Here is a 56359-nt window from a genome sequence, read left to right as displayed (position 1 = left end):
CAAGCAAACACATCTTTGAATTCAAACAAAAGTTGGATCAATGTGTCACTGGTTCTTTCATCTGTATGAATGCTTATCTTGGTTTCTTTGACTTCTTCAGAGCTACCCAAATTAACTGGCTCGGTTTCATTTAAGTTTGGCTTAGGTTTATTCTCAAATTGTTCCAATTCTCGATTTATTTCCTTAAAAGCCTCTTCTTCATCATATTCTGGTTCTTGGTTCATTATTTCGCAATTAGACAGCGTGTTTGGATCTGGGCATGAAGTCCGCAAGCATGTTATGTTATTTAAAGCCGCATTATTAGAACTGAAAGAAGAAATAAGAAAAAGTAACAAAATCAGAAAGAATGAAGAGAGATGAACGATGAAATATTAATTTCATTTCATTGAATTTTGAAGATAACAAGGTTCACATTAGTATTTAAAGACAGGAAACTAAAAGAAAAACATCCGAGTTACACCCTGAAATAACTCGTGATGCAGAAAAGTGGTAGGACAGGTCTACCAGGACTCCCGCCTGGTTGGGAATGGCGTAGCCTTCCAATTCTGCAGCTTGGCATTGGGTCTCATATATAGCACCTCAGCGGTGCTTGAGCCCTCCCCTGGCTGGACCATGTGGGTTTCATATAGTATCTTCCTCATTGCCCCACAGATCTCCTCAATCTCTTCGGCAATAAAGGCCTCATCTTCTTCTTTCTTTTGGTATTTTGGCTTGACAAATGTTTTGTAAAGATGCGGAACCGGCTGAGGCAAAACCCAACCATCATTCTTTCTATCATTTGCCCATCTTCTATCAGCTGGAGTGGGTCAGAAGCCTACCCCGAAGAACTTTTCACTGGTGGGCAGGGTGATAAGTTCAACTATCCCTTGCAATGATTTCCCAAGTCCCTTACCCAGTCTGAAACCATGTCGGATTATTTCTTTGGCCACCATGATTGATGCATTAGAAAGGAAGGGTTGGGGGCAAGGGTTTCCTTCTTTGTACTGGTCTGCAACCACAATTTCAAAAGCCTGATAAACTATGTGCTCACTCCCCTCTCTTGCTTCAAGACATGGGACTGATGGGTCATGATAAATTGATTGCTCATCTTCTCCGTGGACCACGATCTCTTGGTCCTTATGCTCGAACTTCAGCGAAACATAGACAAAACTTGCTGCATGAATCCATGGCATCCCCAAAAGAAAGTTGTAGGATGTGTCCATGTCTAGAACCTGGAAGGTTACTTCAAAGTCTACTGGGCCGATGGTCAGAATTAGATCGATCTCTCCAATTGTGTCCCTTTTGATGCCATTGAAGGCACGTACATAGACATTGTTGGGTCGGATTATTTTGGTCCCAATTTCCATGCGTTGTAGAGTTGAAAGTGGGCAAATGTCTACTCCAGAGCCTCCGTCCAACATCACCCTTTAGCAAGATCGTCCCAGATGTGCCAGTGGGATATATCCTGGTCCATGTACCACTCAGATGCGATGCCAACCAGAATTTCTCCGAAATAGGCCATGAGTAGTTCTTCCTTTCCACCGGCTCCTCGCAGCTGATTGCAATATCTCTTGAGATGAGCAATAGGATCACCATGCCGATCGTACTTCTCGAATTTTGGGGTTTTGAATCCCAATGGTAGGTGCACATGAGGGAACATGCATAAATCAGCATAGGATACACTTTTCTGCCCGCTCAAGCCTTGTATGCTTTTGAGATTCTGTTCCATACTCCTCATCTTCCTCTCAATCTCTTCTTGCTCAGGAGTTTTGGTGGTCTTTTCTTGCCCCGCAGTGAACTCAAATTAGGGTGGTTGAGGGTAAGTATAAGTAGGAAACTGAGGAGGTTCTGCTGGGAAAAATGGTGCTTGAAATGTGAAGGAAGATGAATCAAAGTTAGGCCTGGGTAAAGCAGGTTGTGTCGTAGCTGAACAAGGTGGCGCGGTGAATATGTTTGAAGCCGCACTTGAAGCTAACATCTGGGGGCGAGACTCAGAAGGCGTTCCAGCAAAGTGGGCTGAAATGGTAGGATATCCCAGTGGGGTATTTGGATAACTTATGGGGATGTTGGAGGTCCCACTTGCCCTGGGAAAAAGCTCAGGGAATCCAGGGATCGCACTTGGCGGTTCTTTTCCATTGGCCCAGGCGTCCCACATTTCCATCATGCGGAGACGCAGAATTCTATTTTCCTCAGCCGTTGCTGACTCAGAAGTTTGGATGGCCTAGATCGGACTATCCTCTGGAATAGGAACTGTTGGCAGAGGAATTTTCGAAGACATTTCAACACTTCCTTTTGACCTTGTGAAGTATGAATGTGAAGTCAGACTACTACAAAACCAACCACCTTACTATAGAACTTCTGAATTGGACAAACAAACCAGTTAGTTTGAAACAATTAAACGCATAGGAAATCGCACGTTGGGGTGTGATGCACCTATACAGTTAAATGTGTTTCTACATGTTTTGCAACGGCTGCATGTTTCATCCCGGCTCTGCTTTATTATTATTTTTTATTATTATTATTATTATTTATTATTATTTTTTCTTTTGTACTTCTCCTTTATTCCCCTTTTCCACTCTTTTCTTTCCTCTCTTTATTTGAGTTATTTACAAAAACGTGACCGAATCCGATGAGGATTGTCTACGTATCACGACGCCGCGTGAATCAGATCATTACATAGTTCAAGAAAAACAAGTACGAAAAATAAATAAACAATTTTTTTTTGGGAATTTTCAAATTTTCATTAATAAAAACTCCTAAACCCTCTATTGCAAAAGACTTCAAATTACTCATTTTCTTGGAATTTTAAAACTACCAATAGACTAAAATAATTTCCAAAATACAGACTCAATAAGTGAAAAATTATGAATACATCAATGCTTCGACTCCTAGGGCCCGTGGGATATCATTCGATCTCACGGGCCTACGTGCAAGATCCCCTTGAAGCCGCTTCAAATCATTCATTATCTAGCAGACAAATGTCATTACAGTAGCAAAGAAAGTGGTCTGAGTCATATCCTCACATGCGTGACATTTCATGACGATGTAGTCGGCAATGGCTATAACCCTCTCTCGGACAATACCCTTTTCCTGAAGTAAACGCCCGATTTGCTGACTCCGGGCTTCCAACACTTGAGTGTCATGATGATTTTGATTCCGTAATTGTTGCATATCTTCGTCCATTTGGGCCATCAAAGCATAACAATGTTTCCTATCGGCTTTAAAATTCCTGGCCTGTTTGTCCGCCTCATTTTTAAGGGTGATTAGCTTTCTCTTTAAGTTGGCGATTGTCCCCTCATATTTGCTTTTCATTTGTCGTGCAAACTCTGCCCGCCCTTCTGCATTCTCTGCCAATTGTGCTCGGACTTTTGCTAGACTAGCCTCAGATTTTTCTAGGTCATCTTGACACTCAAGTACTTTCTTTTTCAGACCGCTTATAAGCCTTTCATCTGCCCGGCTTCTTTCCGGGTTTCTAGCAGCTATTCTCATTTTATGGATTTGAGCTTTGAGAGCTTCGTTTTCCTGAGTTAGCTTTTTCTTTTCCCCTTCATCTGCGGCAGCTTGGATACTGTGGCCAAATTTGAGGTCCCTGATTTGTCCCTCTAATTTACTTATCTTAGCCCTATAGCTTTCTTCTTTTGTCAACCAGCCCCACTGCTCCTGCGAGTCGTTAGTGAATTGTTGGACATGAGGTCTCTTAGCAGGTCTCTCGGGCTCTCGAGGAATTTGAAATCTTGTGCCAAACCAAACCATATAATTGGGGTCCACCTCACCTCTAGCTAGATCCCGCACCATAGTCTTGGGTTCGAGAAATCTGCACTCATTCCAAACTTGGCGAACTCTTCCTTCTGGAAATACAGCCTTTGGGCCCAATTCAACGACATGTACACTCAAATCATCGTCATGGGGGACGATTTGAAATCTTCCTAGTTGGCGCAAAACCCTATGAGGAGTATATGGCTGGATGCTCTGGATGCCCATTAGGAGAAAGTAGCACACTTTAGCTGACATGTATATGACTTCGGTGGCAGGGAGCCATCCGAACGTCCACTAAATTTTATCTGAAGTTAAAGAACTCAAGTGGGCAAACCAAGCTTCGGTACCCTCTGGAAATTCAACCCCCGCCACTCGGCTTTCAAATTCTTCGATGCAATCCAAACCGGTCATGTCGTAGTTCATATACCCGACACGGTGGCAGAGATGTTCCAGTATCCACAATTGTAGTAGTAAGTTGCAGCCTTGGAAGAATTTTCCCCCTTCTCGACAGATGGTCAAAGCTCGGTAAATCTCAGATAAGATCAGGGGAACTAATGTGACATTAGCTTTCTTGATTGCGATATCCACCATTCCTACGAGGCCCAATTCTATGTTGCCGTCTTTTCGCGGACATATTATAACACCCAAGAATGCTACTATAAAAACCAAACCTCGCCTTGCCTCCCATTTATCTTTATTTCCGGCATGGGTCAGACCAGTATTCGGTGCTTCGAAACCATGGGGATTTCCATAGCGTTGGTACAGGAACTGGAAGGTGCAAAACCCTCCAGATAAATTCCCATCGTGAATATCCCGGCTAATACTCAACATATCCAGAAACTTGTGAGGAGATACTGGTCTCGGTGCCACCGGGTACCGACTTCTAAGGTTTCCGCTAAGGCCGGCTTAACCCGCAATTTCCTCTAGCGTGGGTGTGAGCTCAAAATCAGAAAAGCGAAACACATTGAGAGTCGGATCCCAAAAAGGTATCAGGGCTTCAATCACGTCCAATCTTGGCTTGATGTTAAAAAGTCCGACAAGGCCACCCAAAACTTTTATCACAATTCCTCGGCTACCTTTTCGTAGGTCATTCCACCACATGTGGAGCTGTAAGGGGATGTCCTCAAGAGCTGCGAAGGGTTCGTTTCATCTGTGCTCATCCTGTACATTTATTAGGGTGATTTAATTTAAAAGGTTATGACTCATTTGGACTCAAGAAAAGGTTATCAAAATTTCATAAAAAATCCGGCTTTGCAAATACGGTCTTTCAGCACTTCGGGGAAGAAGATTTTAAGGTTGTGTTTGCTAAACGGCCAAAACCTAAAAAAAACTACTAAAGGTGGTTGTTCTTGCAAAAATGGCCTTCCGGCGTCCTTTTGGGGACATTCAACTATTTTAGACAAGAATGACATCACCTTCTTATTTACAATCAAAACAAAAAAAAATTATTCTTTTTGGGCTACTTTTACAAAAATGAAGTTGGACCTTTCTTATGAAAGAAATGCTTCTAAAAAATGACATATTTTTTAATTTTCTTTTCAATTTTGAAAGAAGAATGAAAATATTTTTTGGATATATGGAAGAAATTAAAAGAAAATATTTTTTTATATATATTTATTATATATATATATATATATATATATATATATATATATATATATATATATATATATATATTTTTAAAAAACAATTAGGGTCTAAAGAAGCAAGTAATGAAAAATATTTTTATATATATATTGAAAATTGGGGTTAAAAAAAAGACTTTTCTAGAGAGGAAATAAAATAAAAAAAATTTTGATTTTTTTTTTTTGAAAATTATGGGCCGGAACCAATAAGGTTTGCCTACGTATCTCACATCCGGTGAGAATCAGATCTGCGTAGTTCGCCAATGTAAACTAAACTTATAAATAAGACCCCTTTCATTTTTTTTTCAAAATTTCGGCAGGGTTTTGACACTACTTGGACATTGGTTTTATTTTTCTAAAAATAAGTAGTTATCTCCCTACACTGCTATTTTTCTTTTCCTCTTTTTCACAATATTTTCAAAAAAAAAAATCCCGATTTCAGAAACAGATCAGCATGCAGATCTGAAGCAAATAAATGCGCAAAATAAATAGGATGCAGCAGGATGGTCTTTTTCATTTTAGGTTGCTTGTCCTAGACGGACCCAACCCCTATGTTGAGTCCCCTAAGTCAGATGCAACATGATGCAAATAAACGTTCCTACTAGGAATCCGGCATGAAGTCAAGTTATCTAGGTTCATAACCTGGGTATTTGTTTTGGACTGTGTACCCGAGCAGACAACTCGAGTCGAGGAGGGGGCTACGTACCGGGGACCCGCGAGATCGTCCGGCTTTGTAACTTGTCCGACCTCTTTCTTATTTCAGGGTATGACACTAACAGAATAGGGAGTCTCGACCAGCAAGCACATCCCCGAAGATGAGAAGAGGAGGGTTTCGGAACAGTTTATATACAGTTCAGATAATATCAAAGCGGTAAAAGGCAATATTCAGCACGTTATGCCCAAACATTTAATAAAGATCAGATAAAAAGCCAAATATAACAATTATTCTAAGCTCGAATTCTTGAACCCTGAACCAGAGATTCTGGGTTCGTTCCCCAGCAGAGTCGCCAGAGCTGTCACACCTCCTTTTTGCGCGCCTACCCCGAAGGATAAATGCGTGAGGGAGTTTTTCCACTTTAAGTGACAATATTCGAAATGGGATTATTTATTTAATTCAGAGTCGCCACTTGGGAAAGGTTTGGTTTTTGGTGTCCCAAATCACCGGTTTATCTTGAATCCCAATTCGAGGAAAATATTCGACTTTCCAAATGAAGTCCGCGAACCAGAAATTCTAAGTAAGGAATTTTGTTGACCCGAGGGAAGGTGTTAGGCACCCCCGAATCCCGTGGTTCTAGCATGGTCGCTTAAATTGTTGTAATGGCTAAATATCTGATTTTTATACATGTTATAACTTGTGTGCTTTATTAAGTTTAAACCGCTTTTATTTTTTTTTATTTTTTTATAGAATTGCAACGTCGTGAAAATGCATCTCGAACCACGTCACAATCAATGCACCCGTGGTTGTTAATACATTCCGATTTCGTTGAGATTTGGATTTGAGTCACATAAATGCGCACCCGAATTGAAGAATATAATTTAATTTAAAAAATCACGCCTAAAAAGTCTAACACGTTATTATCTTTGAGGAAGGCTGTAAAATTCGCTAAACGGCCCATCCCAAATTCTAAGTATTTTATTATGACCAATTATTGAGGGCCCCGCAATTTGCATTTTTTGTTTGGCAAGGCACGCCTCATTTTTGTTTGAAAGGATCGACCTATAGTGGCTATGTTTTCTACTTCGTTTGCCTCTATAATGAAAGAAAAAGAATTCTAACTTATTTACATGCTCACGAGTTATTATAGTTGAGTTTCGAAAGTGAGTCGTTAAATCTGAAAACGATACAACAAAGGCAGTCGGTTAACAATTATGGGCCCAGGTCCAATGTATAAGGGGTGAAACTGGACTTGTGTCATCCTTATTCAGATGTTGGGCTTAGCTAAATGATTCTACACATGTGAGCTTTAAGAATCCGAAATGAAAGTGATACCTAATGAAACCCGTTTTTAACGAATTTAGATGAGCAAGTTGTTAACTAAAATAGTTTGAACTATTGAGTAATCAACCTAAGGCCTGATGTGTATTTGGAACATGTTGTTTAATCGAACAAATTGAACTAGCAGAATGTTACAACTACACTATTAGTCCTTTTAAACTAAAAAACCTATGGGGAAGAAGTTTACAACTTAAACTGCTATAGGATAGTGCCCATGTTATACATAACCAACAACTACCTGATTCTAGTGAAGGCAACTAGCTAACATATACACAACCGAGATTCAGTATATAACCAGAGTTTATATGGGCAGCGCATAGAATGTTCTAAGTACAGACAGTAAAAGAAAGAAAAGACTACATTAAACTACAGCTTCAAATCTTTCTCATTTTTGCATTCATGCTTCGAGTAGCTTACAAGATGAATTAGTGTATCAGTTTGTGTACCTGGTATTTGGAAAGCAAGGAAAGAAGATGAAGATCAGTAGAAGCAGCAGTAGTGTAAATACACAGCAACAACAGGTTCAGCAACACAGCAAAATCAGTAATGACCAGTAGAATAACCCAGTAACAGATTGAAAACCAGCAGTACCAGAATGCAATCGCAGTCAAAGCAGAAGAGAGACGGATACAAGACGCAGTAGTTTACTGATTTTTGAATAACACTCAAGGAAAAGCAGCCTGAAATTATTCAAGTAAAAGTTCAGCTTGTTTTTCTCTTTTTGCTCTCAAATTCTTATTTCTCAAAATTCAGTCAACTCTCTCAACTTTTTCCTCTATCCCCTAAAAGTCTCTCCTCTCCCTCCTCTTACACTGTGTAAAAAATGACTCTATTTATAACAAGACTCTTGTCTTGAACCACTAACCCGAAATATTCCCATAATTGCATGTCTTGCCCCCACTACTTAATGTTTTTCTTATTTAATCCCTTGTTCTCCATGCCTACATGTTTTGTCCCCCACTATATTAAACAAATACATTATTCCCACTCCATTATGTCTTGTCCCCCACTATATTAAACAAATGCATTATTCTCACTCCATTATGTCTTGTCCCCCACCATATTAAACAATGTATTAACTCCTCACTACCCCATGTCTTGCCCCCCACCATGTACTATTGTAATATTATTAATGCCTAGTGGACGGAGCACTCAAAATTAAGGCTCGTTTCCCATTTTACCCCTGAAATAATTTGAAATTACCATAACACCCCCATCAGCTATATCCAAATCCTAATCAATTAACCGATTACGACAGCTATAACCAATTCCTAATCAAATTTCATCAACAAATTTAAGCTAGAAACTCAGATTATGTCAAATATCATCAAAACAAAGACTAAGGATTCTATAACAGTAACAAATTGAACAACATTTTTAACAACAAACATACTTTCAGATTCAATAACAGTAATAAATTGAAACACAACAAATAAGTAGATTCAAATCACTAGACCCAATAATCAATTGAACTTCAAATTAAATCTAACAACATTACAACCAAGATGAAGGATTCAAGTGATTAAACTAACACACTTCTGTATTTAAAACTAAACAAGAAAAATGAATAAAAACAAACTGAAGAAATAATCAAGAAATGACAAACAAACGAAAAAGAAAAGAATCAAACATATACCGATTTCAGATCCGAGAATATCAAACAAAATACGGACAGAACTGAAACTTAAACCAACTAACCGGATCGGAACAACGATGAACTCGAACGGAAACAAATCTGCCTGGAAACTTTGAAACCAAAATAACTCGAATCTGCCCGGAAAATAACTTGACGAGTAGGAATGCAGCAGTGGCGGCGCTGGTTCGTTTGTTTTGACAAGAAGAAGAATGAAGCAGCGGCAACAACGCTACTCAACTGGACGGGCGATGGAGGCGACGATGCTCATTTGGACGTGACGATCGAGCTGTGGTCGTTCGTGGCTGGAGGCGAAGGACAACTATGAAAACTGTGGGCTGTTTGAGGCGATGTGGCTGGAGCTCGAAGCAGTGGCAGCCATGGTCGTCAAGCAAGCAATGGTAGCCTTGGCGATGAGGCGAAGATGAAGCAGAAGATGAAGCAGCAGGGATGGCTGCTGGAGCTCGACGAAGCTGGTTGTGTTAGAGAGGTCAGGGGTCGTTTGGTCGTTCATAGCTTGAGCTTCGTGGCGAGGGGTCGTTTGGTCGTTTGGACGAAGCTAGACGAAGCAGCAGCAGCAACGCTGCGTTGTGGTCGACGACGAGGGTGACTGTGTTGTGTATGTGTTGTTGTGTGTGTGTGTATGCGTGAGAATGAGGAGGCAACCATGGTTGCTGCTCGTGTTGGGGTCGTTTGGGACGACGGAGAAGAAGATAGAGGGGGGCGGGTAGATGGTTTTTTAGGGTTTGGGTTTTTTTTTTGGAAAAATGAAAATGAAAATGAAGAGGGGGAGTTGGATCTTTGGGTTTATGGGTCGGACCGGGTCGGGTTGACCCGGTATGGGTTTGTTTCTTTTGGGCTCGTGGTTTAAATTTGAAGAAAAGACCCAATCCGGTTTTCTTCTATTTTTTGTTCTTTTCTATTTATTCAAATTCCTATTTAATAAAGCTAAAAATGCTAAGATTAAATTATAAAACCCAAAATTATCTCAAAATACTAATTAACTCCTAATAACAATTATCGCACATTTAAGTAGCAATTAACGATAAAATCACACAATTTGGACGTTAAATGCTAAAATGCAACGTACATTATTTTTTATGATTTTTTCGTTTTGTAAGAAAAACATAAATAAATATCAAATGCAAATGCGACATATTTTATATTTTTTATTAATTTAACACATTAACATGCACAGGCAAAAATACAAATAATTATCAAAAATGCCACGAAAATTCAAAAATTACATACAAAGGAAAATTATTTTATTTTGAATTTTTGGGAGTAATTCTCATATAGGTCAAAAATCACATGCTCATATTAATAAGAACTCGATTACAGCAAAATACGGACCGAAAAGTGAAGTCGCAGCAGGAGCGTCGACCGCGAACCACAAAATTAATCTCAAACGGTACTCCGAATCGGCAGCTAAAATAAAATTTCGATCCTCGACGGATCTTCGAACCAAAAACGAACTGAAACTCCACAGGAGCTCAAGCAATGAACTCCGATAAAAAAATCGAACTCTAACTCTGTTTCTGCGTCCGATGAAAGAGTACAAGAGGCACTTTACCATATAAGTAAGGAAACGAGCCTTCTACTTGAGACACTAAGATTAGGGAGCATATATTTTTTATGCACTCCTCAACAGATTCTTGAGGTGGAAATTTACAACCCTTTAAAAGTGTAACAACACAACAAAGAACATTTTCCCCATTCTTTTGTTTCTCTATTTCGTTTCCTCTCTCATGTATTCCTTTTTTTTCATTTCTTTGTGTGTGTGTGTATGTGTGTGTGTTGCGGCTGAATATTAGAGTTTTTCCTAAGGGTTCATGGCTGATTGGTGGGTCTGGAGATTTTCGGCGTTTGGAGCTTAGGGCGTCCGGCGATCTGCTTCTTCTCGTTGGTGTTTGTGAAGTGAGGGGTCTGTTGGTATTGGGCGGCTGGTTGGTTCTTTTGGTTAGGGGTGTTCTCTAGCTGAAGGTGAAAAAAAGGCAGTCATGGGTGTTTTTGGGTGTGTTCGTCGAGTTCTGAAGTTCAGGTGGTCTTTAGGGTTTTTCTTCCAAGTCTAGGTCTAGGTTTTTTTTTTATTTTTTTTCTTGTATATTATCTTAAATGGGTTGGGTGTCTAGGTTTGGGCTTTTGAGTTAATAGGCTAAGAGATTAGTTTAATTGGGCTACAAGCAAGACTAAATTGGTCCAAAAACTAATTCTTTTCTCTCCTCCTTTTGTATATAAAAATAATAGAGCAAACAAGATAACTATTAAAAATACTACTTAATCTTACTTAAGAAAATAACTATTAAAATAATACTAACCGTTTAAAACAAACCTATTTTTTGGTATTTTTTCAAGATTAAAAATGACTACAAAACATTAATGAAATCATTTTTGTAATTTTCATTTATGTGATAAAAATAATGTAAAAGAGTCAAAATTAGTTGAAATAACTATATTAGGCCTAAACTAAGTATTTAAGTGCTAAAATATGTAAAATCTTAGGGAGGGTCAAAAATCACATGTCTACAATTGCCCCTCTTTGACTGAAAATACAAAGTATTTTCAGACAAAGAACGACTAGACAGGTTTTTTGACCCGACCCTTATTTAGAAAGGCCAAAAACTAAGAGAAAGGAAGAGAATGTGACTGAGCCCTGTTATCTAAGCTGCCTACATATCCTTGGCTATAAAGGAATCGGGCCACATGTAGTTCGGAGTGAGAAAAATGATGGAGTACTGAGGTGGAGAGTCGAGTGAAGTGCCGTCGAGGTTCCGGTCCGCGGTTCCTGCCATTACATCAAAAATAAAAGGGAAAAATTACAGCAAAAATAAAAGAAAAATAAAAGATCCTATCTATTTCTTGTCTTGAATCTTCCATGAATCTCTTGGTCTTCAATATGCAACTGAAAAATGGACTCTGTTCTTCAGGCGGGCTCCTGATGCTTCTTGAATTTGCGAATTGAAGTAACTGTGAAATGAATTCCCTCGCTCTCCAGGTAGGTGCCTGATTACCAAAAACTTGAATTGTACTCCCTCGTTATCCAGGTGGGTGCCTGATTACCAAAACTTGAATTGTATTCCCTCGTTATCTAGGTGGGTGCCTGATTACCAACAACTTGAATTGTATTCCCTCGTTATCCAGGTGGGTGCCTGATTACCAATAACTTGAATTGTATTCCCTCGTTATCCAGGTGGGCGCCTGATTATCGACAATTTGAATTGTATTCCCTCATTATCCAGGTGGGCGCCTGATTGCTAAAACTTGAATTATATTCCCTAGTTATCCAGGTGGGCACCTGATTGCTAAAACCTGAACTGTATTCCCTCGTTATCCAGGTGGGCGCCTGATTGCTAAAACTTGAACTGTATTCCCTCGTTATCCAGGTGGGCGCCTGATTGCTAAAACTTGAACTGTATTCCCTCCTTATCCAGGTGGGTGCCTGATTGCTAAAACTTGAACTGTATTCCCTCGTTATCCAGGTGGGCGCCTGATTGCTAAAACTTGAATTGTATTCCCTCGTTATCCAGGCGGGCGCCTGATTGCTAAAACTTGAACTGTATTCCCTCGTTATCCAGGAGGGCGCCTGATTACTAAAACTTGAAACCGTATTCCCTCGTTATCCAGGTAGGCGCCTGATATTGCAACAAAACAAAAGAAATTTTTCTACCCCAGTTTGGGATCTGGGCATATTTGTGAGTGTCAATCGGATCATGTTACCTACAGAGCTCTAAGAATTTAAAAGCTAAGTCTCATTATCCAGGAGGGCCCTGAAAACTTCAAATTAAATCTCATCTTAAGAGTGATAACTTTAAAGCTAAATTATATTTTCTAAAAGGAAAACTTACGCTAAAACTTAAAATTAAATCTCATTATCCAGTAGGGTCCTGAAAAGTTAAAAACTAAATCCCATTATCTAGGAGGGTCCTGAAAGCTTTAAAACTAAATCCCATTATCCAGGAGGGTCCTAATAATTTTAAATCAAATCCGATTATTCAGGAGGGTCCTGAAAACTTTTAAATTAAATCCCATTATCCAGGAGGGTCCTGAAAATTTAAAAACTAAATCCCATTATCTAGGAGGGTCCTGAAAACTTAAATCTCATTATCCAGGAGGGTCCTGAAAGCTTTTAAATTAAATCTCATTATCCAGGAGGGTCCTGAAAGCTTTTAAATTAAATCTCATTATCCAGGAGGGTCCTGAGAATTTAAAAACTAAATCCCATTATCTAGGAGGGTCCTGAAAACTTAAAAACTAAATCTCATTATCTAGGAGGGTCCTGAGAATTTAAAAACTAAATCCCATTATCTAGGAGGGTCCTGAAAACTTAAAAACTAAATCCCATTATCCAGGAGGGTCCTGAAAACTTAAAAACTAAATCCAATTATCCGGGAGGGTCCTGAGAATTTAAAAACTAAATCCCATTATCCAGGAGGGTCCTGAAAACTTAAAAACTAAATCTCATTATCCAGGAGGGTCCTGAAAACTTAAAAACTAAACCCCATTATCCAGGAGGGTCCTGAGAACTTTTAAAATTAAATTCCATCTTTGAGCCATGCTCTCATCTTGGAGGATTCTAAATAGAATTTCTTGCTCTCTGAACCATGTTTTTCCATGGGAGGTCCCTATAGATTAAAAAAATTCTTGCCCCTGTTTCAGAAAAATCTTGTTAGTTTGAAAACGTGGTGGTTAGTTTGTGGCATCATTGCTGAGCATCTGCTTTCGCCACTGTCATGCTTCATTCTGATTAGCTGCTTCAGGCTAGCAAGGAGTTGTTTGACCTTTTGATTGGAACTAGACCACAAAACCTCTGCATGACCTGAATCTCTCACACTCACTTGTTGCATTGTGTTTTCATTTGAAAGTTGCTGAATCCTTGTATTTTCTCAAAATTCAAGATTCACTTGATTGCCTGAACCTCAGTTATCACCATACTGCTTATTCTAAATCAAGTCAATTGTGATGTGCCCAGCCGGACTCCGCTTTGTGCAATTTAGAAGCTGGTAGTAGGCTTTGAAATCCTTTCCTGCTTGTTCAACAAGGGCTGACTCGAAAGAGACCCATAAGGATAGACTCAAAGAGTAATTCAAAATGATTTTTGACAAAAGGAACAAAGGAAAATTTTGAACACAGATGACCATATGAAGAAGAATGAGAAAAAGAAGACTTATCTGAGGGAAGCAGCAGCTCTACTGATCATGGCATGCATTTCAGACTGATCAGCCTAATCCGTCTAACCAATCATATTTTCAGTTCATGTCCTGTATTCATACTTCCAAACCAGCTTTCACTGATCCAATTTCTCTGTAAAGTCATGAGCCTCATTCGACTTGTAGTGCCCTGAAGGGTTTTCACCAACAAGCCTCTATCATTTGTTCATTTCTCAACTCATCATCGCCTTACGATGCCCGTGAGGGTTTTCACCAACAAGACTCTCTCATTTTAAATTTTCTCTCTTGCGCCCATGAACAAAGTGTTACCCATGATGTAAATCATACCTCTATCTTGCTTGACTTGGCATCCTCAAAGATTTATCAGAAGGTCTTTCTTTGGACCGTAATGTAGGCTTTTGGACATGGTTAGAAAGAAAGGGTGGCATGAAGGCTCAAACTAACTTAAGATGAAAGGGGTCAAAATTACAACTTTTGGAATCGGATCTTTTCAAAGCCAAAACTTCTGCCCCAGTTTCTTTGGGTCTAGGGAATTTTAATTTTTATTTTGATGGGACCGAACCGTGAGGCTGCCTACGTATCCTTAAAAGGAATCATGTCGAATGTAGTTCAAAAGATAAAGTGTTTGTTTGTTTTTTTCTTTTCCTTTTCTCCTTTTTTTTCTTTTTCCCTTTTTTCTTTTCTCTTTTTCTTCTTTCCTTCTTCTTTTCTTCTTCTTCTTTCTCTCTTCTTCTTCTTCTTTCTCTCTTCTTCTTCTTTCTTTTTTTTTCTTTTTCTCTTTTTCTTTTCCTTTTCTAATTCCTAACTGTATTTCTGATTCCAAAAGAGGGCTATGAAATGTAATAAATTAAAGCTCAAAAGGGGTAACAAAAGATAAAAGTTTTTAGGTAGCAGAATAAAATGTCTTCGTCATACCAAACTTTAAGAATGCCAAATACAAACATGCAATCGGGATCAGCAAAGAAACCATACACAACATCTATTGATGGCATCAACACAACTAAAAAGTGCCAATGGGCAATACTTTTTGTCCCAATGAAGGATCCTTGCCAGTTCGAAGCAGACTTGATTCAATTTTATCTTGATGTGAAAGAACACATTTCAGCACTAACTGATCTACCTCAAACTACTTGAGAGATATTCCCTTGTTGGAGGCTCTCCTCAACCTCTTGATTTTTCAGACTAATTGCCTCAGTTTCACTCAATTTAAGCTTCAGATTACCTCATAATGCGTGAATCTTTACTTGTTTTCTCAAAGGCCTCATTTTATCATATTCAAAACCGTGTCATTGCTTCACAATTAGACTAACTTTCAGGACCAGGCTGAGAATTATGTGTGCATGTCATGTCACTAAAATCAGGATGAAAATAACTATAAAAGAAAAAGTAACCTAAACAAAACTGACCAGAACTAATAGAAAACATGAGATTGCATTAGACAGATGGTGGAAAGGGTTTGAACAAAACAAGCAAAATAGACATGGGTTACAACCCTGGAATAGTCCTAGATAACACTAGATGAGTTACTACCACTAAACGAACTAGGCAAAATAAGAAAAAGAAGGGTTTGAGCCACAAGACAATATCTGGATTACAACCCTGAAATAACCTGGACGACAGAAATGACAACAAAATAAACCACCAAAACTCCTCCCTCGCTAACCAAGAAAGGAGTGTTTTTCCAATTACCAAGCTCGACATCTTAGCCACTGGGTTACACATCAAAATTACTAGGACCTTCACCAATTTCAATATCAATAACTTCAGTCAGCAAGTTTTCAAAAAGATGCTCATACTCCCTGTCACCACGCATCTTCTCCAAAAAGTGTACATCATCATGTACAGGTAAAAGATTCTGTGCAATGTTCTGGGTGTCACTGTCCTGGACCACAATTATCCCTTCTTGAATTATTCTTTCTATCTCCCTTTTGAAAGCACGGCAATCTTCAATGTTATGCCCTTGGACATTAGAGTGGTACATACACCGTACAGTAGGATCAAAACCTTTTGCATATGGGTCCGGAGTATAGCCGATGAGTGGCTCAATCAGGCCAGACTGTTTTAACTTTTCAAACAAGCTTGTGTAGGATTCTCCGATTGGAGTGAAAGATTTTTCTCTTTGCTGCTGCTTTCTCATCTTGTATTCTGGCCTTGGTTGGAACCTCTTTCGAGTAGGGGGTTGATATGCTTGTAGAGGTGGGTAAGACATCTATGGAGGGGGTGCAAGCCATTGCGTGTTTTGCCAGTGGGGAGCATATGGCGGTGCATTGTGGATAGAGTACTGAGGAAGTGAGGTATGACTTTGGGGATTCTGTGGAGGAAAGTAGCATTGGGGAGGATTATATGGAGTATAAGGATATTTATGGGGTCGGTATTGAGGCTGAAAGCATTTAGCAGGAATGCTCACTGGATTCTGTCGTTGGCGGGGCTCAGCAACATCTTTTCTACCAATCGGAGAACTGACCCGAGTAACTTGTTCGTTCCATCTGAACCAAAACTCTCTAAAGCCTTCCTTGGGTTTCTTTTCCATCTGAGATAGGGAGGAGCGGTCTGGGATAATGTCTACATTGTACTGATAGTGCCGAACAAAATCTTGAGCCATGTCACCCCATGCGTGCCACTTACTAGCGTCTTGGCAGATATACCACTTAGACTCTTACTGAGATACGCCATTAATACTTCACCTTTCCCGCAAACACTTCTCATTTCACTGCAATAACCCCTCAGATGGGCTACTGGATCTCCACCCCCCTCATATAAATTAAGCTTTGGCATTTTAGACCTTTTCAACTTTTTGGATATCTCATCCTGCTCCACTGTCTTAGCAGGCTTAGTAGTCTCACCGGGAGGCTCAAAATGAGGAGCGTAAGAGTATGGACCCGAGACCTTGAAAGCTGGTTCTGGAGCATAGTGTTGGACATCTGGAGCTTGGAACATAGTCTCGCTGGAGGATCGAGGAAGAATAGCTGGTGTATGAGCTACAAAAATACGAGTGGTCAAAGGAGCGGGATATGATGTGTTTTTGAGGGGTAGAGTGTGAAAAGGTTATGGGGAGATATCAGCAGCATTAGGAACCTGGGCTTGTGATAGTGGCGGGATAGTTGCAGGGTTTTCAGTGTAGTTGGTGGGGAGTGAAGGTGGATGAAGTCCCTTAAACCAGGCCTGATACATTTCCGCCATCTGATGTTTCAACCTTCGGACCTCCTCTTTCAGTTCCGATTCTGATTCTACAATCTCCCTTAGTGGGTCTACAACTCCAGTGTCCAAGTCTTTACTAACCATGTCTACCTTGCTCTTTCGACCTTGTGTTGTATGGACGAATCGCCAAAGTACCACAAACTAACCACCATTTGTTGTGATAATAATGAAAGTAACAAAGGGGAGCAAAACAAAGCCAACATGTTAGCGTTAGGACATTTATTAGATAGAAATATCACATTGCATGCAATGGTCCTAACAATAATTGACGGTTCTAGAGTGGCTTCGAGGGTACGAAGGTCATTTGGCATTATCCCAATTTTGTTCACTTCAATCTTCTCTTTTCTTTCTTTTCTAGTGCTTCTTGGCTCGCTCATTTTCCTTATTCCCGCAGTTTCCTCTCATTTTCACATCCCACAACTTCATTCTCTTTTTTACCTCCTGTTTTTAATTTTAAAAAATAATTTGATCGAACCCTATATAGGTTGCCTACGTATCATGTCCCTCATGAATCAAATCAAGCGTAGTTCTTGAAAAAGTAATGGGACGAATAAACTAAAAATAAAAATCTTTTTGGATTTTTCATTTATTGGTTTTTCAAATACAAAACAGATAGTACGATAATGAAAGACTCGACAATCTTAACTAGACTGACAGACTCGATACTACTGTACAAGACTAATAATTAAAAGACTACATAAATGACAGACTCAAAACATAAAAGTTTCCTCAAGCAGCTCGTGCATGCAATGGTCTTGACTAAAATGGTCCTGGTGTATTTTGTCATGTTCAAACTTTAGCAAATCGCTCCACACCTGAATGGGAAAAATAAGATCAAATAGATCAGTGACTCAAGACACCATGGAATCTCCTATTGGACACATGCAAGGCATAATTTCGCTATTTTTGCAAAATGACCTAAGTGGCTAGTAGCGCAAACTTGACAAAGTTTCCCCCTAATGAATGAAAAATACTCCATTTAAAGCTCACATGGCTCCAACATCCCAACAATCATGGCCTTAAAAAATTACTCTGCGGAAATGACCAATTTTGCAAAAATGACCGATATGGCCGTAGCTAAAGATGCAAACTCAAAAAGGAAGGACCTTGAAGTAATATAACACCGAGTTGTGGACTCAAGATCCTAAGACATGGGTAATTGAACCACTTTTTTACGAAAATGACCCCATTTTGCAAGAATGGCCGATGTCCAAAAGTGGCTAGACATTCAAATTCAACAGGAAAGGGCCTTGAAGTAAGGAGACAGCTAATTGTGGATTCTAGACTCTCCAAACACGGTTCAACAAGCCACTTCGCAAAATAGCCCTATTTTGCAACAAAGCCGATGTGGCCAAAAGTGGTTATATATGCAAGATTTGGCTAAGAACTCGCGAAGGCAAGAACCTAAAACTTACTAAGAAAGACCGGACCCTATGTGGGTTGTCTACGTATCACGTTTCGAAAGATGAGAATCAGGTTTGCGTAGTTCGAGAAGATTAGATAAGGGATAGGATTTTAGAAAAAATGCATCCAATTTCCAAAAACTATATTTGTGTCTTTTTGAGAAATGATGGAAAATGTAAAAAAAAAATGGATTTTCTTTTTCTCCTTTTTTTGATTTTTTTGGAAAATGATGAAAAATGTAAAATCTTTTTGGATTTTCTTTTTTTGAATTTTTGAAAAATAATGGAAAAGTGTAAAATCTTTTTGGATTTTCTTTTTCCCCCTTTTATTGAATTTTTAGAAAATAATGGAAAAGTGTAAAATCTTTTTGTTTTTGGATTTTTTTTTATTTTCTTTCTTTTTGATTTTTGAAAAACTATGAAAGAAAAATGTGAGTTAGCCCTACTTGCTTCATTTTTCACCCTTCTTTCCAAAGCATCGGTCCGCCAAATGACTTTTCTATTCTCACATATGCAACATTTAGCACATAGGATGATTAAATATCATTTTGGGTCACGGGCCCATTTTGACAAAATTTGGACAGGCTTCCTACAAAGGAACACGGTACCTGGGACCGAGCCCTACTAGATCTAAATGACATGATGCAAATAAAAATGACCTAAAGGCTGATCTAAGTTTGGGGTTCACTAACAAGGCAATTCGGGGGAGCGTATGGTCGATGGTGGCTGCTCAAGCTTTCCACCCACTCCATACGTCCAACGGCCCCCCTCCTAAATTAATAAATTAAGGGTGACTCAACAAAGAGTTCGTGCACGCGATGCGTGCTCCGAAACTTGTTGCAGAAAGAAGACCCATGGTTCATTTATAAGCAACTAGCAAATAAAAACGACATAAACAAAATAAAAAACAAACAAAACACATAAAAACCTCAACTGAATATCCTAAAAACCAACACGATCAAGTATTAGCTCGAACCTGCAAGTCCCCGGCAGAGTCGCCAGAGATGTCACACCCCCTTTTTTTACCAACTTCACTAAACTCTCTTAAAAATGGATAAAAAGATTTTATGAAGATCAGAAGGGTTTTTCAATTTTGAAAGTGACAAAAGTTAGTGTTCAAAAGGAAATAACTCAGAGTGGCCACCTGACTTTGATTTCAGTGTGTCAGGTCACCGTTTTAAAAAAAATAATTTTTCATTTAAAACACTTTGGACTCCAAACTAAGTTTGCACCAGAGATTCGGGTAAGGGGGTTCATTTGACTCGGGGAGAAGGTGTTAGGCACTCCCCAAGTCCCGTAACTAGTACGGTTACATACTTGATCAGGTTGGCATTTAAAATATTCAAATTGAGGTATAAACACAGAAAAGAAAAATAAACACAATAGAGGCTCGAGGTCGTCCCCACCTAACCAAAAGAAAATAAAAGAAGAAAATAAATGTAAAATCCTAAATACTAATATATACTATACTTTTCCTACGAAGTTCGTCATGGCCTCCAAATATATGATACTACGGGGCATACCCCGGATAAAATATATACAAATTCTTCGGGGCATTCCCTGGATAAATTTAACTAAGGGAACGACCTCTCGCCTCGAAATTAACAAAATCCTAAGGCTTGCCTACCCGTGTGTGGTCGACCTAAACATTCTCCTAGCGATTAAGAAAAATAGAAATAAACTTAAGCTAAAGTATATAAAACTTAATTCATGATCATTTTTTTTTGGCTTCCTCATTTCATGTGTTTGACTAAACCCAATTCCTAAAGAATACGAACAAATTAACTATTAATGCGCTTTGGCCTTCCCCCACTCTCTTTCCAATTCTAATGTCCAAAACAGATAATCAACAAAGCATCCATCACGTGAAACTAATAACCACGCAAACAAAGAGATGATGAATGAATTTGTTGTTTTTTTTAAAATGGTAAACAAAAAGGGAAAATGAATACTACGCTAGCTCACTCAATTTGAAAGAACATATGTCTGCTTACAATTTCATACAAGCTCACATGATCCATGTTAGCACAGATTTGCAAAGAATAACGTGAAATTTAACTACTTTCTTATAATAAAAGATTTAAAACAAAGAATCAACTCAAATAAATTTGAAATTAACACTGCAACATCACTTAATAGCAACCAAAATGTGACAACTAACCAACACAGAACATTCACATAAGAAATGGTAAAAGACAAAGAGTTTAGAATCATACATCGATAATATTAATAAGAACTCGATTACAGCAAAATACGGACCAGAAAGTGAAGCCGCAGCAGGAGCGTCGACCGCGAACCACGAAATTAACCTCAAACGGTACTCCGAATCGGCAGCTAAAATAAAATTTCGATCCTCGACGGATCTCCGAACCAAAAATGGACTGAAACTCCACAGGAGCTCAAGCAATGAACTCCGATAAAAAAATCGAACTCTAACTCTGTTTCTGCGTCCGATGAAAGAGTACAAGAGGCATTTTACCATATAAGCAAGGAAACGAGCCTTCTACTTGAGACACTAAGATTAGGGAGCATATATTTTTTATGCACTCCTCAACAGATTCTTGAGGTGGAAATTTACAACCCTTTAAAAGTGTAACAACACAACAAAGTACATTTTCCCCATTCTTCTGTTTCTCTATTTCATTTCCTCTCTCATGTATTCCTTTTTTTTCATTTCTTTGTGTGTGTGTGTGTGTGTTGCGGCTGAATATTAGAGTTTTTCCTAAGGGTCCATGGCTGATTGGTGGGTCTGGAGATTTTCGGCGTTTGGAGCTTAGGGCGTCCGGCGATCTGCTTCTTCTCGTTGGTGTTTGTGAAGTGAGGGGTCTGTTGGTATTGGGCGGCTGGTTGGTTCTTTTGGTTAGGGGTGTTCTCTAGCTGAAGAAGAAAAAGAAGGCAATCATGGGTGTTTTTGGGTGTGTTTGTCGAGTTCTGAAGTTCAGGTGGTCTCTAGGGTTTTTCTTCCAAGTCTAGGTCTAGGTTTTTTTTGATTTTTTTTCTTGTATATTATCTTAAATGGGTTGGGTGTCTAGGTTTGGGCTTTTGAGTTAATGGGCTAAGGGATTAGTTTATTTGGGCTACAAGCAAGATTAAATTGGTCCAAAAACTAATTCTATTCTCTCCTCCTTTTGTATATAAAAATAATAGAGCAAACAAGATAACTATTAAAAATACTATTTAATCTTACTTAAGAAAATAACTATTAAAATAATACTAACCGTTTAAAACAAACCTATTTTTTTGGTATTTTTTCAAGATTAAAAATGACTACAAAACCTTAACGAAACTATTTTTGTAATTTTCATTTATGTGATAAAAAATAATGTAAAAGAGTCAAAATTAGTTGAAATAACTATATTAGGCCTAAACTAAGTATTTAAGTGCTAAAATATGTAAAATCTTGGGGAGGTCAAAAATCACATGTCTACAGGACTAAATCACATATTCTTAAAACCACAATATAAGTTTAATTGTTACTCGGATTTTAGGGTAAACACTAATTCAATGTTCTTTTGCTTGGCTTTGTCTGAGACAGATTTTAGCAGTATTTTCATACATTGGTCGTGTCAACGCAAAAAGAGAAAAACGGTTTAATGTTATTGGAGCAAATTCAAGCTTATTTCACGAGGAGGCATCTGTCCTCGTAGTTTTTAGTATTATATTTATTGTTATTGTTATCTTTTTACTTTTTAAGGCGGCTTGGTATTGGATTAGTCGCCATGCCGCTCTAAAACCTATTAGATGATTCATTAATTTATTCTATCGTGTACAATATTTAGTACATGAAGGCATAAACTTCACAGATGGTATGTGTCACGTCTGTTTAGGGGAGTTTGAAAATACTATTTATGTACGAGTTCTTCGTTGTAATCATATATTTCATCATAAGTGTATAGTTAAATGGATGGCTATAAACATGACATGTCCAGATTGTCGTCATGATTATAGCCATCTTGTACGATTAAGATCAAGATGCTTGGATCACTAGAATAGCATGCCTTATTGTAAAATTTTACACATTTTATAATTGTGTCAATGTAGAAAGCGAAAAATGGCTGAATAGTTTTGGAGCAAATCTAATCTTACTTGTCGAGGAGACGGTACTCGTAGTTCTTATAGTTATTTTTATTACTATTGTTATTGTTTTACTTTATAAAGCAGCTCGGTATTAGATTAGTCGCGAACTCGCGATGCCGCTCTAAGACCTATTAGACAAGTAATTAGGTTATTCCCTCGTGTACAATATTCAGTACAAGAGGGCATAAACTTCACAGATGGTGTGTGTCACATCTTTTTATGTGAGTTTGTAAAGACTATGTACGTACGGGTTCTTCCTTGTAATCATATATTTCACCATAAGTGTATATTTAAATGGATGACTATAAACATAATGTTCAAATTGTAGCCACCGGCTATAAACATGACATTGTCGTCATGATTATAGTCATCTTGTAGTTTAAGAGATTTGTACTTATTACCTCTAATAGTTTTTGTCAAATTAATCATTGTGTTTATTTACAAAGTGAAAAACTCAAGAATCAAGTAAGTAGTTAAAAAAATGTAATGATCATTCGTGCAATTTTAATTTCGTGCACTTTTTTTTCCAAATATTATAAAATTCGTGCTTTTCGTGCAACTTTTTTTTAAATGTGCACGTTTTATGCACATCTCAAAAAAAACTAGATGAAACTGCAGATCCTTATAAATTAAGTATTGATTTTGTTCGTGAAATAATGTGGGAAAATGTAGGGAAGATAAGGAAGAGCACATAAAATACTTATCGAGATGCGTAACTTGATACTCTTATTTCAGCAACGTTGGGCAAGCTCGATTACTTCCTTGGTTGAGAATGTCGGATAACGGAGTTGGCGCTTGTGACGGATAAAAATTTACTCGTATTGGATGTTTACACTAGATTAATTGATGCATGATATTTGTTTGGTCATACGCTTTTTTCAATAAACCATAATTAATTATTGCATATTTTGACCTCATTAAATCACTGAATGGTAGTAAGTTAATATGGGCTGATGTAAGTATCTAGTGCGAATAAATTTTTACCGTGTGTGCTTAAGTGATATCTAAATCATTTTGAATTTCTCCATAGGCTTAATCAGAGCACGACTAAATGGTTCAACCACATGGTTACATTATTGAATCCCTATTACTTTCTGAATGAGTTTTACGGCCTCTAAAGAATAACAGCTTCAAATTTCTGAAAACGGTCATATTAACTATTTCCTCCGTTTTAATTTAGATGAGATAATTTGATTCGAAACGAATTTTAAGAAAAAAAGAAGATTTTTGAAACTTGTGGTGTGAAAAACTTAAGGGGTAAAAATTTTGTGGGACCGTGACATGTGTGTGGTTATAAAAGCTTTTCATTAATAGTAAAATGGATAAAATAAAGCGTTTAAAGTTGAATTATTTCTAATTGTAAAAATATGTCAGCTTTTTGGGAAAGGACTAATAAGAAAAGTATGTCATCTAATTTGAAACAGAGGGAGTAGTTAACTAAGTTTGGTAAGTACAATTGGAATCAGGAATCAAAACAGTTTAATAATAAATTCTGGAAACAAAGTTTTAAGTTCAAAGAATATTCACCAAAATGAGTTGGGGACTCATCAAGAATGTTACTTAAGTACTAAATTATCTTTCTTAAACCACTCATTTTCTTCATTAATTTCCCCCTTTTCTTTACTTAGTTCATCACAGTAAATGCTAATTAATTCAACTTGCATGAGAGATGCATATATTGTTAAGTGATAAATGTGTGTATGAAAAACATATCTTACATTCATTTATTTGGTACAATATGGAGTCATTTTTGTTTTGGTTTTCCATTCAATGTTTGATACATGCTTTGATACCCGATTAATTCATTTTGCTCCAAGAAGTCCAACTTTGGAAGGATAAAGCGCTACGTACCAATGACGATATCATTCTCAAGATTTGAACTCGAAATTTTTTACAAACCGAACTAGGGGTGTACAAACCGAACCGGAAAACTGCATCAAACCGAAAAGTCAAACCAAATCGATTAAAAACCCCGACTAGGTTTGGTTTGATTTGGTTTGGTATTGAGTAAAAAAAACTTGAACCAAACCGACATATAAATGTATAATTTTTATATAGAAATTTTTAAAAAAAGATATCTAGAAATATTTGGGATTATCTTGCGGGATATAATATTTAATAGTATATGAGGTGCTCCATATTTATTAACCTTAAATAATGGGTTGTATGGTCATTTTGTCATTAAGTGTTACTGAAATGCGTCAAATCTCTTTTGTTCTTCCATATTATATCATATGTTAAGATCTATTAAATTGTTATATCTTTTTCGAATATGAAGTGATTATTATTATTTAGGTATCGTATCGATTTTTATGCTTAATTATTAAACCTTGAAAGTATACATCATCGAAACATTATTGTCAGACGACTAAAAAGAATAACTATTATGTGTTACGAAGAAAATTCTCTCATAAGAATATTTTAATAGATAATATGTTTGTCAATTTTTTATATTTTTACTAAACATATATTTACTTATCAAAAAATTAATAAAGTAAGATTGAAATAATATTTAAGTAACAAAAAAACCCGAATAATTCGAAAAATCCCACAAAATCGAATCAATCCAAACCGATATAGTTGGTTTGGTTTGGTTTTGATAAAAGCCGAACCAACCCGGTCCATGTACACCCCTTCTTACAGTGTCCTCTTCTTCAGATTAGTTATCTATTTGATAAAAAAAGTGGTCCTTAAGGAAATCCCTTTGGTCTTTTTAGTAAACTTTTCAGGATAGGGTTGGCCTTGTTCTTGGACATAGGAAGAAGAGAACAGAGCTGGAATTTGAATCATGCACTTAAGTGATACATAATGACATTATTATCATTTAGTGCAATTCTAATTCCTCTTAAATAAATATTTTTCCCCTCAATTTGAAATTAATGAAATTTCGTTCACTGTTACTCCCCGGATCAACAATAAGTGATTTTTTGGCCTTTTTTGTGGTTCAAAATAAGTGATTTTCCCATATTTCAAGAATGAATTAACTATTTTTTTCCTACATTATCCTTGGAGTAAATTATGTTGGAGTATGTTTAGGAGTGTTTATGTGAAGAGATAGTAAAGTTAATATGGTCAATTTTATTCCTAATTAATATTAAAATATAGATTTCTTAATCATCGTGAAAACAATCAAAAATCACTTATTGTGGACCGGATGGAGTATCTACCTAGTGCAATTTACGGCCAGACAATCCATGAGCTTTTTATTAAATAAAGTCACTTTTAGCTTCTCTCATTATAGTGTGTTTTTCTTCAAGTAGCACACATGCGTATTAGAGAAAAGTTTGATTTGGACGCAATTGGCTATTAATATTGTTGTCTATTTCTGTAATTCGCTTCCTCATTCAAAAGTAGCCCAAAGCTAGAACTATGATACATTTGGACTAGCTTCTTTACATCGTTGGCAACTTGATGTTTAGTCAAATTTCTTCAATACAATTATGCAGAACCGTACACACTTAACAATTTCTCAATTAAAGAAAACAAGACATGATCGTAGGTATACTCATTAAGCCAATTGATCATTTTTCTTTGTTGTCAATTAAAGAAAACAAGCATCGTGGTCCAGCCATTGCTTTTAGAGAATACCACTTATTATGGTAGAGGATAACAAAATAAGGGATAGGATCCCCTCCAGTAATGTAATGTCCAGTAATTCTCAATGGACTATTTTGATGATGCATGTGTATAGTTGAAGTTTCAATGACTTGGATCCATTTCATTCTAATACTTTCTTTATTATATTTTCTATTTGCTTATTAGATCAATAATGCTTAAAAATATACAACAACAACAATAACAAACCCAGTTTGATCCCAACAAGTGGGGTCTGGGGAGGATAGTATGTACGCAGACCTTACCCTAACCTAATGCAGGTAGAGAGGTTGTTTCCAATAAACCCTCGGCCCAGAAAGGGCAAGAAGAAGAAGAGGAAAGCAAGGGAGGAAGAAAGATGGAAGATAAAAGAAAAAGGGAGAGATAAAAGATAAGTGGTACCAAATAATAGCAACAGGAATACAATACCTGAAGCGAACCAAACCACATAACATAATAAAAATCTAAGAATATGAAGGGACATGCACACTGCTAAGCAAACAGTAAAGTTGCAACATTTTTTATTTGTATATTTTCTTTCTCTAATAAAACCAAAATGTTCATAGTAGAGTTTACTGACATTGTTATTGTTCTTGTTCCTTCAGTTTCTCAGTATTTTTACAATTTTACCCCATTGTTTTCCGTGGTTTTGATTTACATGACCAACAGTATTTATTTCCAAGTATAAATTGGGCGGCAAATTTTTCATATAAATAGCAAGCAATTATATCAACTTTTCAAACAAAAAAAAAACATCTTGTTTAATTCACAACTACTTAAGATGAAACTTATAATTGCAAAAATGAATAAGGGAATTTATTTCAGCCTAATTCATTTTGTTACTTTCTTGATCCTATTTTCCTTGGTTTGTACTAACACATTAGTGGAGGCTCAAAAATGCAAGCCAAGTGGAAAAATTAAGGGTAAAAAGCCCCCAAAAGATCAATGTAGCCCTGGTGATGAATGTTGTAAAGAAGGGAAATTTTACACTACTTACAAATGTTCACCTCCGGTTACAGGTCACACGAAGGCAATTCTTACTATCAACGACTTTGACAAAGGTGGTGATGGTGGCGGTCCATCTGAATGTAGTGGCACGTATTACCATAACTCTATTCCGGTGGTGGCTCTGTCCACCGGATGGTACAGTAAAGGGAGACGATGTTTTGAAAACATTACCATACATGCAAATGGGAAGAGTGTGAAAGCCATGGTTGTCGATGAATGTGATTCGGGTGAAGGGTGTGATGCACCACATGCATACCAACCTCCTTGCCCGAATAACATTGTGGATGCTTCTGAAGCAGTGTGGAAAGCTTTAGGTGTTCCTAAGAAAGACTGGGGTTGGCTTGACATCTCCTGGTCTGAATAATGAATCTTGATATAGAATCTTCTGGCTTTTAATAAATACCCTGCATATCCCGAGGAACTGACAACAAGTTTCAGTTCCCTTCGTCAAATAATACTCTTTCTTTCTTTAGTTTTCTTTTCCATTGAAGTTATCTCCACTTGCGAGATTACAATGAGTTTGTTATTATTGTTATTGTTATTTTCCATTCAAGTTATCATATGGTGAAGAAGTTTCTACTTGCTTCTCTGTTAAAATATAATGATCAAGTATATACATGCATCTGTTTGAACTGAATTTGACAAAATTAATCTGCTTATACTGTCATCTTTACTTGAGCGGAGGGTCTATCGAAAACAACCTTTCTACCTCACAAGGTACGGTAAGATCTACGTACACTCTGCCCTCCCGAATCACAAATCAGATTTCTTGCTTTTCAAGATGTGCCACATGTATATAATATATACCCTGGCAAAACAACTTGCAGCGTTTGCAAGCAAGATAAAACAATGGTTCTACGAAAATAAGCCATAATATCATAATATCTAAACTTTTGGCTTGTTAATTTGTCCACAGAAAAAAAATTCTAAGTTACTACATAAAAGAGATCAAAAGCAAATCCACCACTTTTCCTCAGACAATTTGGTCCATCACACGTAACATTCTACAAATGCAATAATGCATTTTACTACTTTCAACAGCCATCATCCCTACCATTACTACTTTAACAGTACCTAAAAAGAAGAATTTTGTTATAAAGTTAGCATAATCCATCATCCTACTAATAGACAGACGGTTAAATCGCTGAGCTGATCTCCTGGTGCGCGTTTCATTTACAAAAGCACATATATACAAAACTGTCATGTGTGCATTGCAGCGAATAGTGTCATCCACGCGTCAGGTCAATCCCAGTCTGGGAATTTCTTACATCTGGCCGGGAACTTGGAGGCCAAACACCCGTGCCAGAACCTGAAGTAGGATCTTGACTCGGAGTAGCACCAATTGGTGTAGATGACTTTTCAGCAGACTCTTTCTCCTCTTTAATAGGAGTACTACTTTCTGGTTTGCTCTTTACCTTTGGATCATATACAAAGCTGCATACAACTACCTGCAGCAAATTTGCTTGTTACACAGAAAACAGAAAACAAATACTCCCAAAAGAGTAAGGAGAGATAAACAAGCATTCAGCAAATACCTGAACAGAGCTGGCCGCTATGAGCCTACCCCCTATAGCACCTCCAATTACATGCCCATCAGAACTACAAACGGAGATACTTATACCACCGGTGCGATTACGTGGGCCACCAGTTTCAGCAACCAAGTATGAACCAGACAAGCATAGTATCTCAAAACGGCCCTGCACAGAATAGGAAACATGTAGTTATCAGGATACATGATTTGTCACAAGCAGAATCACATGCACATATGGCAAAAGGAAAGGAGAGAACGGAAATTTAGAGGGGAGAAAACGGAAATTTTAGAGGGGAGAGAACACAAAGGGAACAAAGTTGTTATAGACATTTTCCGATCAGTGTCAACATCCCTTCACATGATTTATAAGTGTGCGCATGTGCATGAAAAAAGATGGTCCAAGTATTGAGACAAAGATTGAGCAACAAGGAAGACACATATCAAAAGTGTTTCAACTGGAAAAAAAAACGTGCTACTTTCTCAATTTTGCATCGACTTTATCACTATCAACAATTCAGATGGACTTGTTAAATCGCATGTATCACATTGCCAACATGTAATGAAAAGAGAGGATTGGAGAGACAAATAAACCTAAATTAGAAATTGCTACAATTATGTGCATGTTAGTTAGTAAAACCAAACTATTTATTGGAGGTTTCTGGTTCCCCAGTCATGGGTACTCCATTAAATTACCAGGATTTATTGTATATGATCTTTATATTGACTAATATGTCGAAGTACTTGATAAACTTTTTATATTTGCAGCATCAAATGTTTATATCTCATGTTCATATCCACTCTGTTTGTAGTTTTCCATTAAAGAAATGACAATGACTTCTCCAATCTAAATATCATTGCTTTCTTGTTTATGTAAGTATAATTTTAACCATTGAGGAAGAATAATAAGCAATCTTGAGAGGACGATATGGCTCTTTTTGATAACCGATGATGATATGGCTCTTATACTATCATTTTAAGTAGAAATTGATGCAGCACTGAATTTTATTGTAATTTTCTTAGGCATAATACTGAATCCCTATGGCTATGGATGGATCATTAAAGTATTAAACAAGAAAGTTGATGGATAAGTGAAGAATCAAAACAGTATCATGGACCAATAAAGAGTTCTGGCACTTAGATACAGGAGAAATCTTAATCCACTCAATATACTAGATTGAAAAAAGGGGAAATTTTCCACACATTCTAACGATAAACAAAGAGCAAAAATAAAAGCTTCAGATACTTTCTTGAATTATTAAAGAAAGTATAATTCAGGTCTTTAACATTGAAGTCAAATTAAGCATGAAACATGAAGGTTACATGACCAGGTAACATGTTATAAATGGCCTATAGTTTGGATTTGCATATGTAAGCTAAATTGTTAAATATAAGATGTTATATAACAAGTAACAATCACAACAAACAACATCAGCAATAAAGAAAAATGATATATTTTTTTCAGTTTCACAGGCGATAAGTTTGATACACAAGACATGTAAAACAATTATAAGTGTTGCCTGAGTTTGTTTTATTGAAATGTTATAGAACCTATGTTGTTCTAAACAGGTGAAAGGTCCTCGGAACCAAATCAAGAATCGATCACGAACAATTCAATACTTTATTTTTATTTTAGACAAGCTTATGAAAATGTCTCTAACAATCGCATATTGTCAGCCACATTCAGTATTCCAAAAGAACCACCTGCTAATAACTTTTAAAATCACAGTGTATTATCTGATCTCTCCTAATCGCAAAATCAGTTGATATTAACTGTTACAGTATTTTCAAAAGAAGCTTGAAGCTCCTAAGTAACAGCCACGAAGCAAAGAGCCCCACCTGCCTCCCTTTTTCTCTTTCTTTCCCCTAAATAAAGGAAGTGGCAATGCTCCAAATAAAGCTGCTCTTAAGATGGGAGAATAAAGAGGCAATAATATAAAAGCTAACCGTCAGACAAACCATGCATCAGCATCTCAGCAGTTATTAACTAGAACATATGCAGCACCTTCCACAGTCAGTGGCGGATTCAGGAATCCAAGTTAATGGTGCTCTTGTATGTTACCGTTAGGGGTATTCATGGTTTGGTTTGGGTCGGTTTTTTCCTAAAAAGAAACCAAACCAAGTAAGTCAAAATTTCAAATATTGGAACCCAACCAAACCAATTGAGTCGGTTTTTTATCGATTCGGTTTATGTCGGTTTTTTGGTTATTTATTGATTTTTTTTCTTAAATATGAGACATAAACTACCAAAAGCATATTCCGGCAACTACATTTTCAACGTAACACTATCAAATCAATTGATCTTTGAGAAATCTATCATTTTCAAGATATAATGATGATTGAATCAAATGGTGATGAAGAATTTAAGTATTCAATTAAAAATCGATTATTTTTAACATGAAATAAATTCTTGTACTTAGATGTGTTTTAGATAGCGTGCGGCGACAAATAGCGACGAGGGCCCGCTTCACTGAGGCGAGAGGCGTGCTGCGAAGCGCTCACCTTTTTGATGTGAAGCGACAAGTTATACAAAAACATTAAATATTATATACATATAACTAAAAACTCAATAACAATAATATATTAATAAATTATCAATTCAAAAATTAAAGACTCAATAGATAGTCATAGTAGATTTACAATGACGCCATTTCAATGTTGTTTTGTAGAAAAAAAATTATCAAGTCAATATGCAATTAATTCTACTCTATAAGACTATAAGTCTATAATTGAAAAAATAGAGCAACAAATCAGAGCAAACAAAAAAAAAGGGCTACTGCCTCTGGTCGAATGTCGAAAAACAGAACCCAAAAAAAATAAAAAGCTCTGGTCGAGAAATAGAGCAAAGAAAGAAAGAAGAAGAAAAACAGAGCAAAGAAAGAAAGACAAGAAGAAGAAAGAGTTGACCACTGAAGAAAGAAGAAAGAAGAAGAAAAAGAAAAACGAAGAAGACATCAATGGTGAAGACTAAGTCGACCAGAGCTGAAATAGAAGAAGAAGAAAGGAGAAGAAGAAGAAGAAGAAAAGAAAGGAAAGTAATATACATGATGATGGCTGATGATGGAAGAAGAAGAAGATGAAGCCCAAGCCCTAATTTTGTCGTTGAAGGAGAAGAAGTGAAACCCAAGCCCTAATTTTGTGCTTTAGTATAAATCGTGGCCTTTTCTTCCGTTATTTTCAAATAGCGATGCCTCACAATGCCTCTCGCTACACAGGCAGAGGCGCTCGCTTTTCTGATTCGCAACGCCACAGACCCAAAAAGGCGCAGTTGCCTCACCTCGTGTCGCTACATACTATTAGCGACATAGCGCTCGCTATTTACAACACTAGTACTTAGTAAAATAAAACTACCAATCAAACTATAATGTAAAGCCAAAGAATTAGATTATTATAATAGCAAAGAACTAGACCAAGAATTAGAATTATCTTAATTATAAGCTTGGTCCAAACCTAACGATAACTTCTTCAAACACGGGCTTGGGTATAGTAGAGTGGAATAACATATGGACTGGCCTGTTTATATATGGCTTCTAACATTTTGACCACTTGTGAATTCTACAAAGCTCAAGTATTTAATGGTAAGTACGTAATGCCAAAAACACTGAAGTCCAATTTACAGAAAATAGGATCATATTTTAATCAAAAGGTCATTTGAACAAAGTGATATAGTAATTACAGATTGCTATTTTAAATTAGAGATGCACATTAACGCAAATACAATCGTACTTGCATGGAGAAATATTAGTCATCGTATACAAGACATGATTAAAGCATTTAAAACTAATAAAGTATCAATCATCATTAACTAAACCAAAGAAGGGAATGAATGAAAAGTAACAAAATAATATATACTGAAAAGATATTAGCAGCATTCGACAAAATAAGTACTTTATGCATTTATTCTGCATTTGAGATTGAAAGCATTAGTAGAAGTCCATTGTTCATGGCCCAGAAAAAAAGGGGGAAGGGGTGAAGAGAAGAGAAATGTCAATCTCTTAGTTTTACAAAACCAACACAACTGCAATTGAACTTAATTTTTATAGAGTGCCTACTTGGATACAATTTTTTTCTTCTCCACTTGAGCAACTTTACCTGGTCGTGCCAACCTCAACTTTATCGACATATGGTCCAAAATGTCGCTTCCTAGAAACATTGGTGTTACACATTCAAATGAAGTGTAAATCAAAGAAGGGAATAAATGAAAAGTATCAAAATAATATATACTGAAAAGATATTAGCAGCATTCGACAAAATAAATACTTTATGCACTTATTCTGCATTTGAGATTGAAAGCATTAGTAGAAGTCCACTGTTCATGGCCCAGAAAAAAGGGGGGAAGGGGTGAAGAGAAGAGAACTGCTAATCTCGCAGTTTTACAAAACCAACACAACTGCAATTGAACTTAATTTTTACAGAGTACCTATTTGGATACAAATTTTTTCTTCTCCACTTGTGCAACTTTACCTAGGCGTGCCAACCTCAACTTTATTGGCATATGATCCAAAATGTCGCTTCCTAGAAACGTTGGTGTTACACATTCAAATGAAGTGTAAAATTTCGAAGTGCAGATTATCCTATCAAGTTTGGATAATCTTTGTGGTGATTTGTATCTCCATATGTAAAGGGGCTGAAATCTAAATCTAAAATGTCGGGGCTAGCCGTAAAATTGATGAAGTTACTCATATGCTCTTTTGTATTTGGAGATCTGATGCTTCTCTGTGATGGGCGGGTTAGATTAGCATCCCTCGATCATAAGTCATGATGTATCATATAACTTATTACGTGACTCAGGATGTGGTGTCAATTTTAATGGTTCTAAATCTATACCATATGTTAGATCACCATAAACTCCATGAAAATTGAACTTAGCCGATGAATATTTAACTAGCTGAATATTTGCCGATATATATTAGTCAATCCCTCTGGCGTTTTCTTTGTGATATCTTAAAGATATATCATAGTTGATGCGTTCTTTGTCCCATAATAATACCAAGTTTTCATGTTTAGTGCTAGTTTTCCATTTGATGTGCATTTCGTACTCTTGCAGTATTACCAAGCAAGGTTTGTGCATCCGCGGATACGCTTTCACAACTTCTTTTCTAAATGTATTTTTCTCATAATAGTGACTAACATTCACCAAAACAATTTCCAAGTAATCTTCATTGGAAATATTCGATGAACTTGACGCGCTCGTTCTGTTATGCTTCTCTCTTTTTTCAAACTCTACTTCTCTCTTCTTTTTTGTTTTGACCAAACTCTAGTTCTCTCTTCTTTTATGCTTCTCTCTTATTAACTTATATACCCAATATCACTCTTGTGTTTTGCCGATGTGAGACTCTGTCTAGAGTCTGGGGTATCACAGCATCATTATCGAATGGAGAAAAAAAACAAGTTAAATAATACAATTGGAAATTCTGAGTTTTTCATCTCTGATTTATCTTTAGTATAGGAAACACACCAATAATTAAGAAGAGGTGTAGGGGATGCATATACACCAAGAACTCAATATATATGCACCAAGAACCATTTCTTACTTACAGGCGCTATACAAATTCAAAAAAAAAAAAAAACTAGAGTTTGAAAAAAGAGAGAAGCATAACAGAATGAGCGTTTCAAGTCCATCGAACATTTCCAATGAAGATTACCTGGAAATTGTTTTGTGGAATGTCAATCATTGTTATGAGCAAAATACATTTAGAAAAGAGGTTATAGAAGCGTAACTACGGACGCACAAACCTCACTTGGTAAACGGATGCACAAACCTCACTTGGTAATACTGCAAGAGTGTGAAACGCATATCAAATGGAAAACTAGCACTAAACATGAAAACTTGGTGTTACTATGGGACAAAGAACGCATCAACTATGATATATCTTTTAGATATCACAAAAAAAATGCTAGAGGGATTGACAAATATATATCGGCAAATATTCAGCTAGTTAAATATTCATCGGTTAAGTTCAAATTTCATGGAGTTTATGGAGATCTAACATATGGTCTAGATTTAGAACCATTAAAATTGACACCACATCCAGAATCACGTAATAAGTTATATGACACATCATGACTTATAATCGGGGATGCAAATCTAACCCGCCCATCAGAGAGAAGCATCAGATCTCCAAATACAAAAGAGCAGATGAGTAACTTCATCAATTTTACAGCTAACACCGGCATTTCAGATTTAGATTTCAACCCCTTTACATATGGAGATACAAATCACCAGAAAGATTATCCAAACTTGATAGGATAATCTGCACTTAGAAATTTTACACTTCATTTGAATGTGTAACACCAACGATTCTAGGAAGCGATATTTCGGACCATATGCCGATAAAGTTGAGGTTGGCATGCCCAAGTAAAGTTGCACAAGTGGAGAAGAAAATTGGTATCCAAATAGGCACTCTGTAAAAATTAAGTTCAATTGCAGTTGTGTTGGTTTTGTAAAACTACGAGATTGGCAGTTCTCTTCTCTTCACCCTTTCCCCTTTTTTTCTGGGCCATGAACAGTGGACTTCTACTAATGCTTTCAATCTCAAATGCAGAATAAGTGCATAAAGTACTTATTTTGTCGAATGCTACTAATATCTTTTCAGTATATGTTATTTTGTTTCATTCATTCCCTTCTTTGATTTAGTTAATGATGCTTGATACTTTATTAGTTTTAAATGCTTTAATCATGCCTTGTATACGAGGACTTATATTTCTCCAGGCAAGTACGATTATATATGCGTTAATGTGCATCTCTAATTTAAAATAGCAATCTGTAATTACTAGATCACTTTGTTCAAATGAATTTTCGATTAAAATATGATCCTATTTTCTGTAAATTGGACTTCAGTGTTTTTGGCATTACGTACTTACCATTAAATACTTGAGCTTTGTAGAATTCACAAGTGGTCAAAATGTTAGAAGCCATATATAAACAGGCCAGTCCATATGTTATTCCACTCTACTATACCCAAGCCCGTGTTTGAAGAAGTTATCGTTAGGTTTGGACCAAGCTTATAGTGTATGTCTCATATTTAATAAAAAAGGATAAATAACCAAAAAAACCGAAAAACCGACAAAAACTGACATAAACCGAATCGATAAAAAATGACTCAATTGGTTTAATTTGGTTCCAATATTTGAAAAATCGACTTACTTGGTTTGGTTTCTTTTTAGGGAAAAATCGACCCAAACCGAACCATGAACACCCCTACTAGCTATGCAGCCACAACCAGGGTTAACGACAGAAGCCTGTTTGGTTCGGTTATTTTTTGATTAAAATCAAAACCAAACCAAATTTGATCGGTTTTTAAAATCCAAAACAAAAACCAAACAAACCTAAAAGTATCAATTTTTTTGGTCGGTTTGGTTCGGTTTTTCGGATTCTTATGAACACCACTAGTTACCGTAAATCTAACACTCGTCACAAAATCATAGTAAAAGTATGTAATCTATTAGTTTGGCCAATTTTAGATTCACTCGATTTAATTAATTTTCGTTTATATGTTCATTAAACTGAAATGAATCAATTCAAGTTTTTTATCAGATCATATCTATTCTATATTCATCTTCAAAATAGAGAAAAGAAAAATCTTTATATGAGAATAGTGTTTTGTAACAAAATAGAGAATATTTAGACATCAATTTGATACGGAATTTTAAATAAGTTCACCTCAAAATCAATATGGAATTATGCTAATATTTTTCGATCTTCTTTGATAGTGTACTTTTCTTAACTTATATAATATGTAAAGGGAGCTAGGTTCTCAAAAGAAAATTTGTACTATACTATATTACAGGCGCAAGTGGAGCTAAATACAATTATAAATATTTTAAAGTAAAGAAAATTGAATTTATCAATCAATTTAGAAAATAAAGGTTAAAATTATTTTAAGAAAAGCTCAGCATAGTTATTAACCTACTCATGAAAGAAATGTGAATATGATGGATAAAAACAATACTTAGGTATCAAATTGTCGACCTACTTTCAGAACGGTTTGCTTATAAGTTTGATCATATTAGTTGATTTTGTTCCTATTTATGCAAAAAAAAAAAGTGTTCAGAGGTGAAAAAAAAGGAGAGAGCAATATACATTTATTTTGGCTAAATTCAGCTTAAAATAGGGGAAATAAGAATTTTAAAGCGAGAGAGATAGAGAAGCAAGGAACGAGATAAATAGGGCGCTAAATGGAAAGAAGGATTAAGTGGATCGAACCGTCGATGTTCGAACAAAAAACTTATGTTTAGGCCAAAGCACCCAAAGCTCCTCCAAGTCAATGGATGCTAACTCATTCTGTGTGTCAAAATCTTAAGAAATTTCTACACAACTAATAAAGTTTTTACTGAAGTTGGTGCTTCAGCACCCATAAGTATGCATGTGGATCCGCCCATGTCCACAGTTTCAACAAGCTTTGATCAAAACATACAGAACATCATTTTTTCACTATGATTCAAACTCTCAATAACATGCCTAATGGTATTAATCGCTCTTCACTTTCCATAATCTCAATTAGGATCTCGAAGGTAGAATATTTTATGTAAAATCCCAGTCAAGGACTCTCAACAACTCACTTACTAGTATTATCAACTCTCCAAGTCCAAATAAATACAAAATATTAAACAAAGTCTAACCTCATATGTAACAGTGGCACCAGAACTGGCAGGGGGGCGTAATGTTATAGCTGAAACTGCGCCATTAGCTGATAAGATACATAAAGCCCTAGGCCTCTGCTGGGCAAATGCCAACAATTTTGCCGCAACATCCTGTAAAATTGAGGGAGAATATTTCTAAGTGCATTTCGCACCAAGCAAAATAAAATACAGGTTATAAAATTTGGTGACAATAGAATGTTTAAGCACATGCATGGTTTAAGATCCAACATCAGTCAAATCATATTTTTCCACATCTGAAAGCTCTTCCCTCTGGACAAACATTGTGAGATAACCTTCCCAAAAATGTCAACACTGTTTCTGCTTTGGTTACCAAACGAGCGTTTTTGCTTGTTTGCATCATCTCGACTCAAGTTCCCGCCATAGGAATGAGTGAGAAGGAAAATACACAGCATTCACTTTAATTTTGTTTGTCAGGTAATGAAAATCACATATCAACATCAGACATCAATTCACTTTAATCCATAACCCGGATTTATTGTTCGAAAGACTTATACTCGGATCAAATAAAGGCAAACATGTAAAAATACTTTAGTCATGCGCTAAAGACAAACTTAGTAGCATTTGCTCCGAAAAAGATTATACATACAAAATGTGTAAGCAATACCTCTCCTACACCAATGTGTATAACATGAGGAGTAAAAGCCAATCCAGCCGAACTACTCATCCATTCACCTGCCGCATAGCAATTTAATCTTCAGAGACTACAACCAAATAAATAAGACATCTTGCAAGTTACTACTCCAATTGAGGTATAAATTAACCAACATGATTAGAATTATTGGGGAGAACTTTCCGGCATACCCCAACACCTCTATCCTCCCTACCGGGAATTTATGGGGCCTAACCTCGGGAAGGGGAAGCTCAATATTATTATAATGCGATATGCAGCCATCAAGATGATGTCGAGTGTACCCGTTTAAGTAATTTAAGCAAATCAGCTCGCGTTAAGCCACAATTCAGCAAGATTGTCTAACTAAATGAGTGCAGGTGTATCTGATAAAACATAATTTGAGTCTGCATAAATTATTTTCTCTTCTAATTGTGAACAAGATTCAGGCTGTTAGCCCTAATTACCTGTGACAGGCAGCACCATATAGCATAATTAGACACTAATAAAATCTCAAAACAAGAAGCACATGAATAAAATAGGTCACATGCTAACAATGTAGGGAAAATGTCATTTACCATTTCATAAATGTAGCATCAACATAATAAGTATGGCAAGGAAATGAAACAAACATATAAGATTACACATATATGAAATACCATAACACATTAATGTTCAAACCATAACTCACCAACAGCAGCTAATTGTTGCTTCCACCCACTACCGGGAGGCCGGCCCCGTATTCGCTTCGGCCCAGGAGTAATGGACCCACCACTTGAAGGGTTACTAGACAGAGGAGACAATGCTAAAGACATGTTTGTCCCATCAGGACCATATTTCCTAGGCCTACCTCTTTTCTTTTTCACTGGATCACTACCACTAGGTGAAACACTAGAGGCCATACTAATATTAATTCCATGACCAAAATTGGGTGATGGATTCTCAACTTGGTAAGTTGAGTTCACATTACCAGTACTACTACTCCCTACATTGGACTGAACTGCAATATTAGCATTTGTTAGGGACTTAAAACCAGGTGATACAGGTACCCCACCTGGTGTCCCAGTTCCACTAACAGCACCAGAACTTGGTCCTGAACCAGAAGCACTAATCCCTCTGTTAAGATAGTAATTAGCTGCAGAACCAGATAGTGTCATCCCTTCTCTTAAATCCATGCATTTACTCACTAAAATTTACACTCCAGAAAAAGAAAAAACTGAGTCTTGATCCTTCTATTTACTAAAGATTGTAACTTTTTGGAGTTTAATCAACCAAAACACAAAAACCAACAACAGAAACCTAATTAAACTAAGAAAAAAAGCTTTTTTAAAGAATTCCTAACAAGGGTTTAAGATGGGTTTTTCAGGAAGTTGAGGAAAGAGTTAAAATAACAAAAAAAAATGAAATCTTGGAGTGAGGAAAAAAGTAAAAGTTGAATTTTGAAGGAATAAAACTACTAAAGATCATACATTTAAGCTTTACTTAGAAGAATGCTTAATATTTGTAGCTCTAAAAGCCCACCCCACATAGTAATTTTGAGTGAAAAAGATGAAAAAACTGTGCTAAGGCACATCAAACAGGAAAAGTGAAAAGGAAAAAAGAAAACCCTAGATTTGAAATGAGAGAGAAAGAGAGGAGTGATTGAACTGAACTGAGTTTTTTGGGGAAAGAGGAAGAGGAGAGTGAAGACAAAAGCAAAGTGAAATAGTAGTAGAAAATTTTCAGCTTTTGAATTAAAGTAAACAGAAGCCACCTTTCTTCATTGAAGTAGAATATAATAATAGGATTATTTATTTTTAATGTAGGGGTTGGATTTTGGGGGATTTAAGGGGTTTGGAAAGGGTTTAATAAGTCAGGAATGATGTAAGGGTTTGTTTGATTTGTCACATGTGAAAAATATTTTTAATTCAGCATTATATCAAAAATCATTCTAATTAGTTGGATTGATAATGAGGGTATTAGAATTAATTTTGTTGAGTTATATTATAAGTGTATCATGCCAATTGATCCTTTTTTCGTTATTAGAAAGCTGAACAAACCTATTTTTAATGGGATTGTCGTTACTATATTCATGAATACATAGCGCAAATACATGTTAATACAGTTGCGTACAGCCGGACTGTCCTATTTTTAAAGCGTTTTTTGCTACTTTATTCATGAATACAGCAACGCGTATACAACGAATACCATAACAATTGAATAATTGCTATAGGTAGTAATTATGTATATGATAGCTATACAGAGTTAATAGCCACTAAACAATAATAATTTCTAAAAATTCCTCTATATCAAATTAACATGCTTGACTAATTTGCATTTGCATAAATGACCATTTTGGAGCCACTTTTTAAATATTGTCACCGTTAGCCCATGAATTAAATTTGTCTGCAAAAACAAAAATTCATCCAGCAAATAGCAATTTTGAATGGCAAAATTTAGCTCATTGAGCTATACTAGGTATAAAATTTAAATAGTGAACTCAAAAATGATCGTATGGCGCAAATACCTCAACGTTTCATATCGAAATATTCTTTATCCTCAATATAAAAATGGGATTTTTACCTTCCTATACCATATATGAAACCTTATTACCCTCAATGTTTAGGGATTGTGTTAGTTACATTTTAGCATACCAAATTACCATTTATATACCACAATTCAAATTAAGGGTATAATTAATGCTTCATTTACATTAGGCGTTAATTTAGGAGCGTATATTCTCCCATTTTCGTTTACCCGCCTCTCTCTCCTCCCACCCCCCCACGTTTTACCTTCACTTAATTCCCTCATTTTCGTATACTCGCCTCTCACCCACGTTTACCATCAGTTACCCACGATTCTACAATTTTCTTTTCCAGTTAATTTCACAAAATCCTATTTTGAAGTTGCATTTGTTTTTTCAAGTCCCAAATCATGAAAAAAATCAGCACTCCAAAAAAAAAAGCTTCAAAAGCTACATTAGTTGATATCCCATCCTTTGATTTGGGTGTTTTAACACCAAAATCACCACCCAAAATCGCAAAATCGACACATGCAAGTGAACCTACTACTAGTATTTCATCTCCTAGACAAATCCGTGCGGAGATGAGAACCAAGCATTTGCACGATGTTGATGCTGGTGGAGGTGATAAACCAGTCGAGAAACAACTCAAACGAAAGGGCAAAGAGTTGTGTGTAGATGATGATTTTGTTGAATATTCTCTTAAAATTCCATCTGTGAAAAAACCCAAGGTCTCTCCTTCTTCATCAAAACCGAAAAAGAAGAAACCCTCCAAAAAAGTACCAAAATTGGTTCACAAAAAGATTTTGGTAAAGGTAAACACTAATTATTTTTCTTTACAGTTTTTTAGTGTGATTTTGGTTGTAAAAATCTGTTGTTCAAGTGTTTTTTGGTAAAATGTGGAATTGTCCAAATTTTGTAGATTGTTTGTCTCAATTTTGTAAGTTAATTGTAATTGTGATTTTTAGACAGTGCATAAATGTAGTCATTTTGTAGTTGTTTTGTAGTCTGCTGGATAAATTGTAGATAAGGTATATTTTTCACTTTTGTATGCTGCTACATTTACCTTCATACTAACTACAATTAATCTACATTTTGTGAGTTACTTGAACTAACTGTTATATTTTTGTAGTTATAGAGTTGTGGTTACCCTTTTCTTCCTTATTGTTTTGAGATAATGTTTACATGTGTAGATGTCCTGTATTGTTTTGTAGTTATAGGTGTGGGTAGGTTGTTCTTCTTTTAGTTATATTTTGTAGTTATCATGTAGTTATATGTAGATTACTGCTTCTTTTTTATGCTAACTACTAATGTTCAATAATTTTTTATTTTCTGCATAATGGCCATTACTTTGCACCACAAAATGTTGATTATGGTGTGCTTAGATTCCACAGTTTGTGTGATCCGAGCATACCTAGCCAGATAAAAGCTTTACTCTCTCCAAATGCTTTAAAGCTTTTCCAAAAAACTTGTTTTGGTTACTTATTTGGTCTCCCCACAATCAGTATGCAAAACCAAGCAATTCATCTTCTGATGAAGTATGAATTGTCAAAGTCTACTGACTCATATTTTTCAGTACTATTGAAGGGTGAAAAATTGAATTTTTCCTTGAGAGAGTTTGGGTTGATTACTGGTCTAAATTGTGTGAATAAGTTTTCAGACTATGGTTACACTTCCACTTATGTTAGTCATTTAATGACTACCTATTTTTCGAACAAACAAAGGGTTGAAAAGTGGCATTTGAAAAATGTAATCACAAATAAAGCTTGGGCAAAAGATGAGGATGCAGTGAGGTTGTGCATTCTTTATCTGTTGGAATTTTTTGTTTGTCCTTCTGATAAAGACCATGTGTCTTTCATAGACAAGTTTATGTTCTTTCTGATAGAGTCTGGTAATTTTGAGTCATACCCATGGGGTATCAATACTTTAAGCAGGTTATTGAATCTGTCTGACATCGTCTTAATCCCCATGTACATTCTTATGATACGGGGATGCTCATTAGCCTTGCAAGTGTGGCTATATGAGTGTTGCTCGTCCGTCAGTACAGAGCTTGCTACGAGGTATTTTGAATCTATACCTCGCATTTTAAGATGGTCAGCTACAAAGGGCCAGATTTGGTTAACTGCAATTGAAGAGAAGATGATCAAGCCTGAGTGGCTCAAGGTATATTTTTTCACTTTTGTATGATGCTACATTTACCTTCATAATAACTACAATTAATCTACATTTTTTTATTTACTTGAACTAACTGTTATTTCCATCATTCAGTTCACAAGCATCACTGAATCTGGAGAAGAGATTGGAGTGCTTAATCTGCCAGACAAGATTCAGTATGAAGATGCACATGGTGCTCAATCATCACATGTTCTAATTGATGTTTCTCCAACATTTGAACCCAAAGATACAGATTGTCAAGAGGACACTGAATCTGTGACTAGCAAGCTCAGGAAGTTGGAAAAGGGGATTGAGCAGGTAATATAAATAACTACAATATAAAGACAGTTTTTGCTACAATTTAACTTCATTCCATAACAATTATTGTATGTTATACATTGTAGTCAATTTGTGGTATAATTCTATATTGAGCCCTGTTGGTATTGCACAAATCTTTGTTAAATTGTAGTGGAACTGTAGCACTTTGAATAAGATTACCAACTAATTATATATTTAATTTTTAGGTTGATGGAAAGTTAGCTGAATTTAGGAAGACTGTTTTTGAGGAACTCTCAAGCCTTCGAGAGTTCATAGATGTTTCTGTGAACAGTGTTATGAAGGGTGATAAATAGGAGGTATAATGTGGACGAGTCAAAGGTAAGAATTGACATATATTTTTGTAGTAAAACTAATTATGACATATGAATCAAATATACTCAAACATACCCAAAAATTGTAGTTTGCTGGTAGTTCATCCAAAAATAATGACCAACAACAAGGAGAAAACAACCAGCAATTTCAGTTCAATATTGGTGATCAAGTGCATGCAAGCACAAGCAATACAGGTATTTATAGAATTCCTTCAGATATATCTACAAACTTCAAGACATCATTATCTAATTATTATAACCCCCTTTTCACTATGTTTTGCAGCTGCTATTTCTCCGGAACATGTTCAAGCACATGTTGACTTATATCCTAATTTTCAAGAAGCAGCTGGGGCATATAAAGCAGGTATACTATCATACTTTCATTACAATAAGGTTACAATGCAAAAATTTTATAATTCATACTTTAACTACAAATTCCCACATATATCTACAATTCTCATTTTTTAAATTATTTATTCAAGCTGAAGTTTCAACAGAACATCTCCAAGCACACGTTGAGGAAGAACTAGAATTTGAAGGAGTAGCTGAGGCACAACAAGCAGGTATAATATCAGAAGTTCATTATATTCACTTTATATCAACAATATTGTGCATAACTACATACATCTACATTTATCTTCAGAAGCTGAAGTTTCTCCTGGGGGTGTGCCAGTAATGGTTGAGGAAAAACCAGGATTTCAGGAAGGAGCTGAGGTAGAAAAAACAGGTATAGTATCATAATATACTTTTGAAGTAGTAAATTTTTGCTTATACAACTATACAATGATGTTAAGTATGTTATTTTATATGTAACAGATATTGAAGATAACGTTCCACAGTCGCCAATTCACGGTGTGACTGTGAATGAAGTTGTTCCTGAAGGTTTAAGCATTGACAAGAAAGGTCCGACATTGGATGACTTTGAGTTGCCAGACAACTTAACACAATTGGTCATGTATGGCGAGACCATACCAGATAAAGCAACCCCTATTCATCCGGGTAGAACCAGGCAACCGGGGAAACATACACGATCACCTTTCACACCTCTGTATAGTTCTGGAGGCAGCACCTCTGTCGGACCTAAATTTTTGTACCTCAAGCACCCCTTCACAACTGTTATAGGTGAAAATGTAGATGCTGATTTGATAGAAAGGTTCACCAACTGGTTATACCTTCGTAGTGACAAAGTATCTAAGAGGTATGAATGCTTAATTTTACACTTTCATTTCACCATTTTTAAACTTTAAATATGTAATTCATTCTGTCATTTTTTTTATTTGATATTTTTTTGTTATTACATGAGGAAAGAATACTTTTCAAAAAAGGATAACCAAATCAAGCCTTGGTTAGACTTTGGTTGTGAAAAAGGTGGATAAGAAGGACTGGTTTTATGCCCTTGCTCACCCAGGACAAGTCATCAATAACACGGTAAGTATAAAGAACATAATCCTTCACAATATGTGTTTTGTCTTCAGCTGTGTAGTGTAATTGTAGTTATATTGTAGTTTTGTCTTCAGTTGTGCAGTGTAATTGTAGTTATATTGTAGACAAGATATATAGGTTACTATGTTTTGTCTTCAGCTGTTGAATTTGTTCCTCTGTATAGTAGCTAAAGTGTAGCAATCTGTTAGATTATTTGATTAGTTCAAATTGTAGTTTAAGTTGTAGCTGTTATGTAGATAATTGTGGTTACTTTGTATCTTATAGTAGACTTTATTTTATTTTGCAGCACATTGATGTTATTATGTATTATTTGAGAAAAAGAGGCAAGTATGGCCCCAATAACGACACTAGGTTCACAACAATTGATTGCTTTTTCAGGACTAAGATTGAACGAATCTATGACAAGTTCAAAAGTTCTCCACCAGAACTTAAGTATTCGGTTGTTAAATCAGATGATGATGTTGCAGAATATATCCTTGGGTATAGACTTCTTGCTAATGTTGCCTGGAATGTAGTTGACTATGTCATCATGCCTGTGAACATTGTAGAGAATTTCTATTGGTTGTTTCTCGTTTTCGACATAGCGGACAGGCAACTTTATGTTTATGATTCCATGGTGTCTTCAAACCGTCATAATACTGTTGAATCATTGGTTGATAAGTTTTCAATCATTATCCCTCTGTATTTATTTTGCACTGGTTTCTACGGGAAACGAATGACTTTGACTTCAAGACCACAAAGGCATACATTGAGAAACCAGTTACAGACCCTCTCAACATACAGTGGATGGTTGCGGAGATTCCACAACAAAAGGAAGGATCACTGTAAAAAAACTATTCTCCCTTTCTATATGTTTAATTATTTTATTTTAATCAATTGTTACATAATAAAAAAATTTGATCTTATGCAGCGATTGTGGTGTATTTGTGGCGGCTTTTGCGGAGTATGTTAGCCTTGGAGATTTGGCAATCCCAAAAGAAGATCTTTCTGATATCGACCAACACCGTAGACGCTATAGAGCTCTACTATGGGACTATGCTACAAAGAAGCAAGAAGATGGGTCAATCAGTGAAAGTGAGGTTACAGGCAGGCTAGTAAGGTGGAAGGGTGCTCCTGCTAAAAATGAGAGGACTAGAGTACAGAGAAAGAAGAAATAGAGTCTTGTGTTCCTAGTTTAGTTGATGTCATTTTGTAGTTGAAGTGGAATACACTGTAGGAAATATGTCATTTTGGTTGTTTACATCACTTTATCTTTATTACATTAAACTCGAGTACTCTGATTTGCTAGAATACAATTTGCCTTTAATCTTCAAGTAATTTTTATGAAATATTTTCAAGTTGTAGGTAATTTCTGTATATAACTGTCATTTGTAATTAAGGTACACAACCAAAATATGAAATAAATACAGGAATCATATAAATAAATTATCCACAATTAATCTACAAATCATCTACAAATTATTAACAAGACAACAATTTAAATACATTTAAACTACATTTTAACTACAAATTATTAACAGGACTACAATTAGACTACATTTAAAGTACATTTTAACTACAATCTGGAAACAGTTTACATTGAATGAATTCTTCATTAATATTAGTTGTTTTGTATATAGTAAATACTAAAGTTTAACTAAGCTATAAAAAAAAGACAAATTTAGATGCCTGACAGAATACATAAAATCATATTAAACGCAAATACACAAATTGTAGTATACTTCATAATTATCTTCATAAAATTGAACGATTACACAAAAAAATCAGATAATTTGAACTCACTAACATTTATTTTGAATAACTATTCTAATTACATGATATTCATTTCTTTTTGGGCGCATTCTTGCAAGTTCTTTTGTTATGTCCTTCACCTCCACAATTTTCACATGACACCTTGTACTTCTTTGACTTTATTTCATCAAATATTTTATATCTTTCCTTGTGAGGTCTCCCTGGCTGCCTTTTATCTCCCGCCGGTGGCTTTACTACCTCATCCAAAATATGTTGTGCCACATCCCATTTGCTTTCATCAGGAAGAGGATTTACTGGCATTTCATAGGTAAGCAGAAGGCTCTTCCTTGTGTAATACGGAGAGCAATAGTTTTCGTATGTTTCCTTCCTATGCCTTAATGCTGCCAAAGCATGTGCATATGGAAGTTCATCAAGTTGGAATTGTCCGCAGCTACATTTCTTGTTTTTTAGACACACAATGTACCACTTCACACCATATAACACAGTATATATATGATCTGTTGAAGCCCTCACCTACAATTGAAGAACAAACAGAAATAATAATATATCAATCATTAAAAAGGATTATCCACAACTTACCTACAAATCAGCTACAAATACATTACAACTTATCTACAATCTACAATTACCCACAATTTGACTACAGTTTATCTACAATCTGGAAACAATGCATATTAAACAATTTATTTTTTTTGCACCAAACAAACAGATCTTACCCTTAGTTTCTGAGATAATGTATTGTTGTCATCCAATTCTTTGTTGAATTTGTACCCAAGGTATGTAAAAGTACCTTTTGCCTTCAATAACTTCTCTTTCGTCCAACATTCAAGAAGCGTCCTCATATACTCTAATAGATCAAATATTGGCAGCTCTCTTGCCTCTTTTGTTACATCATTCAACGACTCGGCAATGTTTGATGTCATAGTAAAAGTTCTATTCACCGTTGCATGTACTCTTGACCATCTATGATAGCCAATATCATATAGGTAAGATTTCACACGCGGGTCTACCTCTTAAATCTTCAACATCCTTTCATTAAATTCATCCAGAGTGTATGACCGTGATGTATCAAAGCACAATTCATGTAATTGTAAATGTCCCTTCTTGAATTTGGACCTTATATTTATCCAAATATGCCACATGCAAGAGTAGTGTGGCATGCCCGGATAGACAATTGATGTTGCCTTCAGTATATTCTCATTCCTATCTGAAACAACACACATTGAAGGTCTTTCACCATATGCCTCCTTGAATTGCTCAAAGAACCACTTTCAAGATGCGTCGTTTTCAGAATCAACCACAGCATATGCAAGGGAAATATAGTACCTACATTTTTAATTCATAAAATGTTAATTGGCAGCCCTAAAAAGGTATATAAAAATATAATTAAATAACAACTACAATATATATTCAGAATATAGATAATTTATCTACACTTTTTTCCTTTAGCTACAAAATAACTACAATTTAACTACAATTTAACTACATTTTATAGAATGCCTACAAAATAACTACAAAATTATTACATTATTTACCTGCTGCATCCATGGTGCTTGCTGTAAGCATAATCCCCCTGTAGGCTGACTTTAAGAATGTCCCATCAACCACTACTACTGGCCTACAATGTTTCCAACCACTTATTGATGTACAAAGAGCAACAAATGCGTATAAGAAGCAATCATCTGCTGCCTTCTTCAATTTAACAACAGAACTAGGATAAGTCTCCTCAAGAATATAACAATATTTGGGTAATTTGTTGTAGGAGTCAGACGGATTCCCTCTCAAAAACTGTAAAGCCTTTTCCTTGGCTCTCCATGCTTGCATGTAGCTTAGGTTCAGTCCATGTTCGGATAACATGTCAGTTTGTATGTCCTTTGGTGTGTAAACAGTCTTAGGATCACAATACTTTGGAACGACCATGCTACCAACTACAGCTGCAGTACGTTTGCGCTGTATGAATGTTTCGTCCAATAAGGAGCATGTGTGTTGTCGGCTGAAACTCCTTGTCTTGAACATTGCCGAATCATTAATTGACGTTGCCTTGAAGTGCCATTTACAGTTTTCAGCAACGCATATAAGCCAATAGCTACAAAAAAAATACAATATTTAATACAGGCTATAGATGTAGAAGCAACAAAAAGGACTGCTTTAACACAAATTCGTTAAAAACTACAATTAACTACAGTTTAACTACAATTAAACTACAATTTATAAAAACCACATATCTTCACTAAAACACTGCTTTTACTGATATATCCTCCACAAATAAATCCATACCTTCTATGACTAGATCTTTTTACTCTGAACTGGAACTTGTGCATCACAGAAAAATTCTTCATTGCAGCAACTACAATTTGCTTGTCCTGATAAACTTGTCCTTCTTCAATATATGTTTGCGTAGATTCAATTATTATTTCACTTTGATATTCCTCTGTAGCTGGTGAGGATGGAATTTCAAGTAAGTTTAGGGATCCAGACGAACCTGCAGCAACATAGAGATAAATGTAGTAACTATGTAGATAATTTTGAAAACAACATTGCTTTATGAGCTTCAGTACATTGTTTTTTGTAGTTAATTAGTAGATAAATGTTGTAATATTGTAGATAACACACTAACACAATAACTCTCTGCAATGTAGAATTAAACATACCTGCACTTGTGTTATCGTTGGTGATTGCCAATTCCATATTGAAATCTCTTACGTTTATACATAAAGGATACAAACCTAAGTTCTTATTCTCCTTTTTGGTCTCCATATACACACTAACCCCCATATCATTCCTAATCTCCATTGGAGAATAATTGTCGTTCACAATGTATTTGATTTCTACAAGGTTATCCGATGTATCAATCGATAGTTGTTCTACAATTGTAGAAATCAGAATTTCGTAGCTTGCATTCTCATCTACCACAATGACATCAACTTCAAAATCTCTAAATCTGACATAGTGATCCCAATTTCCATTCAATTTTAGCATTATTGAGATTTTTGACATGATTTCGTGTAGTTGAGAGAAAAAAGATGAAGAACAGATATAGGTTCGACAATTTGAGTATTGAGGTCGATGAAGAACAATTTTGAATTCTACAATTTGTATTGCGTTGTAGAATTTGTAAAAGCAATTTGAGTACTGGAGCTTCTGAAGCTTGCATTGTTTTAGAATTGTAGTGAATGAGAGAATTACGCAGCAATGAGATCTCTTTCCGTTTCAAAATTCGAACTAAATGTGGAAAGAATCAAACGCAGATTTCGTGCCTTCTTTTTAGCGCGTTTTAAATGGCAGAATCTGCCTAATTATGGATTGGTATATAAATTGTAGTAAAAGTGTGGACTGGGCGGGTAATTAACAAATTATGAACATTTTTGGTAATAAGGTTTCATATATGGTATAGATAGAAAAAAATTCCTATAAAAATCATGTAAAAATAGCACGGTATATCCAGTTTTCGGACTGGTCATTCAAAAATAGTCAGGTTTACCAAGTCAATGAAAAATAGCCACTATTTTGCTGCAAGAGTGACCGGTCCAGCATAAGATACTGGAGTTCGGTGCACCTGTGTATGAACTCCAGCATATTATGCTAGACCGGTATACTTTGTTGGCTCCAGTATAATATACTGGAGACTGGAGCACCGGTGCTCCAAACTCCAGTATATTATGCTAGACCGGTGTACTTGCTGGAACTCCAGTATATTATGCTGGAGTTCTAGTGTACTTATGCTGGAACTCCATCATATTATGCTGGAGTTCCAACATACTTATCCTGGAACTCTAGTATAATATGCTGGGGTTCAAGTATACTTATGCTGGAACTCCAGCATAATATATTGACATATTTTTCGCATTTTGAACAGTATTTTCGCTCAGATTTATCTTTACATGAAAAGTGGCTAAATTTCAATTACTTTTGAAACTGAGCTATTTTTGAATGACCAGTTGTAAATCTGACTATTTTTTAATTTCTCCCAAAAATCATAGTATAAACTTGTGCTATTAATACAAGGGGTGATTTTTTATATAAAACTTTTATCTCTATATAATTAAACTTACATTAATATTTCATATGGAATAAAATATAAATTATCAAAAATGTACAAAGTCATGTCCTAAATATAGTATCATGTTTAATTGTTCATATATGTTTATTTATTTTATAAGAATTTATGAGCCATTATTCATTATTAGTAATATGTGAATTTCTACAATAAATGTATAGTTTCATAAAAAAAAGTCCCTAAAATTTATTTGTGGAGATTTTGGGGGGACAGTTGGTGCACCTAAAGTCCTAGAGTACCAAAAATGTCTCTATCAGATTACTATTATTAGTATATCTAATTTCTTAAGGAAAGGCTCTCTGCCCTTTTCTTTCTTAGTTTTCTCTTTTATTCAAGGCCTGTTCTGTACTGTCTAATGAATTTAATGAGAGACCTTTGTGACCTTTGCTTTTTAAACTTTTGGACATTAAAGTGTGACTAAAGAGAGAGACAACAGGGTGATTAAATAGAGGAGAGAGAAAATAAGAGAGTCAAAGTTTTCTGTAAAAGACAAACATAGTCAAACAAGGAGGGAAATTAAATTTTTAGTGGCTAGTGGGACTGTGGGAGGAATATATAAGAGTTCAAAATTATCCTTCATGCCCTTTAATTTTCCACAAACTGACATGAATGGTGTCTCAAAGTTTAATAATAGTAAATTTGACTAAGCTTCTAAAATTAACTTATTTTAAAAAGTATTTTTTTCCGAAATGCTTTCAAAAAGTAGTTTCGGTAAGAAATAGTTTGTATTTGGCTAATTAATCTATACTATATTAAAAGCACGAAAGCCTTATCGAATGTTGTTCACCTTTTTTACCCTTCTAAAATAGAGTTTACACTAAATAATATAGTTATTTTAATTATTTTCTTAATACTTAGAAATAGATATTTATTTATTTTCCTAATATTTAGGACTACACTTGTGTATTTATTAGGAAAACTATTTTTTTAGGACACAAGGCATAACCAGCGGCGGATGTACATTGAAACTTATGGGTGCCCAAACACCCATTATGTTTACTAAAATTGTACTCCATTTTTATTAAGGGTGTTAAACGGGTCGGGTCAGTCCGGTTCCGGATCGGCCCGGATCGGTAGAAGGGGCTGGGTTAAGGGCGACCAACGGGTTGCACCGTTTATATTTAAAATACCGGTTACCCGGACCGGTATAACCCGGTCGATGAACAGTGTTGTTAAACCGGTTAACCGGACTGGCCCATACCGGTTTAACGATAAAAAAAATTGATTTTTTTTAAAACTTGGCCCAGATCTGACCGTTGGCAACAGTCCATTTCAGAAAATGGTCGTTGCCCAACGGCTGAATTACACATATAGCCCAATTTTGTTTTTTTTTTAAAAGAAAATTAACCTCCCTTTGAAAAACTATAACCCCCCCCCCCACTCTTCCTCATTTCTTCACTTATCTCTCAATTCTCATATTCTCTCATTCTTCAATCTTCATTCTTCACTATTAAAGTGCAATCAACTATTTGGCTCTTTTTTTTGGAAATTTAATTTATCGCAGTATTTATTATTTGAAGTTTGAACAATTGAACTTCAAAATTGGAACAATTGACGTTTCTTTGTGGTAACATTGGAGTTGCGAAATCATCAAGTGCTCAATTTATTGCCGAATTCGGTGCACTCCCTCCAACTCTTTCTCTTATTTACTATTTTATTTGCATATTTATTTGTTGCTAGTAATTAAATTTTTACAATGTGTTTAATGCTGCAAAAAGAGTTTGTAATAAGGTTACTAATCGAAAAAATAAAAAAAGAGCTAGTACTTCAGCTTCAGCATCTGGTAGTAACTTAAATACCTCTCCAAATATTCCGGAAACATTACCTGATAATAATATAGATTATGAACAATTGCAGGAAGATTTTGGTATAGATGATAATGAATTAAAAATAGAAGATGAGATACCACTTACACCTAGTAGTGTTGGAGCTGCTAGTAGGGGTGGTGTTAGTAGTAGACCACTTGTGGCCCCGACTAGTAATCGTAGAAAAAGAAGTAAGGTTTATAAATTTTTTGAGGAAATAGAAGGTACTGATAGAGTTAAATGCAAACTTTGTAATGATACTTTTAAACATAAGACTGGAGGAAAATTAGGGGGGACTGGAACACTTAGTAGACATATGAGAATTGAGCATCCTATAGAATGGGGATCTGATGGAGATGGAAATCAATCAACTCTAAACCCTACTACTAGAGGTCTTGTGAAATATGATAAAATGAAGGATCGTGAGGAGTTAGCAAAAATAATTATTTTGGGTTGTGTACCTTTTTCTTTTGCTTCTTCATCATATCTTATTATGTATATTCAAAGGATTTACAATCCTTTATTTAAAGGTATCTCTAGAAGTACTTGTAGATCTGATATCTTTAGACTTCATGGAGAATATCAAACATACATATGTTATTTGTTTAGCCACCTTCCTCGTAGAGTTTCTCTAACTTCTGATATTGGCCATGATGTTAATGGAAATGATTATTTGACAATTACATGTCATTGGATAGATGATACTACTTGTATGCAAAAACGTATTATCGCTTTTAGATATGATGAAGATCAGAGTCATACTGTTGCGTTTATAAGTAGTACTATTTGTGAAGTTGTTGAATTTTATAATCTCAAGCAAAAAATATTGTGTATGTCTTTTGATAATGCTTCTAACAATAATGCCGCAATTTCAATATTAAAACTGCATTTGCAACCATCTCTTGATAAAAATTTTCATGTTAGGTGTGCATGTCATGTTTATAATTTAATTGTTAAAAGTGGCCTTGATTTATTTTCAACTGAGATTACTCATGTTAGAAGAGCAGTTGGTGTTATTCAAGGAAATAATAGACAATCTAGAATAAAGGAATTTAAGAATAAGTGTGTCCAGTATAACCTTAAACCCAGATTCATGCCAGACGAAATTGTTACTAGATGGAATTATACATATATATTTTTAAAATGTTGCTACAAATATGGATTCCCAATAACTGAAGTTGCTAATGCGCATTGTACTAATCCAAACCGTATGTTAACAACTACTACTTGGGAGGTCATTAATGATGTTGTTAATTTTTTACATAAATTTTATACAGCTACTGTTGAGTTTTCTGGAGCATATTACCCTACTGTTACTATGGCTTTAATACATATAGCTGAAATTTCTTTTCTACTCTTTGAATTTAAGAAGAAAGAAAAATATGGGGTTGTTGTTGAAAAAGTGCAAGCAAAATTCAAAAAATATTTCTTTCCAATTCCTCCGATTTACTTAATTGGTGTTGTTTTAAATCTTTCTATTAAGATGTCTGATTGTCACCAGTTAATGAATGTTTTATATACTTATATGGAGATTGGACCAACTGAAACCCCAAATTTATATACTTGTATGAACAAGCTAAATGAATATTTATAACAATTATATAATTATTATGCAAATGTAATTGATGATGATGCTCTTAATGTAGGCAATGTTAATCCCACTATGCATTGTACCACTTTTGCTACTGTGGATGATGAAGAAGGCCTTGATAGTTTTAATATTTTTTCTACATTTTCTAACACTCAAACTAGTAGCACAAACATTGATGAACTTCAATTCTACTTGCAGAAGCAAAAAGAGCCTCGCACAAAGGAATTTTCACCGTTGGGATGGTGACATGAGAATAGAAAACAATTTCCTATTCTTTTCGCTATGGCTCGGGACGTGCTGAATGTGCCAATTTCAACTGTTGCATCAGATAGTGCATTTAGTCAAGCAAGACAACAACTTGGAGACACCCGTCACTCATTGGGAAGCAATGCTTTGGAAGTTTTAGTATGTTTCAAAGATTGGATTAGATCGGAACGAAGAAATCAAGGACGTGAAGATGTTGATAGTCCAGAAGACGAGGAACTTGGAGATATATTAACACATGGTAACCCATCCGAATTTAACTTTCTAGAAGAAGGTCACTCAGTTCATATTGATTATGAAGAACTTACTAAGGCAATGCAAAACCTTTGAATTTACTCTTTTTTGGTTAATTTACTTGTTGTTAAATGTAAACCTTTCAATTTGTACGTTTGAATTTTGAAATAAATGTAGCACTTGCAATTTATAAGTGCAATTTTTCCCCATCTTCCTTGTATTCTTTATATTAATACTTTGTATTAATATAACTTACAATAGTTATACAAAATACAAAAAAAAAAAAAAAATTAAAAAAAACACTAAACCCGGCCCGCCCCCCCTCAACCCGTAACCCTTACGGTTCATTTTTTACCCGGATGAACCCGAATCCGTTAAACCCGGTATGCCCCAACCCGTAACCGGTCCGAACCATAACCCGTACGGGTACTAAAATTCCCTACCCAGTCCGGCCCGGCCCACCCGTTAAACACCCATAATTTTTATGTTGGAAACTAATACTACTAATACACAACATATTGATTGAGCACCCATCACGGAGAGTAGATATTTAGTTAAACACGGTTGAGCACCCCCGACTTAAAAATTCGAAATCCGCCATTTGGCATAACCTATTTTAAGTGTGTTCTTACTAGGATTCCTTTGCAAACTTCCAATACCTAATATCCTATAGCGTGAAACTTTTCCCTCCGTAAACCCTAAGAAGTCTTCTAAAACATTACACCATAGCATAAATAATCTTAATTCAAAAAAAAAAAAAAAAAACACATGTCAGATAGATATAATTATCTTCATAATTATGAGCAGTTTCTTCCTCTAGATACTATCAAATCCAAATATATTATGAACCCTAAGCAATCACTTTTTTTTTTGAAATAAATGTTCTCAAAGAATAAAATAATTTGTTCCAGAAAGTAATTCTATCTAAAATTATCAAAAAAATAAATATAACAAAAACCATAAATATTTAACACATCTAACAACCTAATAGTTTGTAGAATAAGTTATATACAGTTAATTGTCACATAATTAAAGTTGATCGAAATATTAACTTTCGTATCTATTAAAAATTAAATTATTTCTTCAAAAATAAATTTACATTTAATTATTTTACATATTTATATGGAAGAATTTGCCTAATATTTAGAACTTTAAACTCAACGTAATTTAACTACAATTCTACAGATAATTTTGAATGGAATTTGATTTAAGGTCTATATCCGCACAAAAAACGTTTTAAAAATGAAATGTGATCCCATTATAATAGTATGTTTTTCCATTGTAAGTACACACATAAGTTCAATTTTTTTTTTTTAAAAAAAACAATATCATAAGTTACTCAAAATTATTATCGATAATTGTCTAGGGTAGTAGTGAGCCGGCAACATAAAAAAAGATATAGATTTGGGATCAACATATATATTTTTAGAAAGTTATACATTTTATTTTTATTATGTGATTTTTAAAAATTATTTACTTATTGACATGGGGAACATGCGCAAAGCGCATATCCTAAGACTAGTTTCAAAAATACTTCTCCGCAACAATTAGTGTTTAATCAAGCTTTTAAAAAGTGTTTCTAAGTATATTTTTACTCGAAAACGCTTTTCAAAAAATTACTTTTGAAGAGAAACTAGTAGTTTTTTTTTTTTCTACTTTAAAAAAATAAATTC

The 56359-nt window shown here is 35.5% G+C and overlaps 3 protein-coding genes across 3 annotated transcripts; 1 reads left to right on the top strand and 2 right to left on the bottom strand.

The window, feature by feature from the left end:
* Window positions 1–27165: 27165 nt before the first annotated feature.
* Window positions 27166–27909, top strand: LOC107797490 (putative ripening-related protein 1). Its single transcript, XM_016620391.1, has one exon. The coding sequence runs from the start codon at window positions 27211–27213 to the stop codon at window positions 27799–27801; it is 591 nt and encodes a 196-aa protein (XP_016475877.1). The 5' UTR covers window positions 27166–27210; the 3' UTR covers window positions 27802–27909.
* A 385-nt stretch (window positions 27910–28294) lies between these two features.
* Window positions 28295–39997, bottom strand: LOC107797491 (AT-hook motif nuclear-localized protein 5). The gene is made up of 5 exons (XM_016620392.2): window positions 38928–39997; window positions 38234–38301; window positions 37588–37719; window positions 28973–29134; window positions 28295–28885 (listed from the first exon to the last, which is right to left on the bottom strand). The coding sequence occupies exons 1-5, from the start codon at window positions 39409–39411 to the stop codon at window positions 28664–28666; spliced, it is 1068 nt and encodes a 355-aa protein (XP_016475878.1). The 5' UTR covers window positions 39412–39997; the 3' UTR covers window positions 28295–28663.
* Window positions 39998–46804: 6807 nt separating this feature from the next.
* On the bottom strand, window positions 46805–47658 carry LOC142161921 (uncharacterized). Its single transcript, XM_075218027.1, has 2 exons — window positions 47452–47658; window positions 46805–47248 (listed from the first exon to the last, which is right to left on the bottom strand). The coding sequence occupies exons 1-2, from the start codon at window positions 47656–47658 to the stop codon at window positions 46805–46807; spliced, it is 651 nt and encodes a 216-aa protein (XP_075074128.1).
* Between the last annotated feature and the right edge of the window lie 8701 nt (window positions 47659–56359).

The sequence above is a fragment of the Nicotiana tabacum genome, chromosome 1 (genome assembly GCF_000715075.1).
Source record: "Nicotiana tabacum cultivar K326 chromosome 1, ASM71507v2, whole genome shotgun sequence".
NCBI lineage: Eukaryota > Viridiplantae > Streptophyta > Magnoliopsida > Solanales > Solanaceae > Nicotiana > Nicotiana tabacum.
The sequence above is the reverse complement of the archived record's forward strand: the minus strand, read 5'-3'. Positions and strand labels throughout refer to the sequence as shown.

Coding starts and splice junctions, on each gene's coding strand:
- LOC107797490 (XM_016620391.1), top strand. CDS start 27,211: ATGAAACTTATAATTGCAAAAATGAATAAGGGAATTTATTTCAGCCTA.
- LOC107797491 (XM_016620392.2), bottom strand. CDS start 39,411: ATGGATTTAAGAGAAGGGATGACACTATCTGGTTCTGCAGCTAATTAC. Junction 37,720..38,233: donor TACACATTGGTGTAGGAGAG/GTATTGCTTACA, acceptor TCAATTTTACAG/GATGTTGCGGCAAAATTGTT. Junction 29,135..37,587: donor GTGCCACTGTTACATATGAG/GTTAGACTTTGT, acceptor TATTCTGTGCAG/GGCCGTTTTGAGATACTATG.
- LOC142161921 (XM_075218027.1), bottom strand. CDS start 47,658: ATGACATCAAACATTGCCGAGTCGTTGAATGATGTAACAAAAGAGGCA. Junction 47,249..47,451: donor CATTATCTCAGAAACTAAGG/GTAAGATCTGTT, acceptor CTTCAATTGTAG/GTGAGGGCTTCAACAGATCA.